The sequence below is a fragment of the Dryobates pubescens genome, chromosome 18 (assembly GCF_014839835.1).
Source record: "Dryobates pubescens isolate bDryPub1 chromosome 18, bDryPub1.pri, whole genome shotgun sequence".
NCBI lineage: Eukaryota > Metazoa > Chordata > Aves > Piciformes > Picidae > Dryobates > Dryobates pubescens.
The window spans coordinates 6,693,688-6,765,776 of record NC_071629.1 but is presented as its reverse complement, the minus strand read 5'-3'; positions in this window follow the sequence as shown (position 1 = coordinate 6,765,776).

Sequence of the window (72,089 nt, the reverse complement as noted above, 5' to 3'; positions counted from 1 at the left end):
CACATATGCTTAAATGCCTAGAATCTTCTGTGCCAAAGTGCATTGTTAAACATGAGAATGGACCACATTCTGTTCACCTGAGGCTTCTGAGTTATTTCATTTATAGCAACACACTATCATTCATCTACTCAAGTAAGGAGATCCTAGGCTGCTGACAGGAGAAGCCCTTGCTATTGATAGTAGTTGCTGTTCCATGCAGTGGAGCATGATCATGACCTAGCCTGCTGTTACTTTTCTTTTCAATGATCCTCTGACTTAGTTCAGGGTCTGACCTTTAATTGCTGGATAGACTTTTGCAAAAGTGTGGTAACCAGGCAAAGGTGAGTGCCTGGGTACAATTCAGCTTTTTAGTTCCTTCTTCAGCACAAAGCCCTATGAAGTTATAAAGGATAAGTTATTTCTCTGCACTAAGGGGGCTAATTTAAATATAGTTTTGAAACTATCAGTTGGATATTTAACTCCCCACAGAGCTAGATGTGTGGAAATTTATCAGCAGGTGTGTATGGACCCAATTCAAATTCAGTGAGTCAGAATTCTTTGGGTTTTGTTTAGCTTCAATGGACTTTGGAACTATACACAAAGGATCTGCCAGAAAAACTGTTTTAGCAGTCAGATCTATTGATTTCCTTCTCTTCCAGTATGTAAGACTTCTTATATGGGAGCATGTCTCCAAACAGGGCTAAGCAATACAGCAGAATTACAGTAACAGCAACTGGAGAAGGGCCTCTTTTAAGCACAGGGATGTGATATGGCAGGGATGTGAAAGCAGCCACTGAAGCTTGTTGGAGTCTGAAGGACGGGGTTGACCAGATGCAGCTAGCACACTGAGTGAGAGATGGTGAGAAAGCCCACAGCAAATAAGCCTTCACTGCTAGGAAAGCAAGTGGTTAATAGCATGTGTATCTCCCTTGGCTGAAGAAACGTGTGTGAAGAGACCTTTGAGTGAGATAGCCCTGTGACTAGACTTAACTTTCCCTGTTGCAGAGCTGGAAAGCAGGCATTTCTTCACTGTCTCATGTAAAGGCAAAATCTATCCAGGGACATGTGGTTATGTGAGCAGAATCAGGCCAAAATTATCCTTGACAAGAAGTGATACTTAGGAGAATTAACTTTTGTTTCATTTCTCTCTTTTTACGCACTGTTAAGTATCTAGATATTGAAGACACTGCAAATAAGATTTGATGAACATTATCTACTGCCTGCTTGGGCTGTCTAAATACCTATCACCACAGAAATAAATGAGTGGAAACACATTTTGCCATTCATTATTAAAAAATAAAATAAAAAGGAGTCTGAACAGATTTGTCTGGATTCTCAAGCTGTTTAACTAATGTTGATCCTTTCATAAAAACGTCTTTTGGTTTAATGTTGGCTTGTCTAGAAGATGAAGTATGCATCACAGGAAATGCCAATTTTATTCTTTGCTTACATGCTTTAACAAATAGCATGGAATAAAACATTATTTCAGGAAATAAGCACTCTGCCTGCTCAGAAATTGCTCACATGTTCTTTCTGATTGTGTAAGTACTAATGGAAAGGATCTTGAGACAGCAGGTTAGTTTGTAAACCTTGTTAGCATCTCACCACGTTGTACCTCCTGTTTTATAACAGCTGCTTGACACTGTGAACAACAATTCTTTTATGAAAGTGACCTTTATGGAATGATTTTAACATACCCTAGTGTGATTAGGAATCAAAATCAAATGGATCAGCTTGGCAAAAATTAGTTGAGCTTTATTTCATGTTACCCCTTGTAAGGGATACTTAAAGCTTCAAACTAGCTGATGGTTGAAAAAAGATTTTCTTTGTTTGTTTGTTTGTTTTTCAAATCAGTTTTTACTTACAATATTTTTTTCCCAAAGGAAATTTACCTTACCCCTAACACCAATATAATCTGATTAATACTCACAGAAATACACTAATAATCAGGTATGGTTATGCACTTCTCAGAAACAATTTATACACCTTCATAGCAAATTTATTTTGATATGCAAGGTCACTGTCTCCAGACATGATGCAGAAAAGAAACGTGGACCCCAAACAGCAAGTCAGAATTCTGAAATCACATAGATATTACCTTGTTTAATTCATTTCACTTTCTTTTGGGGGTTGGACTAGGTGACTTTTGAAGGTTCCTTTCAACCCCAAACATTCTATGATTTTCCTGCCCTTTCCCTGCTGTAGTTTTGAAAGATACATCTGAAGGGAAAATACCAACAAAAGGCCCGAGGACAGCTCTGTTTCAAATGGACAGCCCAGGTTTTCTAAGAGATATTCAACTCTCCCATAATAACAGGTAATATTACCTGGGCTGAACACACAGATTATGTTCTTTTAACCCTTGATGGGAGAGAAGTCATAATATGGTATAGCACAATATTATATTTTCAAAGAAATTGAATGGCTTAAAAAATTGAATCATCAATAAAACTGAGGGGAAAAAATATCATGGGACAAGTCTCCCAGTAGCATCATGGTAACACTTCTTACACTACTGCAGTTATGGACTAGGATTACTTTGCAAGGAAAATAGCTTTCATTTCCAGACCATTCAATCAAATATTAAGTTATATTGCCACTATAGGCAACCTGGGAATACAAATAATATGCAATGGTTTTTGTGCCTCTTCTGCTATCCTCACTTATTAAGCTATTATTTCAGCCCTAACAATAAGCAATATGTATATTCTGATTCTCAAGAAACTTGTTGGAAATTGGGTTTCACAGTAGTGTTTATGTATTAGCTGATCAAATGCTGCATTATCTTCTATGCTTCTTGGTGGTATTTATGTATTAAGCTTCTTTTTATTAAGTTTCTTGCTGAAATATGATGTATTAAGTAAAGGCTCCCCATAGTAAATTATGTAGGTTTCTTGGTAATATCACTGCATTATCCTGCACTGAATGATCTTATTTCCCTCATTAGCATAACATGAATTGCAAGAGGGAGTTTAATCTCCAGTCCTACACTATTTTATGTACATCTTTTTTTTCTCCACATAACTTTTCATTACCGCAAGCTAGGAGTTTAGGCTGATCATCAAACAGGGAGGGGGGAAAAAATCCTCTTCCAAGATGAATGAATGTAACAGCCTACAGGAATCATTCTCTCAATGATGATAGCAAATAGGGTAATGGAATGAAATTTCAGGACATACATACATCATTTTCACCTGCCCTGAATACCTAATTGCTCTCTACAACTACCTGAAGGGAGGTTGTAGCCAGGTGGGGGTTGGTCTCTTCTCCCAGACAACCAGCACCAGAACAAGAGGACACAGTCTCAAGCTGCTCCAGGGGAAGTTTAGGCTGGAGGTGAGGAGAAAGTTCTTCACAGGAAGAGTGATTGGCTTTTGGAATGTGCTACCCAGGGAGGTGGTGGAGTCGCCATCCATGATGGTATTCAAAAAGGAATTGGACAGGACACTTGAAGCCATGGTTTAGTTAGTCATGAGGTGTTGGGTGATAGGTTGGGCTTGATGAACTCTGAAGTCTTTTCCAATCTTATTGATTCTATGATTCTATGGACCCTGGCAGAGCCCAGAGCACACTGCCAGCCCTGTGACAATACTGTACCTCTTCAATGCACCGTATTTCAGGAATGTTTGGTATTGCCACATTGAATGACATGCTAAATAAGAAAATATGAATAATTTGTATCTGAGTCTCTGAAGGGTTAGACTAGGTAAAACTACTGAGTGTTTGGTTTAAGGTATAATTTCCTAGGAATTTGGGTATAATTTCCTAGGAATTTGCGTCATAATTTTTGAACAGAATTTTCTCCATGAAGAGAATACCTCCTGTGTTTTACTGGGAAGTCCAGCTTTTGGTAGTTTTTTTGTCTTTGTGATCTCTCAGCTCACAGCATGTGACTGTAGGTCTCCATAGGATAATACTGTTTCTGGTAAGATGAGGCTATAAATGTTTATATTTTTTCTAAATGCCTGGAAAGGAAGCTGAAACAGCACAGAATCTTCCCCTGCAGCCCCCTCTGGGCACTACCCTACTGCCTTCTGGTCATGAGGAAACTCTGTAAGAACTTCATGGATTTAGGTATTTAAACTCTCTACTTTTTTTCCTAGTGGTGTACTCCAGACATTTTGTGATTTAGCAGAGTATAATTCCAATGGGGAGCAGCCAGCTCTCACCGTTTCTAACAGCCACGCTATTGCCTGAGTTACACCGGGAAACTGAAACGTGTAACCTGCATCAAATGTAGGATTTAGTCATGTTTACTTATGGATGCTTGCAGTTATCTATGATTACATTTCCTAAAAATCCACATATCCCACTGTGGAATTTGCAATGCTTTTGTCCTTAAAAAGCAAACAAACAAACAAGAAAGTATTTCCAAGATTGCTTTTGAAATAGCCTCACGTCCCAGTTAAATTGAAATTTGCCCTTTTTAGTCTGGAAGGAGCTCTGTGTGGTAGTTTGAGGCTGTGCCTTTACATTTTTTTAACAGATTTTGAGTAGAAGAATGTAAATAAATCACTGTTGTGTGTAAAAAGAAAAATAGATATTCTAAACAATTTCATTGGAGAGATATCTACCATAAAACTGGTTGTACCAAAACAATTCTGGGGCTTCTTATCTTTCTCACTTTGTTGCTGTGGAGAGAATACTAACCTGCTTCTGCTTGACCTTGACTGCATTGCTTTGATTAGGTCTAACAACATTTCTCTGCTCCTTTCTCCCTTTTGGACAAGGGGTGAGGGGAGCAGAGAGACAGCTTCCCTGGTCTTCTTGACCCAAGGGGTTATCAGGTTGTTTGTTAACTGTAAATATCAGTAAAATATTGTAAATCCTGTATATTTTGTACATATTCATTGCATTCCATTGGAGATTGTAGTCTTCCCTGTAAATACAGCTTTCATTTGCTTCCAGATGAACTGGTCTGGCAAAGTTAATATTGGGGAGGTGGAATTTCAACCCACCACACTCTGTTACTTTTTCATATTACCTAATGTCTCACAAATCTTCCAACCACATGACCCAAAAAAGGCAGCATTGTGGATATAGGCCTGTCAGAGCCAGTGGGAGCTGTACCAGAACTGTTTCTGTCTTGTACTTGCACCATTAGTACCACAGCCATTCTTATGTGGATTAGGTATAAGGTCACATGCAGGCTTTTGGTGAAGAACACACACAAGCAAAATCCAACAGCTACTTAAATTAAATAGAATTACAACTGTTTTCAACACAGTTAAAATTAATCCAATATTTAGAATTAACCTCTAGATTTTGTATTTAATTATATGTAATCAAAACCATTTGATTTCATGGTGATGTTCACATGGTCAAGAGAAAATATGCATTACACACCCTGTAGATGTAATATAAATAACTTGCTTGTTATCTACACGCTATAGAAAGGCAGAAGCAAGAGGAGAGAGGAGAAGAGAGGAGAAGAGGAGAGAGGAGAAGAGAGACAGGAGAAGAGAGAAAGGCAAAGAAAAAGGAAAGGAGGAAAAGATTTGGATTTTTTTTCAGGGAAGTGGCAGAAACATTTGTCAAACCACTGTCATGCAAACACTTGTCAGAGGACTGAGCAGTAGCAGTTGAGCACAGTGCTAAACAGACACTGTGGGGACTTGCAAAGCGTGACTGAAAAAAAATCACTTAAGTGTCTGAATCTGTTTGGGAAAACCTAAGGAGTGCATCAGTTCAGTTCAAACCAGAAATACAAAACCATAGACCCATGGAAACATCACAGCAGATGCAAGGAAGGAGAAGTAGAAATGTGTGGGCAATTTCACTGGTTACTTCCTTTGGAAATAAAGAAGTGCAAATAATAGAGTATATCTGAGCAAAGCCAGATAAGCTATTTTGCAGGATAGTGGCAGGCAGTTACTGATGAAAACAAGAGACAGCAAACTCTCTTGTCACTTAGCACATTCAGTACTGCTTCAGCACCTGCAGAATCTAGCTGTTCATTGTTGGATGTTAATACTTCTGCCCCTTTGCTTTGGTTCCTTGGGATTATTACTTATGACTCAAAACGTCTCTGACATTTCATTAAAAGCTGGAAAGATAGCATCTCCATGCACAAAAAACTCTCTGCTGCAGGACCTGTCTTTGTTCTGGATAAAGTCTTTTTGCCTCTGTTAGCTTTCTTTCAACAGGATCTTTTGTTAACAATTAAATTAAAGGAAAATGTGTCTTTTCAACATTTGTATTTAGCATTAGACTCTATGTCATGCAGTATTATTAAATAGGCTTTTCTCTGGGGAATTAATTCACAAATGTATTATTAACCTTTAGTTGCTTTATTCCCAGTGACCTTTCCATTCTGTTTATTTAACTGGTGTAAGTAGCAGTGGGCTAAAGAGATGTGTAGAGTCAGAAAAAAAAACATCATAAAGAAAAACACTAATGGACTGCTAGAAAAAATGTGACGGTGCCACCAAAGGCAACAGTAGGTTTTCAGTGGAATCATTACCAAAAAATCACAGAAAACAAACTGAAACAACTGAGACTTCATGTCAGTCAGCCATAGCAGCTCAGGCTTAAATGAGCAACCACAGTTAAGGCATGAGAGTTTCTGTACACCATCCAAGAGAGCAATGTGTGGCTAGGAATGTGTTCATCTATCATTAAGTCCTCAACTCAAATACATAGTTACGTCAACACACTTGGATCAAGTACTGTTGGCTTTTGGTGTGCATCTAAAATGAGATGATAAACTCCTAACTTGGTATCAGCAATGTCTTCCTCTTGCTCTAATAAGCCATAACCAAAAGAAAAGTCAGCCTGATTGGAATGTGCTGCCCAGGGAGGTGGTGGAGTCAGCATCCCTGGAGGCGTTCAAAAAGGGATTGGACGTGGCACTTGAAGCCATGGTTTAGTAGTCATGAGGTCTTGGCTGACAGGTTGGACTTGATGATTTTTGAGGTCTTTTCCAACCTTATTGCTTCTATGACTCCATGGTTTCTATTTGGTTTTGTGACAGTGGGTTCAAAACAGGTGCAAATGTTTTAGTTTTCCACTTCCTGGTCTTAGAGTTACTCCACTGTCTGTGCAAATGCTAAAGTAGAATAATAAACCCACCATTAAAGGGGGGGAAAAGAAAGTTATAGGCTAATAAATTTAATTCTTTTTCATTTAAATAGAAAAATTGGCAGGTTGAAAAATGCTTCTGCCAATTCAGATCAACAAACCATTCGCTTTACAAATTATCCTTTTGATAGCAAACATAAAAGATATGTGAGAGACTATAAATTGAAAAGATCAAATGTCATTAAGCTGTGCACTCAATGAGAGCATCAGAAAAAGCAGCATGTCTGTGTGCCATCATGCCAACACATAAATCACTCAAATTATACAATGATGCACTAGCAGTTATTTCCCTCTTTTGACTAGTGCTGATTGTCTCCAAGCATGACCAGATCTGCATGATTATATATCTAATTTATGCATCAAAAATCCCCAAGCTGGGTAAAATCAAAACAATTACACTACAGAAAAAAACCCAACCTTAAAGATCAGAACAGTATTTGGGGCAGAGCTGTGCAGCACTTAATACACTACCAGGATGATTTTCTGCAGCTTTCATTAAATGTGCTGAATAGCCTTCAAAGCTTAATGGGCGTATTGTGATAAATGCTTAGATTCTTTGTTACGGCAGCAATTATTGGAAATGTCAGCTCCTCCTGCTATGATACTGCAAGCAGGCCTAAACTATAAAAGAGCTGGGTTTAAAAATGCAAATTCTTATGGGCAAGAACATTTATTCATTACCAGAGTGTTTTGACTACATATCACTATTACGTAGACAGGCAGAGGTTGGTCTCTTCTCCCAGGCAACCAGCACCAGAACAAGAGGACACAGTCTCAGGCTGCACCAGGGGTGGTTTAGGCTGTAGGTTAGGAGGAAGTTTTACACAGAGAGTGATTGCCCATTGGAATGGGCTGCCCAGGGAGGTGGTGGAGTCACCATCACTGGAGGTGTTCAGGAGGAGACTTGATAGGGTGCTTGGTTGCGTGGGTTAGTTGAATAGGTGGTGTTGGATGATAGGTTGGACACGATGATCTTGAAGGTCTCTTCCGACCTGGTTTATTCTATTCTATTCTATTCTATTCCATTCCATTCCATTCCATTCCATTCCATTCCATTCCATTCCATCTGAAGCCTCGTGTGCAATTGGTGACAGCATTTGACAATGCATATTTTAATCTTATTAAGATAGATATCAAGTTTACCATATATTAAAAACAGGAAAAAAGAAATCCTCTCTATTTATTAACTTCTACTTTTGGTCAAACTCAGTCAGTACCTCACATTTTACTTAAAAATAATAAAAACTGACATTTATGAAATGAAAAGATCCATTTCTTCTCATCAAAAATATGTCACAGGGGTTTTTGGTAAGACTGCAGGGCAAAAGTCACTACAGGAGGCTTTCTACTAGGATTTTTTTTCACTCACTGTACAGACCTGAGCAAACTGCTTAATCCCTCTAGCCCATCTCTGTATTCATCTTGCATACTGGCTATGTTAATACTTTACAACCTCTACAGAACTCTTAGAGGGCACAGATAGAAGTCATTACTCAAATGTAATATGCTGTTTTCTCATAAAATCTACAAAGTATATAATAATAATTTTAAGTGTTTCCTAGCTGAATTACTTCACCTAATCTATAGTCCCATACCCATCCTATTTCATAGTATCATAGTACCAGTCAGGGTTGGAAGGGACCACAAGGATCATCTAGTTCCAATGCCCCTGCCATGGGCAGGGACACCCCACACTAGCTCAGTCTGGCCAGAGTCTCATCCAGCCTGGTCTTAAACACCTCCAGGGACAGGGCCTCAACCACCTCCCTGGACAACCCATTCCAGGGCTTCACCACTCTCATGGTGAAGAACTTCCTCCTCGTGTCCAATCTGAAACTCCCCACCTCCAGCTTCATTCTATTCCCCCTAGTCCTGACATCCTGAGAAGTCCCTCCCCAACCTTCTTGTAGGCCCCCTTCAGATACTGGAAGGCCACAATTAGGGAAGTGCCCTGGTTTCAGCCTCAATGTGAGCCTATTTAAACCAAAGGATTTTAGAAAACTGAGTCAAATCTTCCCCACTGGAACATGTCACTGACTTCTAGCAAAGACTGGTGTACCCAGTGACACAGGAACATAAAGGTGAACTACAAAAGTTTAATTCTCTAGTCAGTTAATTCCCATTACAAATATTGTACAGGAACCGATTATAAGTTGCCATCAATAATTCAGCAAAGCTGATGTTCCATTCCCTGGAGGCCACTGCACAAATCTTTATCTTGTACTGATATTTACAGACATCGCCTCACTTCGGAAAGCGCAATCTCTGTCAGCTGTAACAACAGCAAGGCCTATGGTTTATGGCTCCCTGTGATGGAAGAAGGGATGCAAGAGTCATACAGTATGAATGTGAATGGAATGTGTGGGCTAAGTGAACCCAAAATAATGAGAATCAGCCTTTCTGAGCATTAAAAAAAATAAATATTTAGAAGCACTGCCTTTTAAACCTCCATTTTACTAACCTTTATCAGCTGCTGTGGAACCAGCACATGATGAGATTTTTGAACTTTGCTGTCAGTAGCTAAAGGGTAATGCTTGTAGTGATTGCTGTTTTGCAAAATTATAATTCTTATATCCAAAGGTCTTCTGTTGGATTTATTCTCAAACAATTACCAAGTGGCACTGGGAGAAAACGAGCATGCTCTGGCCATTACTTCACAGGACAATGCCAGGAGACCAGCTACAATTATTGACTTTCAGGCCTGCCTCCAGAAACTAAATCAGGGTCAACAAATTGCTTCAAGTGAGAAGGCTATTTCTATTCTTAGTTATGGTCAGTGCCCCAGCTTATAGATGTGGGACTATCTGCTCCCAGCAACCTACAGCAAAGTCCCTACAGGGCAGATGAGCCAAGAGCTAAGTTAAATCAAAGCCTTTGTTAAGTAATTAAATTTACAGGTGCATAAATGAGAGCTGACCAGCACTGGGTTGAGTGAGAACAGAAATGACCTGCAGCTTAACCCTTCCATGTTCTTTTCAAGCTCTATAAAAGCTATCCTTTGAGGAATAATACACCCCAATATTGCCAGAGGAACAATCCTTCATTACGGTGTCACTTTGGAGTAACGTCTTAGGAAACCTCAAACATTTCACCAACACTGTTATAGGCTCCAGGATGCTAAAGGGAACAGACAAAGCATCTACAACACAGTCAGAACTACTAAGGCAAAATGCCCTAACCTTCAATTTTACATTTTCTGCCTGTATTGAGACATCCCTCTGAAGACCTGAGACAAGAGGAACCCCTGGGAGCATCCAAACATGAAAGTTAAGCAAACTGACTCTTTCCAAAATTTCTCATAAAGGATTCAAGACTCACTGAAGACCTTGGTCTGATATTTGGCACATAGATAGAGCCATATAGAAAGGTCAGAAGTCAAGCTGATTAAAAGGGAGAAACCACCTAAGTAGTTGCTTATAACTGAGACTGGGCAGCTAGAAGGTATCAAGGCGAAAAGAGGCCCTAGATGCGAGGTCAGAGATCCTTAAGTAAACCTTGAACTTCACCAAGAAATGCCACCCGAGAGCAGATAATGAGGTCTTTTCCTGGCAAGCTGGCCACAGACAGTTCTTCCCTGCTGCATTTAGCTCTTTTAGAGAAATGGGTCAAACAACACTCATTTCACATAGCAGACTGCAAATTTTCTAGCAGGCAAAATGTCCAGAACATTATTTTTTCCCAGATAAAAGTTTTCATACACACTTCTTCCACAAATAAAACATGTCTGAGGTACTTAGATGCATGCTCAGGGAAGGTATGACCACTCCTCTGCATCTGCTGTAGTGATCTTTGAAAGAAACTGAAATGTGTTACCATTCTAAAGCAATAACTTAGCAAAATATCTCAGAGTAGAAGACAAGTAACTGAGTATGAAATGTAAAAGCAGGAAGCAGAATGTGGCAGAGCACAGACTTTTGACCAAAGATTAGCACTGACGTAAAGTGGTCCTGAATCACTTCAGTGTCCCCTCTGTCAAGCCTCAGCACCACAAAGCATGGAGAGGAGATATCACATGCCCTTAGTAGTGACACTTAGAAGCAATGGCACTAATAGAAAAGCAGCAGACAAACAGGCATACAGTGACAGCCTTGTTCACCTTCTAGCACAGCACATCCATAGACAGATGTCATTCCTTAATACAGGTTCTAGAAGTGATTTCATCAGTCTCTCAGCAGCAGCAGACCTTCATTAAAGCTTTCTTTTTCCTAGGTGTTTTTCTCAAAAGTGGAGACTGTTTCCTTATGCTATGTATGTAAGACTGGACATCCTTTCTAAGTGCTGAGAGTGAATGAGCTGCAATTCAGCTCACTACATCTATTTACAAATCCTAAATCTGTGGAGTCTTACATTCTTGCCTAAGGAACTCACTTATTGAATCACAGAATCATAGAATCACCAAGGTTGGAAAAGACCTCAAAGATCATCAAGTCCAACCTGTCACCCAACACCTCATGACTACTAGACCATGGCACCAAGTGCCACATTCAATCCCCTCTTGAACACCTCCAGGGAGGGTGATTGTAAAGCATTTATACTGTCTATAGTGTCCATAATAAAGGGACAATGCTGGAATGAAACTATGACTATGCATTGTCTGCTGCACACAAAAAAACCCAAAATATGGGTCCAGTAGAGGCACTCCACATTGGAACACATCTGAAGAGGAAAGTTGGATCTAAGAAACTTTGTCAATTTGTTGCTTGTTCATCATTAAAAAAACAAACAAACAAACAGCAAAAAAATCCTCAATTAAAGTGAATGGAGCTGATTTTATTATCATTGTAATGCAACTCTTATCTTCCTGCCAAAGGACAATAACAATATACCAGAAGTCCTCACCAGGGGGAAACAACAACACCAAAAAGCTTGAGAGCAGTTCAAAAGCCCCTAAGTTTACTGGTAGAGTGTAAGAGGAATGTATTAAAAGTATTTCAAAATAGGGCAGCTGGAGTTGACATCACGACTCTGGAGATCAGCATTGTCCTTTCAGTCAGTAGAAATGGATGCAGAGCTACAAAAATTTATATCACCCAAGCTCTTGAATCTTAGTCTTTCTTTTTCTTTTCTTCTTTTTCTGAATACCAGATCCATGTTGGCTTTTAGGCCATTCCCACAAGCTCTCCAATGCCTTATTTTCTTTACTGAAAAAAAATAGACATAGTTTTAAAATATCTTTGGGAAATTATTTCAAATCTATTCATTTGCAGAATATCAATATTTATTACTGTAACCCTTGTTCCCTTTAAAACCTTTGTACTTATGGTAGACCATGGTGCATAAAAGTAATACAGAAGTTGAATTCCCATAAAAGTAGCTGGATGAGATTTGTGCACCTGCCTCAGAATTTTGCAGCACACAAACTGAATTTGGAAAGGCACACTGCAGCAGCTCCTGGTCATTATAAGAAAATGAAACAGAGTTATAGATTAGTAGTGAAGATCTAAGCAGAATATATTAGGGTGTTTGTCTAGCTTTCAGTATTTCAGAGAAACGCTGTAGTCAAAGCCGAGCGTTTGACCATGCACTCTTATCTCAGAACAGAGTTACTTTGATGTTGCAGCATTATTGCACAATAAGCATCCTGCGCAACATATACATTCTGAGCATTTATTTTCCTGGATGATATCCTGGGGTTATTTTCTTGGGGTTTGGGTGTGTTTTTTTTTATTATTATTTAATGTATTGGTTATACACTTGCCACTTTACCATCCTAAAAGAAGTGGGGAGAAAATGTCTTCTAGAACACACAAAAGTAACAATGGAAAATGAGAAAGGAGAGGTAATTTTCTAATATTACAGTGAAGGTCACTGAACTGCATGAATTTCCCTCTACACACTGACACCTTGTCTGAAATACAGACACAAAGAAAGGATGAAATGCATTTGGTCATAGAATCAATCAATAGAATCAATCAGGTTGGAAAAGACCTCAAAGATCATCAAGCCCAACCTGACACCCAAGACCTCATGACTACTAAACCATGGCTTCAAATGCCACGTCCAATCCCTCTTTAAATACCTTCAGGGATGTCATGTAATCCTACAAAACCCCTGCTCCTAAGGTAAAACTTTGCCTATACTTAAAAAATGCAAACAGCCTCCCTGATTACTGGATAGGTAATCTGGGAGTTTCAATATGACCTTAACTCAAATTTTGGGTTTATGTCACTTGCAAAGTATCTTTATACAACAAGCTTATAATAACACAAGCTTATTAGTATTTGAAATTTAGTAAGTTGAAATACAAAATGCCGTTTCAAACCACAATCAGAATGTAATCCAGGTATGCACACTGTTTTGAACCCCATTTTGCATTTGGATTCAAGCATGATAGAACAGTAGAGACTGAAGTATTCCATTGGGTGTCATTTAACCCACACTACCTCTCATCTGGTGAAACTTGCTGTGAAAATGCAACATTCACTGCTGAAACAGCAGTTAGTAGATAACACTGAATTAACAACATTTATCTTTATTAAATTTATCCTAACTAATATAGTGTCTTCAGGTTTCCAAAAGTGTATATCAACATGTTACCAATGTGCCTGGAAGGTCTGATAGAAGTAAAACAAACCCAGCTTTGATTAGTTTAGGTGGCACAATAAGCTTATTTAACAACAGAATTTTCCTGTTGATATATTTTGATATTAAATATACATATATAACCTTTACATTATTCAAGAATGTCTTTATTTTGAGCAGCAGGTTCTATTAACAGCAACCATTTCCTCATAGCTCTTGGTAGCAACAAGGCTGAATAGCTTTTAAGGACAGCTCATCTAGACTGACTTCTCGTGCAAACCAGATTCCAATGCTCCCATACTGAGAATCAATCATTCACAACATGTTGAGTTTTAATCTGAAAGACAGATAAACCCACCACTTCAAATGACAGTTTAAGGTTAATAATTCTTTGTTATCCCTGATTCTTTCTAGTAAGTTTTCATTAAACATGCAGACATGGATTCTAATTAAACTTCAAGCCTTTTTTTCCTGCTATGCTTTTTCCTGCTGATGGTCACTTGAAACTTGTCATTTCTTTCCTTCTGAGATACCACAGATTTAAGCAAATTGGGGGGTTGGAGAGACAAAGCACATAGCTGGTTGATTTGAATAAATTTAACAATTAACCTCTTTGATTTTCTATCATACAACTTTTACAACTTTCTCTCTACTCAAGGTTCTATCATCCTTCCATACATACACATGCAGGGAGCAAATGCAGCATTCTAATATCAAGTTTAAATCTTCTGTGTACAGACTTAATCTCCCATCCTATTTCTGTCATTAGAGTTCACAGTTACTGTACAAAATAGGGCTCAACATGACTGTAAGAGTGCTATTCACCTTCCTCTGACCTAAATCATTACTGATAGACACTTGAATAGCTTGTCATCCTTACAATCCTTTCCAGTAACATAATGAAATATTGCATATCTTGAAAGTCTTGAGGATTATTATAAATGCTTCCCAAACCAAGCAATTCATCTCTCAGCTCCAAAACTGTATTTCTGTATAGAAATCTTTCACATTGATCTACATTTTGGAATTTAACACCTTGTACTTTTCAAGGCTACAACATCCTTTTCTTCAGTAAGACAATTATAGACCTATCTAAAATCATTGGGAAGTATAATAAGAAATAGGAAAAAAGGGGGGGAAAAATATATATTTTAAACCTTCTTTAATAACATGTTCATGTTCATTCTTCAGGAAGAGCTTCTGAGACTTAAGAGAAGTCAAGGGAGAAAGTGGAATTTGTTAAAATGGACTTTGAATCTAATCCAGAATACCCTTCTTGGTATGCCGTTGCATTATACGTGACATGACTGGTGGAGGTTTTGGTTTTGTTGCTGGGGCTTGGTCATGTAATAAAATCTTGTGGGAAATCTTTTGAAAGTGAGAGTATTCTTTCAAACTATTTCTGTCTAACCCACCAAAAGTACAACGTAGTATTTCCTTAATGTATATGAAATAACAGTTGATCTCTTTAGAGATGAAAACCAGAAAGCCTGTTTAATTAGCGCTCACTTTGTAACCACCTTCATTCAACTGCCAAGCTCTAACCAATATGAGATTTATTATCCAGGTTTAGCTCTGAAAAGCCATGTGTCATTCTTCTCACTGTACAATACCACCTTGGGATTTAGCAGATCAGCAGGCTTCTATTCTGTCAGTCTGAATCTGCTCTAACACCAGTTTTACCATAATGTGACGGCAGCTGCTGCAGTGGAATGACTTCTGCTTTAGACAAGTAAAGCAGAGAACAGAATCAGGCTCAGTGATGTTCTGTCAAAGTTGCTTGTGTCTGATTGCAATAGTAAGTTACTGAGCTGTAAAAAGAAAAGAGGCAAAAAGGAAAGCACCTACAACTCCTCTTCTACAGAGGGACAATTGAGTGAAAGTTATTATCAGTTGTAAGTCCAGCATCTGTACATGGATGCAAGTGGCATAAGTAGCAATCTCTTAAATGACATATATTTTGTTAACTTCCCTTACAGTTAAAAAAAAAGGGGGGTGGGGGCAGGGGGGAGGAAGAAAGATTGATACTCAAAAGAAGGACATGGACCTGATGAAGTGGGTCCAGAGGAGGGCCACAAAAATGATCAGGAGGCTAGAACACCTCTGCTATGGGGACAGGCTGAGGGAGCTATGGTTGTTCTGCCTGAAGAAGAAAAGGCTCCAGGGATAACTAATAGCAGCCTTCCAGTACCTGAAGGGGGCCTACAATAAGGCCAGAGAGGAGCTGTTTTCAAAAGCTTGTAGTGATAGGACAAGATGCAATGGCTTGAAATTAAGAGAAGAGCAGATTTAGATTGGATGTTAGGAGCAAATTCTACACCATGAGGGTGCTGGTTGCCCAGGGAGATAGTTGAGACCCCATCCCTGGTGATATTCAAGGTCAGGACCAGCAAAGCTCTGAGCAACCTGATCCAGTAGAGGATGTCCCTGTTCACTGCAGGGGGGTTGGACTAGATGACCTTTGGAGATCCCTTCCAATCAAATCATGCTATGATTCTAACTCAGGACTGAAATTGTGAAAGGTGAAAAAGTGCTCAAAGAATATACATGGCTAAAAATTAATTAAAATGCACCTGCTCCAAGTTCCCAAATCTCTTTAACAGCAGAGCCAAGTAACAAAAAGGCTGATAAACAACAGCATCATTTACTAACTGCAAAATACAGTGCACTCTCCTGCAAAATGTGTCAGGAGAACTTGTTGACTTTTGTGTCAGCTTCAGTGGCAAAAGTCTACACGAAATCTTGGCTCTTGTTTCATTTTAGAAATGTCAAATTGCATTGTTTCCAAAAGGTTAAAGTAATTTTTCAGTTCAGTTTTATTGGGGTGACTCATCTCATTTAGTCATTTGTACTATGCTCTAGTATGCTAGGAATACTGCATGAACACTAGCATTGTACTTAGCCTATGAGCTATTAATTATTTAGTATTTTTAACTACCTATTTTACTAGACTTGTGTGTCTTGACATGCCAGGGTTTTTTAACATAGAGAGCATTTAGCACTTGAGAAAAATTCGATTTGGATCAAAATACTGAGTAATCACACAGAAGATATGAGGAAGGAAATTTCTGAAACAGATCAGATTGCATTTTACACTTTCCACTTCGAAATAGCATTTTAATTGGATAAGCAGAAGAGAAAGCAAAACAACCTGAAGATGTGTGCTGTGCATATAGAACAAGAAGCATCAGAGTGAATTTAAATTCATCATCTTATTTTAACAAAAGAACAAAAAAAACAGAAGCAAGAACAAAATCAACTTGCAGAATACCCATCTGAATCTATTTTTACTTTAATTTTCACTGCTTTCTTGCTCCACATCAGTATGCTTCAGCTCTCATCAGAGTTCAGCAATCTCTGGCCAGATTTTTAACCTAGATTGTTTTCATTCCTACTACAGAGCATTTACAAGGAACGTCCACAGAGGATACAGGCAATGCATGAAGACTAGAACATATAATTCCTGTCTCCTGTTTCTTTACTTTTGCTAAGTACACCCACACACATTGCTCTATTTTAGTCAGCTAATTACTTGAAGACAATGCAGGGTAAATCAGTTTTGAAGGATATGTGGAAGTCTGGTTGAAATCTGAGGGGTCGTGAAGAAAATGAGAATACTGCTGTAAGAAAAATGAGGAATGAATAATTGTGTGTGGGAAAAGGGAACAGAAAGCATCAATCAAAACAGAAGGAAAAAGCACAAGAATCAATAGCTGCTTCTTAACAAATCTGTCCCAATTTATACGTGGCATGTGTGTCTAGTTGTGCCGTACATCTGCTTTTTTCCCTAGTCATGTTTCTTTTTCTATCTGGCAGTCTTTCAAGAATGATTCTGAGAGCAGGATTTCTTGGATTCCCAAGGTGTGTATTGCTGAGTTTGGTTTTGTGGGCTTTTCTTAATGGGCATTCCCCAAACCACTACACAGTCATATACAATGGTTGAATACCTGCTGTGAATCATCAGATATTTTCACAGCATCTTCTATCAGCCTGGAAAATCCTCAACACGCTGCAGAGAATCCACACAGTGGCTTGCAAACATATGAATGAGAAATATAAATTGATCAGACTTCAGACAGTATATACCTTATAGTAACTCTCCACCACCTTTAATCCTTCCAGACAGCTACAGACACTAATATCATTGCACCAGTTATAACAATTGTTCCTTATGTCTTGAAGAGAGGGGAGACTCATATAGACATATTACCTGGCCATAATATAGACTGCCAAAATTTCAAAGGCTAATTTCCTTATGGATTGTGCTATATAATTTGAGGCAGATGAAGACTCAAGCCACTGACATCAGACTCTGTTCAGGTGATGAAGGACTTCTCACAAGGTTTATAGGATCAAAACTAATACTCTGAGTTTTTCTTTCTGTTTCAGCTCAAACACTTGAAATGCAATATGATTAAACTTCTATTCAAAATAAATTTCTTTAGAAGTAAAGGCTTTATGTCACTATGTTTTTCTTGTAATTAGATTATTTTTATATGTGTTTTCATTTCAATATTCATTCAGGTAGAAAACTGTGATTCTTAAGCTTTGCTTTTATTTTAAGGCACAATGAAATAATGACCGAAAATGCCCTAAAAATCAGTTACAAAGAACTAAATTACACCAAAGACTGTCTCCAAGAGAGAGAGACATTAAGAGATTTTTACTAACAGAATTTAGACAAATACAGTTAAGAAAGATTTTGTTACGTGTTTACAAGAGTAAAGAAATTACTCCAAGTATCACAACACGTTAATTAAATGGAAATTGAACTCCTGTCTGTTAAACTGTGAGGAATTAAATAGTGATACGAAACAAGTCAATATGAGACATCTGCATCTCTCTTTCCAATTCAAACACTTCACAGGTGAACCAAGTAAACAATCTCCAGCTCTAGAACATATGTATTTGCATTTCAGCATTCACTCACATCAAGCATTTGTGCATATGAACTGTGAAACACTTGCAAGTTTGATATCTAACTCCAAAGTCTTCCAAGAGAAGCCCTCATCAATGCCCATACTATGATCATTTATATTTGTCTGTTTATCAAACTCAGATGCCACTAATGTTTGTAACTGCATTTTAACAGGATTTTAACAGAAATTTAGCATTTGTGGAAATTTTCAGGCTTCTGTTTCTATATAATTTTTCTATATAATTTTCTATATAATTTTTCCCTTTCCCTTTCCCTTTCCCTTCCCCTTCCCTTCCCTTCCACGTGGTAATTACAAATAAGGGCATTAAGATGCAAATAAAGTTTCATGTTACTATCAGGTAAATGAATCATGAAAATCAGTCTAACCAGCAGTCTTAAGAGGACATCCTAGAAAATCTAACAGTGGCAGTCACCTGCTGTTGAGGAAGAGGAGGGAAGAAAGGCCAACACCTACAACACAGAGCCTACTATAGCACTCTTTTAAAAATTCAGCTCCCAAATACTCAAACTCATTTACAGGCCATATATAAATTCAGTTTCTTAATCAAATTATTCATGAGCCTTTCATACACAGGGAGTGGAAGAAAGCAATACAGATGCCTCTGGTTTTGCTCCACACCACATCACAAAATGCAGGAACAATACAATTTTCAAACTCCTTATCTAAGTAACAGGAACAGGCATGAATATGCACATGCTAAGAGAGGCAGAAAAGAAAATATTTGAGGAAATGCTGGTCCATATCTTATTGGACCAGAATTCTATATGTAACCTTGCGTGGAGTATTGCAGAACAAGTCCTTAATGGGCAGAAGAAAACTAAGAAGGTAATCTGAGTATCAGTTTCAGTGTAACCCACTTTTATACTTTAACTTTCTTTTTTTGACCTATATTCCAAACCATGCTTGGACTCCTTAGTTTTGTACAAACTGTCCATTTTCTGATTATTCTGGAAAAAATCTTGTTACCTTTCCTAAAAAGGCTAAAAGGCCCTAGTGCAAAGGACTTTTTTCTTCCTCTTGAGAATCAAGCAAACACTACAAAGCAACTGAGTGGGGAAATATTTTTGGCTGCTTTTATCTTGTGTGCAGTGGGAACACATTAAAAGGTAAGAGAAAACTTCAAAGTCCTTCCATTTCTCATGAAGTTTTACATTTTCTATGCATTATATTAAAAATACCAACAATTCAAGGGATAGACAGAAGTGGACAGAATATAAGAATGCACCAAGAAGAGTCATGAGAAAAGGATAAGGGTAACTAACTCAGGAGAAAGGGGGGGAAAGAGGGGAGGGGGGGGAAAGATCAACTTTCCAGTAAGAAACAGAATTATTTCATTAAAGAAATTAAAATGTCTTTCTCTTTTGTCCTTTGATGTTGTGAGAGTGTGCGGGTAACAAAAAGTTGGGTTTCTAAATTTGAAACCCACTGAAGGCTGGACTCACTTTAAGGCTAAAGCATACTTGGAATACAGCCTGATCATAAGCCCTAGTTTTATAATAGGCTCTCACATAAAACAGGAATTACATTCTGACTTGAAATTCTGGTGAGATAACGGTGTTTCATTTCTATTTGCAGCATGTAGTCTGGATTGCACCAGTGTGTTTCTGCAGACAACTATGCTTATTCCTGTCTACAACTACCTGAAGGGAGGTTGTAGACAGGTGGGGGTTGGTCCTTTTTCCCAGGCAACCAGCACCAGAACAAGAGGACACAGTCTCAAGCTGCACCAGAGCAGGTTTAGGCTGGATGCTAGGAAGAAGTTCTTCATAGAAAGAGAGATTGGCCATTGGAATGGGCTGCCCAGGGAGGTGGTGGAGTCACCATCACTGGAGGTGTTTAGGAAGAGACTGGATGGAGTGCTTGGTGCCATGGTTTAGTTGATTAGATAGTGTTGGATGATGGGTTGGACTCCATGATCTCAAAGGTCTCTTCCAACCTGGTTTATTCTATTCTATCCTATCCTCTCCTATCCTATCCTATCCTATCCTATCCTATCCTATCCTATCCTATCCTATCCTATTCCATGCTAACCTGGCCACTAATAGTAGGGTAGACCCACTGATCCAGTTCTGTATTCCAGCACCTGCATACCAGTATATATTGCTGTGGGTAAGCATTTCAACAGCTCTACGAGTTCACAGATACTACTCCTGTTATTTGCTAGCATTGTAATATGGGAATTAATATTCTGCTTGTTCTGCAGCTATTTGCTTTCATAAATTGGTATTTGTATTTCTATAAAGTGCATCAGTTAGCATAAGATGTGTGGGCAACAACTGTTTTGTTAATGTTGCATAATGACAGGCTGGCTTTGGTTAACAAAGTTGTGCATAAACTTGGCTTTTTGCATTTGTGTTAAAATACTAATTAAAATATCTGTTTGAAATAAATTGTTTCAAAGAGAGAGATTTAGAGTGCTGCTATTTTTACCAACATAATTACATCCTTCTCAGTGAGGTAGAAGGCTTGCAGGTAGAAAAATGTAAAATGCAAAATTGGGATTAATAAGCTTCTCTTCAGAAATAGTTACAGAAGTTCAACTACATATTAATGCTGAGTATAATGATGTTCAGGGGTGCTGTGTAGGGAAAATGCCCTGAAATCACACCCCTCTTCACTAACTACTCTCACCCTGTTCATGTTCCCTCAGAAGATTCATCCTGCTTTCTGTTGTGCAGCCTATCACCTTTTCTAGTCTGCAGGAAAGGGACACCATCACTGTCATTCAGAACCATCTTCAGTTCTGTGTATTTTAACTTCCCCGGTGCTGCCCAGTCCTGTCTGCCTGTACTGTGCATCTGATACCATTTAGCTCTTGAGGTACTGCTAATTTCTGTTACCATTGCATCTCATTCATTGGCTCTTCACAAACTGCTTGCAGTGTCCAAGCAGGGAGTCCACCAAACCATTCTACAGATGGGGCAAGGTGTAATCAGAAAAATAACTCACAGCTTTGCCAGCTGTAATGTAGAGTTCAGGCAAACTATGCCAATGAACTGTGTCCTTTACAGCAGCTTTACAGGGCGGGGAATCAAACTGCCTTCAAAAATGTTCAATCTAGTAGTTATGCAATGATTTTAGTTAAGATCACTAAAATAGTCTTAGATTAGGTTTCCACCCTCTTATTATGCTCCAATACAAGTGTAATTCAAGCTATTTGAGTCTGCATTGAATACCTCAAGTGTTTTAGAATAGGGATTGCATAATTTCATTGCTTAACTTGATGGCTAAATTCTCATTCCGTATATGAATCATGTTGGCTCGTGAGTGCTCAAATTGTTTTGCACATCTGTTGAATGCAAGGCTTTTTTTTTTTTGAGTCCAGATTTCTTCCTGCCTATAACTGCATGCATTCCTCCTTTTTTAGTGCTCACAGTTGTGCAAGGTCTCAAGAGTGTTAGCTCCCAGGGAGCTAAACTTGATGGATTTTTAACTTTTACTCTGCTAAGCACTTCTGTCCTTTTTGCAATTCCATAGCTTTCTCCTCTTAATTTCTTATCTCCTTTCATTTGTTCTGCTACTGTCAGCTCAAAACAAGTAAACCAACAAACAAACAAACAAACAAGCAAAGGCAACAGCAGGATTACCTTATGACACAGTGCACATTGCTGTTTGGAGGCAATCTGAGATTCACAGACTGAGGTGTAGCGCTCATTAACCCCAAAGTTGAAATAAATTTATTCCAGCTTCCTGGAAAAAGTTACAGTTAGAAGACACTTGAAAACTACCAGGTAACATTACATTCAAACTTGCTCTTTTTTTGTTGTTGGTTTTGTTTTCCATTATTAAAAATCTTTTTGTTTTTAAGCATAAATAACTTTGTTGCATTTTAGACCTACACAGCCAGATCCTGATAGCCCCGCGCTAAATACCTAGCTGACCTTTGGAGGTCCCTTCCAACCCAAACCATTCTATGATTTTATGATTCTTAGATTCTATGATTCTATGATCTGCACCAATACTGAATCTAACTTCAGGAAAAAAAGCCCTGCATCTGCTGTTGTTAGCACATATACCCCAGCTATTATCCACAGCCTCATATGAGATTTCTGGCAGTCATTTGTCATTTCAGTTGGAAATCAACAAAATAACTTTAGATATTATTAATAAAAAGGCAGCTTAAAGCACAGTATGCTGCGTCATACTTTCCATCAACTAGCTACATATCAATTGCTACCCCTGTAAATAATTGCTTTGTTGTGTGGGTTTTGCTGCTTTAAATTAAAAAGGTCATGGTGCCAACTTACAAATTCAAACCGTATACCAGATTTCAGATTTGTGCATTTATAATGGAGGAAGTTCAAAGTGGAAAGTTAACAGAGGCAGGTCAAGATGTCTCTAGGAAGTAGATCTTTTTTAGAGCTGGTTCAGTTGTATCTCCTGTATTGACTTATGGATCTCATTTACGTTTCACTGGGGAGGTTTCTGAGACGCTTCCTAATAAGTGCAGTGACTATGGGCAAGCTCTTTTACGTTGTTCTCCCTGATGTAACTCTAAAAGCAGTTGAAAATATTTCAAGTACTTCTGATTTGCATTTAAGGATCTATCAGATCATATTAGCACTGTATAGAATACAGGTTTCTCTCCCCTGTTGTAGTAAAACCTGTTGTAAGTATGAAGAACCAAAAATAAGATACAGGATCAACTTACTTATGTACTTCCTATGCTACCTAAAAAGTAGATTTGAAGGACTCAACAAAATTAGGTCAAATGTAATTTGGGGAGTGGAGTGCTTGTTTTTAGGAATTTATGGTTCTACAGATAAAACAAAGTTAAAAGAAACATTTGAATATTCAGGTTTTTAATGAGTTGATGGTGATTCTGTATTTGCTTTGGGGCTTTTTGTTGTTACCTTCTAACAACCCCCAATTAATGTTCAACAATTACTGTTGCACAATATTATTAGTCTAAATACACTGTCTTTAAAATCTTGTGTTTCACACTAGACATTTGACTCAGCTACCAACCAACCACTTAACTCTTTTGCTTCTGAGCAAACATAATTTTTATCTACCGTATGATTCATGTTAACAATCTCTTTACCCATGCTTAACTAGGTTTCTTTTCTTAGCTTACCTTCTTGGTGTCTTGTTGGGGGAAATATACCTAAAGAGAAAAGGTAATAGCAAAGGTGCTATAATCAGATATTAAGCTAGCACTGGGGTAAATGCTTCTGGCACAAAAGAGGAAAAATTTCTATAAGGTCCATATTACAATTACACAGCATCATCTCCAAGAAAACAAAAGCCATTCTGTAACTCACCTATTTAGTACACTGTATTCTGTAACTTAGCTTTGTAGTACATTGAAACCTGAAAGCACTCCTTCAGAGACTTTCAGTGCATTTTTACTTTCTGTACCTCTCCATCAGGGAAAGACTGGGTTACATTTGTGGTCTCACTGCCATATGGATAAATTTAATGTCAAACAATATTAACCCTGTTTAAACAAATACCCTAAATCACAGGCATCTCTGTCTACCATACTGCAGTGAAAGTTTTGCCTATAATTAATTTCATGTCAGTGTAAATGGAAGTAAAATACCAGTGAATATGGTCCAGAAGCTTCAAAGCATGCTTATTTCCAAGGCAGTATTGTTTGATGTACTGGTATCACAGCATTGAGATGTAACACAGTTTTAGTTAGCAGAATAAGCCAACCAATACCAGATATAATTTTATTATGCTAGCATTAGTTTGAAATAGTTCTTACTTTAGCCACTTCTAATGCTTTCATAGCTCACCCTGAGGCTTGCCTGCATACAAGTCTCTTTAAAGAGAAAAATGTATCTAAGGGTTGGGTTGTATCAGCTCCCATATGGCCATTGTTTAATAGCTATGCAGAACCTGTCCAGTGCCCTAATATAATGCAGGCAAGTGATCCATGGAAAAATACAGGCAGTGTGCATCCAAAAGCATACTAATTTGCTCCACATGCTTATTTAAGTATCAAAACTTATTTTGCAGCAGATACTACAAAAGGTTTGCAGAGAAGAACACAGTTGTTAGTCACTGATGAAGTCTTTCCAGACCTGCTAGATTTATGTTCAGTGCCCAAGGCAGACAGGCTGTGCTGAAAGTTTTCAGCCTTCTCTTTTCTTCCTTTAAAGTTTCAACTCCATAGCACTTTACCTAAGGCTACCATCACTCCCTTTGCTGATTCTTCATCTTAGATCAATCTGGGGAGAAGAGGCAGTGGGGGGAAATAAGGAAGAAATCTTCAACTGTTATTAATTTATTTCTATATTTCTTATACACTGCTCATTAATAATTTCACATAAGACAGTGTGAAGACTGCTTAGATTCAGATCTGTTTGGGCCTTACAGAGGGTCTGGATACCCTAATGTTTCTCCTCTTATTTGCAAGTCAGCAGGAGACATTTGACATGCTGAGATGGCAGAAATTCAAGGCACTGTGATAAGAGAGTGTTAGCTGTGGCAAGAGTGGCAAGGGACCAGAAAAACAGTGTGCACCTAGACTTGTGATGTTTGAAGTCAGTCAGGAACAGCCCAGCTTCTTTTTTCCCAAGCAGAGCCTCTTTGCCTACACAGCAGAGGAAAGATATTCAGGCACAGTTCTGTTCTGACTGCATCTTTGCTCCAGCAGGTCTGCTGGTTCATGCAACAGATCACTATTCAAGTCAGTAAAGTACATTTTCAAGTAAAGTACATTTTCTTTGGATCAGAACTTTTGTTATTACTTGGCTAACTGTTTTAAAAACTAGCATCAAAATAGGAGTGTGGTTCCTCCTCCATCTTGCCAAAGGATCATATGGGCAAAACTAACAGATTCCTGTGACAAGAACTGAATTTCCTCTGAGGATTGAGGACAAACAAGAAGGTAAGTATGGCAAAAGCTGGATTATTGACTCTTCCTCATTTGCTTTGTCTCAAACCTTGAGCCTTTTGTTACAATTTCCTCCTCCCCAACTCACTGGATGGGGATAGGAATAAACAAGCAGCTGCATAGTTGCTCTCTTGCTGGCTTGGTGGACTCAATCCATAACACTGGAACACAGGAGAGATTGTTTATAACCCCCATACCCGACAGAGAAACTGCTAGGCTATCTTAGTGACCCTGAGCATTATTTTGCAGGAGGTGGTACCTCCACAGTGGAGTTTTGCACTGAAAGAAACTCCAGAAGGTTTCTGAGGCACATTTCTGATCTGCAACTTTCTTTTGGCAAAAAGTTGTGTTTTGAGTTTATAGACATTCTCTGTACATGTAATGAGTAATCCAGGATGCTACTCAGTCCCAGAAGTATTCTCTGTCCTACAGGCAGAAGACTGTAGCAGCTCAAGAAAAAATGAGATTTTAAACATGCTTATTGCAAATGTGTTGCTTCTGTGTCTAATTCCCAAGGACTACTCTTAACAAACAGACTGATCAGGATATACCCTAAGATGGCTGAAAAAAGGGAGGCAAAACAGAGGAAATGCTCGTAATTTAGTATGAATTACTCAGTACTGATTTCCTTGCTATATAAGTGAGAATATCTTCCTCTTCAAACAAGTCAGTCAGCTCTTGGAAGGAAAAAGGATCAGCAGAATAAAAAAAGAGAAATTTATTTTTTTTTAATCTACAATTCAGATTTCAAATTTATAGTCAAAGTTCTCTTTTATCTCTGCACCTTCTTTGTGAGAGGTGAAATAAGTCAGGGGAACAGCATTTCAGGAAAAGCTCCTTTAGTTGTTGATGTTTCATTTTGCCAAGTCCTGTGAATCTTAATCAAATCCTCAATGAAACTACTGTGGAGATTTAGCTAGCTTTTTTGGCTCTCTCACTCCAAGAGAAGAGTTTGATCCACAGAGAAAGCACAGAGAAGAAAGGAGGCAGGCAAGCTCAGAGATGGAAAATTTGGCTAATTGAGTTATGCTGTGCTCAGAGCTGAGCTAATGTTACCAGTGGTAATCCTGGCATAAGAAGCCTGCTGATCAAGTAGAAGTGATAAACATACAGCTACATTTTTCAGAGTGCTAAACTCCCCAGTTGTTTCATGGTTCTACAAGGAGCTATCAGTGCTCAGTAGCTTTGGAGGGCAGCTCACAGCACAGTCTGTGAAGCTATTTGAGGGAAGAAAATACAAACCAAAAAACCCCTGGACAATGCTCATAAAGTTAATTGGCATAATCTGCTTGAATAGGATGGGCCTGGGAAAAAAAGCCTGGAAGCCAGGAGGAGAAAGAACATGATGTGAAGAGGTTAGAAAAGAGGGTCAGTAAATGCAATTCTTGCTGAATGTATGTATTGCAGAAGTGCAATACTTTCTCTCATAATAAACATGGACCAGCTCTAGATTACTTTTTTATTTGTGAACTTGGGTTTTCTTAGCTTTGGTTAAAATGCTGAAACTCTCCTGGAACCTGTGGCTGTAGCTGGAAGCTCAAGAGGAATTATGTCAGAACCTGTTATCCTGTGTGCATTACGCTTGTCTCTGTCCTCCTAAACCTTTCAAACTTCTCCTCCTAAGCCCTACACAGATACTTTAGGACAGTTTCAAGAATGCAGAAATGGTTTCAAACCATCAGAATCCAGACTGTTTGTTGTGGAATGAATCAGAGATCTCAAAGGACTGTCCGAAATTCAGAATATTTTTTTTTTCAGACACCTTGAAACATTTATAAAAAGAAATCAGCAGAACTGAGCTAATAAACCATTTTTATATCAAGCAGAGGGAAGAAAAAAAAATCCAAGCATGTAATACAAAATGTATAAACACATCAACAAGACTGAAATACGAATTCTGGTCTCTTCACAAGTTTAATTTCAGTGAAAAGGAACAAGATGATATACGGAAATTAAGAAGTTTCAAGAAGAAAATTAATCACCATGTGCCTTACTGGAATGCTGATACATTATTCTGTCATTTAACTACTGAAGAAAACTTATCTGAAGGTGCCTAGGCTTAGCATAACTGGATTATTTTTGTAAAAGCAGAGCAAGCAGAGCATTGAGGTATCGCATTTGAGGCACATCCACGCATTTGCGATGCCAGCTGCTACCTGATGCAAGTGACAAGCTAATAAGAAAAAAAGCTTTTGAAGCTTACAGGGGGAATGTTCATGGAAATGCATGGACCACTATGAAACCAAGGCAAAGAAACTTTATTTGCAGTGAAGGGGAGACCACTGGAGACCATCATATTTTCCTTTGTAAAATCTGTGCATGTGGTGGGTTGGAAGGCAGGTTCTCCCTTGCCTCCCACTTGGGCAGAAAAACAAGACTCAGACAAACAGATTGCAAAAGTGATGGAAAGTTTAAATGGAAAAGCAGTGAGTGTTTTACAGAGAAACTACAAGCATAGTGACAAAAGAGATGCCTAAGCATACCCAGAAGCCTCACATTCCCTTTCTCCCCACCTGAGGGTACACCCAAAATCCCCAGGGCTCTTTCTTCCTCCCTGTCCACCGTGAGGCTAATCTCAGCTGGTCAGATCTGAGACTGCCCTTCCCCCTTCTCCTCCTGGCATTTAGCCTAGCCAGGCCTAAGAGGCCATGAGATAACTCCCCCTCCATTACCAGATAGGGAACATCTCCCATAGGGGCAGTGAGGGAAGAAAGGGGAAGTGTGAGACTTTGCTGATGGATTTATAGGGAGCAGGACATTATGGATATGAAATACACAGCCTCCTGTGTCCACTCACTGGGCTGGACACCCAGGGCACCAGAGGTGCACCCCGTACGGCAGCAGCAGGAGGCACCCAGCCCAAACTGCCACAGCACAACAGCGCTGAAAGAAGTTAGCATCATCTCCATATGACACTGCCTAGAACTAAACCAACTGGCATGGAAAGAAATGCATTAGCAGTAAATGTGTGAATGGTCAACTTTCCAATAAAACAAACTCTGAAAAATATAAATTTAAAAGCATGCTTTTAGAAAAATTGTAACAATATGAAGGCATTTCTTGCCCCCTCCCCCCCAGTCATAAATATTGCAGTCTCTCTTCTCTCACCTCTTCCATTTAAGCAACTGTGAGCCGTAACATGAATTCTACTTCAATTCCATAGAGTGTTACAGGATTACTAATAATATTTCCCCCTAGTATTAGAAACCAAATATAAATAGATGTTTGTAGTAGGATGGAGTTCACCCTCAAATCCTTTTCTGTGTATCTGCTATATGCAGACAGACTTGAAACCAGAAAGTCAAAGCAGAGAACATAGGAGAGAAAAATTCTTTCCAAAAGTTGGGGAAATACTAATGTATTAATCCTGTCTTTACTTTTGTGAACATGAAATAAGCCTTGGCCAAAATGAGTTCATTTTTCTTTGTAGCTCCAAACTAATAATTTATTTCTGTCTTTCTACAGAGCTGGAAGTGCTAAAAGTGACTGAGACTGAGCATTAGCATGCTGCTGTCAGAGATTGCCCACACTTCTAAGAGACTCAATACCAAATTGTCAGTTCAGCTTGTCTGGATAGATTTTTAGGTGCAGTCCAAGTAGATGCATTGTCAGAAAACTTTAGATAGGATTGAACCTAGGTTGGATCTTGCTATTAGCTACTGTCTTACTCGGAAGTGGCAAATCACTTGAGGATGATACATTTCTCAGATGAGTGGGCTTGCTGTACAAGCATTTATCCAGCACCACTCAAACTGGCCTGGGGGGTGCTATCCTGGGAACTTTTATTCTTATCTGAACATGGAAAACATGACGGTCTACAATGTGAGGTAGTCCTGGTTTCGCTTTGTCCAAACAGGGTAGGCAATTATACCAAATCAAATAACACAGAGAGCCATTCTCATCTGCCTTGTGACATTGCACCCTTTCATAGTCTCAAGCTGTACCATGGGAGGTTTAGGCTGGGTATTAGGAGGAAGTTCTTCATAGAAAGAGAGATTGGCCATTAGAATGGGCTGCCCAGGGAGGTGGTGGAGCCACCATCACTGGAGGTGTTTAGGAAGAGACTGGATGGGGTGCTTGGTGCCGTGGTTTAGGTGATTAGATGGTGCTGGGTGATAGGTTGGACTCAATGAGCTCAAAGGTCTTTTCCAACCTGGTTAATTCTATTCTATTCTATTTGCATGCTGGTACCAAGTGGCCAAAATGGGATTAAGAGTCATTAGCTGTCCCTGGGGCAAAGAATGGCTACAGGCTTTGAGTCCTTCTTTGCACCCAGTGAGTTTAGTTAGGCACCAAATGGTTCTAGAGAATCTGACATGGCAAGGCCATGAACCAATATGCTTTTGGTGAATTAAATCTATAGGTGTAACAATTGTCCAAAGTGTCTTTGTAAAACAAATCAACACCAAGTGTGCTGGTACTGAAGGAGCAAGATCTATGTAGCTTGTTGAGCCTGACTGAAGGAGCATGTCACCATTTACAACTCCATGGCCTCTATTGAAGAGATTTGTGTCCAGATGAAGAAGACAACTGCTTGTGGCCATGCAACCAGCAGATTGGTTCAACAGATGGGAGATGAGCTCTAGGATGCAATTAGTTTTAAAGACCTTAGGACTCTCAGTGGGGAGCATGGTTATTTGCTAGTACAATTATGTTATTAATAGGATTTGTTTTTCTGATGCTTATTTTAGCCATATGCTTTGCATGATTACTCGTGACATCTTCTCTGCTCCTCCTCTCCTCTCACCTACATTTCTAAAATCACCACCATAAAGGAAGACCTCACTGGAACATTGCCAACTGCTGTGACAGTCTGATTAAACCACAGGGAGGTATGAGAGCTATGTCCCCATAGGAGTTTGTTTCACACAGACTATTTCTCTGCTATCACAGAAGTTTGCCTCAAACAGACTGCTTCTCCGCTCCCATGACAGTCTGCTCCTGGAACAATACGCTGCAGTTCAGGCACTGCCTGGGTGTCTAAATCTCACCTGTGCCAACTCAAGGCCATAGCGTCACAGCCCAGCTTGCACAAACAAAGGTGAAGCAGCAGTCACCAGAATATTAGGGGCACTCACTGCTTTGCAGCCACCACAGTGCTCAGTGCGCCTGTACCATTATGCAAGTGGCACATGATCCACCCTTCCTAGGGAACACCTCTACCAACCACTCATGGGGAAAAATTAAGGAGAATTCAGGAACAAAATGCACCACAAACTGTCAGTGTGGACCTACCACCAAGAAGGTGTCTTCTGTCACTTTTTTCTTCATTCTCTCTCACCCTCTCATGTTCTCTCTCTCTGGTATGCACTAGGTAATTCCCTCACCTGCCTTAAGAACCACTGAATGATCAAAGTGATCTGCACTAACTTGTAATCAATAAATGGCCAACCATTCTAGCCCTGTCAGTGTCAGTTCAACTCACTCACTCCTTAGGTGTCACTAAAGAACCTCCTGTGAACCCTTCCTCTGAGATCAGGTCACGACACAGTCCAGCTATCAATGGTGCAGATCATCAGGTTGCACAAAGTGCTCGAATGCAAACATCTCTCATGGAAGCATGTCACTGAAGGTCTTTCACACCAAAAAATACTGCATTCCAGGAAGTTAAATAATTAATTATTATGACTTCAGCATTTATTTACATTGAAATACTTCCTTTGTTTCTAAGTTCTTTAATGGGGTTTTTTTAACATCCTTAAAAGGTCAAGTTGAATCTATTCATCAGGATTGGAATGGAATGTTGGTTGCACAAAATCCCCTTTTATCATGGAATACAAAACCAGTTTGCCAAACACATCTTTATTCTAAGGCCTCAGTGGAGTCCTTTCAGATTATCTGTCCAGCAGGATTCCTTGTCATCTGCTGAGACACAAACAAGCATAAATTCAAATTATTATGTCTGAGACCAGTTAGATCTGAGCCCCTTGGTTTTAGGTGTTGCATAAAGATATTGTGAAATGCAGGCAGCATTGCTCTCCTCTTCATAATGACTTTTGATTGATTTGTCCCTGCACTTCAAAAGTTGCTCTTCTAAATTCTTTCTACTGTAAAGCACTTCTACTGAACAGCTAAAAGTTAAAAGATGACAATTGCAGAATGTCTGGAAAATGAGCCCTCCCTAGGAGTTTTCTTTCAAGTTTGTGAATAGCTGAGTTGGTTGAGAAGGAAAGCAACTCTGTCGTGTTGGCAATATCTCAGTCCCTGTTAACCCAGCATGGGTAACCTCAAGTTCATCCACACAGCATTTTTTTACTCTGTCTGTATTGGATTTGGCTTTTCAAGGAATGGAAAAATTGCACTTCAGTGTGGTCCTCCTTTTTTTCTTCCATTTTTAGAGTCACATGCTTTGTATTCTAAAATTTAGTAGCTTGCTTCAGGGAACACTGAACTAATGAAGCCCTGTGTCCAACAGATTCAAGCCTCTTGACTCATTGTATTTTTAAACTGAATTATACCACATTTTTTTCTGCCACTTTCATAACTCTATAGTATTTCCATAGAAACTTACAAGCTGCCTATCTCAACTACAGAAATAAGGTGTCAGTATCAAAAATTACTAGGAGAAAAACTTGAAAACATCTCATACCTCTCTTTAGATAGAAATAGATCATGAAGTCAAGCAGTCCAGGTATCTGCTTCTATTTGTGCCACACTCCTGAATTTTGCCTTTTATGACAGATGTATAAAGAATACCATTTTTCTCTTTTTTTTTTCCCCCCACCAACATACAGTACTTAGCTCCAGAGCAAAATCACCTCAGAATAGCAAGTCATTGAAAATGCAATTGTAAACATCACAGACCTCAAGGGACTACTACCTTTTTGTTTTAATCAGTTAGAAAGGTTCTTCCCCGCAGGCCTGACACCCTGGGGACACTCCCAGACAGCCTGCAAACCTAAAGGGACTCTTGAAAGTTTTGCAAACTTCTCTAAGCTTCACTAGTTGCCAGAACAATCTCTCAGCTGATTTCCATTGTGAGCCTTGCTCAGCCACTTCACGCTTCCCTTCAAGTTTTCTGACTCGTACACATTTTACAAGCTCTTCTGATACTCATTGTTCCAACCACAAACTCAGCAGTACACAGGCTGGTTCTGACATTAAGTGTTCCTAATACGTTAGAAAACATTCTCCTCAGAATCTATGCCACTCTTGACTACATGTTTTATAAGCTTCCTGTGTAGTCCTCCCCTCTCTTGCCCCTTGTGCACAACTATTTTTATTGGCCTTCCTCAGATTGTTAGTTAAATTACAGTGTCTTAACATAGATCTAAATCAAGACACAGAACTAAAGCCTTTTCTTCTCTCATGTTTCACCAGGCATATTATATCCCATATGATCAGCTTTTAACAATGCCAAGTCTTCTCCCAGTGCTGACCTCTGGGCTTTTTTTTCCTATTTCTCTTATTCATCAATTTTACTCTAAGTTCTTTATTCCTTTAAATTTGAAGATATGTTTCTCTACTAAAATAAATATCCCAGTGGTAAACTGTGAGGTATTTTGCTAGAGCAGGCGCAAGCCAGAGTTCTTTCTCATTGAAACTTGACATCATTATATTATTAAACTGGCTCCTTTCCCTGCTGTCATACAGGCATAATAGCAGAGGTGCAACATACTTGGTGACCAGATTCACATGTACACCTTACTCACTTATTATATTAGAATAAAATTGTTCAGTCATCACCACAAATGCCAAAATTTAAGGAAACTGCTTACCTGGCTTTGCTCTCCCAAAACATCTATCTCACAGTTTATACTGAGATTGGACCCAAAACAAAGGTACTAAGCTTCTTTCACATTCCAGATCTGCACTAAAGGGGGTTCTACTACTACATTCTTCTCCCATCTCCTTTGAGTGGCTTTCCACATGCTCCCTAAGGCTTAACCAGCTTAATCTAGCTGATCTCTACCTCCTCTCCACCAATTTTGGCTGCACTGCTGAGAGAAACAAAGCCTTCCTGGATTAGCATCTTGGTTACAGGTGAGGAAGAGTCCTTCACTAGTCATACTTAGTAAAGCACTTCATGCCACATCAAAGCCCTATCCAAATCAGAGTTGAGCACATACAAATGTGCTTAAGGTAATTTATAAATAAATAAATAAATAAATACATAAATGCTAAATGGTCAGACCATATTTTAAATTCTTTTTGAAACCACATGGATAAAAGGAGACAAGTAACTAACAGTCCCCCAGGAATTCCTTATACCTTTGGGAAACTTCTGTTTCTGCCATCCTACCACATTTAGATAATTTATTTTCTTCTTGGTAGCCACTTTAATACCACAGTTTGTCTCTTGTGGTTACCAAATGAGCTGTCTCTCCTGCTAAAGTACTGTGCCTTTATAGTGTAAATGCACACTGTGTGATTTACTCCTACGCTGTGTTTCAGAAGAATCCAAGAATCTGTGAACCGTTATGCTGACAGTGGGACACTGTTGTCTCCTTCCAGAATCAACGGATTTCACTGCTGCAAAGGTGATAATTTCAGGCTTGCCTTCACAGCAGACTTCAATCTAAGGATTCATTGGTTACTATTCAGTCTAAAATCCAGAGGGTTTATGCACAATCTTTGGTTACAAAGCAACACGTAGCAAAGCACAGAGGACCTGAACCCACAAAGTGAGGGTGAGTTGAGGAGATTTGGAGGCCCATGAGGTGTCAAGCATGGATCATCAGAGCCACAACAGCCTCTTAGTGCTATCAGGGCTCTGAAAAGTGCATCTGCAAAGTAGTGAGATTGGTCCATTAATAAAAGTTTAAGCCTATAAGAAACATACAGGAAATCTGCTTTGCTGTTACATGGGAGACAAATTAGCCACTTTTAAGGAGATTATATATGTGACAATAATTTCATTTTGTGCTAACTCTGGCCATTCATATTTTCTGGTATACATTATAAGAACTGTATTCAGAGAAAACTGCACTGTTCAATGTTTACATTTACTGATACAGCATTTCAATGGCATTCATGGTATTCAAGCAGAATTTCTTAGGATTTCCTGAAGGAACTTTCAATTATGTCCTTCATTGACATGAAACAAGCTCTTGGTTTCGTGACATTTGGCAACCTCCAAGGAAACCTGAGCTCGTTACTGATATCTGCTGTTTATAGCCACTGCTTGCAAAGTAGTCTAATGAACAAAAATAGCTACAGCACATGCAATGATCCTCACTGAATGTGCTTGCCAAAAATTCCTGTTCTATCAGTCAGACATACCCCCTTTCATGGAGTGCTTCTTAATCACTTTCAGCAAGTTTTCAAGTCCTTTTGGGACAACTTCCCTTTATCAGCACTGTGTATTCATAAATTAGTTTCATTTTAAAATAGTGGAAGAAAGTGAAGTTTCATCTACTCTAAATCTTCACACTTGAAGTGTTCCACAAGAAAGAAAAGGCAAATGTGTAAGGTCTTTAATGTGACTACTGCCTAGAACCTTCCCTTTATTTTCAAGTGTTGACATGACTCCTAAACAATGCTAGGGAAGGATTAATGAAAAACTCTAAGTGTTTTATTTTAAATTCTTACCAAAATGTATCCAAATTCCTAATTTCAGCTTTTCCTTATGTTGCAGAAGCTCAGTTGTGAAGCAAAAAAAATGTATTACAGAAAAAGGGAACTATATTTTCCCACTTTGAAATAATTGTGTGCATTTTTCATCCAACTCTAGAGCTGACAACATCTGACATTTGTCTGTTCTTACTGTCTTAGAGCTGTCTGTTCTGCTTGAGCAACACGACAGTCAAACCAGCTAAATAAAACTGGAATCTTTAGTGCAACCCAAGAAACTGCAAAATTTAATAGGCTGCTAAAGGACTGTTACCCAATGTGTTTCATACTGGAAAATCTGATGCTATCACAGTACATGAAAACAGATGTGCACATTACCTCTCTGAGCAGAACATGTGAATTTGTGTAACTGACATTCTCCTGCCAGCAGAGGAGTGTGCTGTGATGTGCAGAGATCTTTTCACAGGATCACAGAATCTCCAAGGTTGGAAGAGAACTCAAAGATTATCCAGTCCAACCTGTCACCACAGACCTCATGACTAAATCATGGCACCAAGTGCCACGTCCAATCCCCTCTTAAACACTTCCAGAGATGGTGACTCCACCACCTCCCTGGGCAGCACATTCCAATGGCTAACAGCTCTCTCAGTGAAGAACTTTCTCCTCACTTTGAGCCTAAACTTCCCCTGGTGCAGCTTGAGACTCTGTCCTCTTCTTCTGGTGCTGCTTGCCTGGAAGAAGAGTCCAACCCCCTCCTGGCTACAACCTCCCTTCAGGTAGTTGTAGACAGCAACTTTTGTTGAAGACTTCGATGCTACAGAATTTAGTTAGACTTTTGTCATGGCCTTTTACTCTGCATAGTTTGTAGCATTTTAGATAACTTCAGTATGAAATTTAATCATGTATTTCTCTACCTTTGGTTTAACGCATTGAGTACTTAATAAGCTCATTGCCATCAAGCCTTTGTTACTCATGATGTACCCTAGGTGTCTGAACATACAAATTTCATCTCAGTTACTAGAGAAATTTCAGACCTTGATGAAATTATATTCTTTGCAGTTAGACTAACTTTAATAGCTAAAGACAACTGGTGATACAGCTGAATGCATCATAAACCAAATAGCTCCCTTTTACAGTTAACCAAACAGCTTCTTCCTCCCCCTACAGTAACTGAACAAATTATCAATAATAGGCAGAAGGCCATTAGCATAATCCATAAAGCCAGAAGACATTACAGTACTTTGTATCTATCAACACTGATTAGTAGCATAATGTTTAATTAGCCCCTATGAAAAGAACAGTGAGTAACAGGGTAGGGATATGACAAAGGAAATGGTTTAATAATACACTGGATGTTTTTCAAAGTGAAATAATTTCCAGCTCACAGGCTCTTCAGCAAAGAGTGCTTTAGCAAGGATTGGTTCAGAATGAGCACATTGATCAAGCAAGGAAAATTACAAGTTTTTATAGGCGTAAATTTAGCTAAAATGTTAGAATTTGGGCAGAAATAATCTTGTGTGAGCTGCACCAATTTTAGCTTGCTAATATAAAAACAAATGGATTAAAAGATAGAGGCATTTTGTGACTGCAGGGAGAAAAGGCTGCTTATTAAAGCCCTGTCAGCGTTGAAAAACTTTCCTTGGATAATGTCCAATGGGCCTGTGATAAATCCTATTTTGCTGATATTCATTAAGCCCAACATACACCTGTACCTAAGCATATAAAATATAGACTCAAAGTCTAAAGACAATAAATCAGAACAAGTCAAATTTCAAATATTTATTACATAATATAGGGGGGGGGGGGAATCCCAAAACCAACAGTGACTGCCTTAGCAATCTCCTGTTTCCCAGTCTTTTTAAGTGGCACCAGACAATGTAATACAGGTGACCTGCTTTTCAATACAGGTGACCTGCTTTTCAGGTGAAAAACTTGAATTCAGTGATTATGTAAACATTGAGGGATGCATGTTAGCGTGGACAATGTTTTCAAAGTATCTCGTATGTTCAATGGAGAGATCTGAACCCTTTATCACAAACTTTAATATAGCTTCATGTAAGAAACAGTCATAAATTATAAAAGGAGCACAATGACCATTACTAATATGTATTGAGATATATGCACAATAAGGTGGGAACTTGCATCTCCAAATTCAGCAGAGGGATTCTTTGAATCAGAGAATTCAGAAGCATGTCATTTTCTTATGTCACCTGTATTATTTATTTTAATGTATCACCATTCTTCCCATTATAATCTCTTCCACTCTCAGGTTATGTCAATGAGGAAACATGAAGCAGCATGGTTGCTGATGGAAGAGGTGAAATTGGAAAGTTTGGATACATGTAGTGGAAACAGAGATATGGTATTGAAATAAGACCAAGCTCCTGAAGTACAATGCAGTTACATTAGTCTGTTGCTATTAGTTATATTGAAGTCATAGCTACAGAATTACCAATGGCTGTAGATCTAAAGTATTTTCTTTCCTCCTCTGTCTGAATGAGACAGTTATTAGCTTAGCAGAGAATGGGAATATCTGGGAGGACTGTGGCAGAACCATCACTCAGAAACATGGACAGAATAAGAGACAGAAGTTCCTAGAGCTGCCAGTAATATGGACAAGTGTCTGAAAAAGAGTGATATATTTCACTCTTTTCATCTGAAACACAGACAGCACCTGGTGTAGACACTATATCATGGGAGAAAAAGAAAGTTTCCATGTGAGAAAAACCACTTCAAGAATCCATTTTCTCATTGAACATGCAATTGAATAAGATAAATATCTGTGCAGAAAAGCAAAAATGCAGTCACAAGGCACAGGCACAGCGGGGGGAGTAGCCTAAGTCAGATGGAAAGGAAAGTGAGATACATAGTTTGTCAGGAGCGGGCTCTGTATCTGCAGCCTCACTGAACAGCATCATTTTTATCTGGTAAAGCATGCACTACCTGTTACTGGAGAAAACAACACAGAGGCACAAGGTACAGCAGATGGTACAACCTACTCCACCAAAGACTTTGGGAAGGGAAATACCACTGAATGAGTTTGAAGATTAAACAGGATTTCATACTCCTACCTCTTCTGAGCAACTAAATAATTCCAGTGTTTCAGGTGGGAAATCTGCTGATCATAATATCATTCAGCTTTCATTAAGTGTGCCCATCTCAACTGGGGCTCAGATAAGCCTCAATTAGAGCATCATAAGATTACAAAATATGCTTCTCAATTCCGTTTTCTGTCATTCTACTTCTACTGGCCTCATAGCAGAAAAGGAAAGGAAACATTGCCTAGACATTACAAGAGGGTCTCTTCCAAGTCTCAGGCTGTTTCTGTTAAAAGGTCCTGTGGACAGAATCTCCTGTTTCCTGCATATTCTGGACAGAATATTTCTGAATGGACACAATGCAAATTCCCCTTTTGGTATAAAGATAATGGCCTTCACCAGGTAGCTGGATCTATAGGGATACTTCTTTCTAATTAATTTGTTTAGCATTGGGCTGCTTGAGTATACAATTAGATGCATTTTATGGACTTATTTATGTTTGGCAATCTGTTTCCCTTTCTGAGTTCCTCTTTTCACTTTGTATGCTGATAATTTCAGGCCTCTCTATCCCAGTTCAGCAGCTTCCTTCTTTTTTATAGACCCAGTACACAAAATGTTATAGAGTAGTGCTGTCTTAAACATCAATCTTTTACATGGTTCTGTTGTTTGACATAACCACCGCTTGCAATTTTAGTTTGCATATTAATATGCTGCATATTTTCCAATTAGTCACAGCAAATTAACTGCCCTTGTCTTATCATAGGCAAGGACAATTCAGTTGGCCTTGCTGCAGCATTTAATCTTGTGAATTCTTAGTTAAGAACAAAGGCATTAAAACTAATTTTGGAGTTAAGGTCTTTTTAAGAGGATTTCTTTGTGCACCACAGTCTATTTGAATGGAAAGATCCTTACCTATGTGGTGCTTAAAAGATTCCACTTCCTTTGAAAGATTAAGAAGTCTAGTGAATTTTATTTCAGAGAAAACACAAGTAAATAGGAATATAATCTACAAAACCTACTTATTCCTAAAATCCCTGAACATTTTGTTGGCTTTTTTTGAGGTTGCATTGATTTTACAGAACAGTCAGTCATGGCTCAGTGCTACATAGGTGTGGTTTAAATTCTCATTTCCTAGAAGCATCACCTTACTTGTTCATAGTGACGCTGACTGTTCTCTTTTCTTGCCCATTTGGTTTTGTAAGTTCCATCTGGAAAACTCCAAACCATTAGGATGGTATGATGAAAAGGGCTTAATGTTACCTTCAGGCCTCACTGTTTATTATCTTCTCCAGTTCATCCATGAAAATCAGTTATTGCTGGTCCTAGACTAGCCCTCCACTGATCCGTGCTCAACACTTTTCTGTAATGAAAAGTGAACCTTTGTTTCCTACCCTTTTTTCCTATCCTTTAATCATATTTTACTTTAATAGTTAGGTTGCTATTGTTCACATTGTTAGCACTGTTGCAGAAGGACCTGCCCAGCTAGTGCCAGTCAGTGGATGTTTCAACTTGTCTGCCTTTCCTGTTTGTTTTGATTGTACAATTAATTTCTCTCTTAGCTCTCTCAAAAGTGCAGGGAGTGCTAAATATGTTCCCCTCTTTGGTTCTGTTGGTCCAAACCATAGGTGATCTTCCACAGCTGTTAGCTTTCTCCCTGCTTTTACTTAAATATTCCCTCTGTAGTTTTAATTTTCAGTGCCGGCAGCACAGTTCTGTTTTGATTAAGGTACTACTCAAACTTCTAAAAGTAAAGCCATGCTTGCTCACAGCTGTCTTATGCAATAGGTATCCATAGTCTTGCAAAACATGCATTTATTCTCTTCTTTTTTAGAAAAAATGAAAGAAAAGTCTTTAAGCATGGTGTAAAGCTCCTCTTTTAGAATGGCCATGCATAATCCTTTGATATTTGAAATTTGTATGTAAGGAAAAGACTTCTAGGGAATATATGGTTGCCTTGAGGCAGTATCTCAGCAGGAACTGCTACAACGTGTGTTTTGATACCCACTGTCCTGCAATATAGAAAGGAACTCAAATGAAAGCAACATCAAAAGAGAGGGCAATTAATTGGATAAAGGCAAACTCGGTGTAGTTTATACTTTACCACTTGATACATTCTGTAAAGCTTTGGTTTGGTTTTTTGTTACTGTGAGACTAGAAACTTGTCTACCATGCTGGCTACAGGAAAACACTTAACTCTCTTCAAACATTTATTAAAAATATTTATGAAAAGATGGCTTGCTTTTTAAAGAACTTCAAACAGTTTTATTTTATTGCCTCTTTAATCTACAGTTTATCAACCGGCAGGCTTGGCTGATACACCTGAAGGCTGTGTGGCCATTCAGTGGGACTTGGACAGGCTGAAGAGCTGGGCAAAGAGAAACCTAATGAGGTTCAACAAGGCTAAGTGCAGAGTCCTGCACCTGCAAAGGAAGAATAAACTGCACCAGTACAGGTTAGGAGGTGATCTGCTAGAGAGCAGCCCTGTGGAGAATGACCTGGGAATCCTGGTAGACAAATTCTCCATGGGACAGCAATATGCCCTTGTGACCAAGAAGGCCAATGGGATCCTGGGTTATATTAGGAAGAGTGTGTCCAGCAGATCGAGGGAGGTTCTTCTCCCCCTTTACTTTGCCCTGGTGAGGCCCCACCTGGAATACTGCATCCAGTTCTGGGCTCCCCAGTTCAAGAGGGACAGGGATTGATGTGAGAAAGTCCAACAGAGACCTACAAGGATGATGAAGGGACTGGAGGCAGCCTTATGAGGAGAGGCTGAGACCTGTGGCTGGGGAAGAGAAGACTGAGACGGGATCTAATAAATGTATAAAAATATCTGAGGGCTGGGTGTCAGGAAGGAAGGGACAGCCCCTGCTCACTTGCACCCTGTGATAAGACAAGGGGCAATGGATGTAAACTGCAGCACAAGAAGTTCCACCTCAATATGAACACAATGTCTCTATGCTTTCTCTTAGTGACCAAAATGCAAAATGAGCTTTAATCGGGAAGACAACTGGTTTGTCAGTGAAAATAAATGGACTTCTTCAAATGGGTCACATTTGCAGCAAGTGGGGCTGACACAGTTTTGTTCCTTTTAGCTACCAAAGAGCGAGGAATGGCAATGACTTTCAGCCCTTTAGAAGGTCACCAAGACCTACAGATGATCGAGAAGTGATAAGAACTATTCTGAACTCTCTGTCCTCTTAACTATCTATTATCTAACCTGATAATTTTTTACTAAAGGGTTATTTCTTAGTCAAATTATGGATTAATATGAAACTCAGTGTGTCATATGAATCAGAGCTGAATGAAATTAATTCAAATATTTCTTTTACTTTAAATGTGCAATTAGCAGAGACATTTTTCAGTTGCTCCAGTGAGAATTTCAATCTTCACACTTGACACAGAAGTTGACATGTTTTTAGACAATAGAATTGACTAGAACATTTTAAGTATTACAGTGGGGTAATTGCAGATCTGCTGCCTTAAATCAAATACAGGAATGGCAAGTGTTGCACTTAAATAATTTGAGGCAAATAACGTCTCATATGTCTTCGGCATATGTCAGCATCATATTAGCACATCAGCAAAACACCTTCTTAAATATTACACTTGCATACATAGCTATGCTCAGCTTTAAGTTTTCTACATGTGATAAGGAGAGTTTCAGCATCCTAGAATATCCTTTGCTGTTGACATCTCAGGAAGGTAGTTTTCTCTGGTGGAATAGCTTTGTTTTAACAGTGACAAAATACTTGAAATGTCTCTAAAGAACTGAAAAGCAACCTTAGCATATTTGTATCCTCTCTGCCACACAAAGTTTAGAATAGAACTAACCAGGTTGGAAGAAACCTTTGAGATCAAGTCCAGCCTATCATCCAACACCATCTAATCAACTAAACCATGGCAACAAGCACTCCATCCAGTCTCTTCCTAAACACCTCCAGTGATGGTGACTCCACCACCTGCCCGGGCAGCACATTACAACTCAAGCAACTCAACATCCTTCCTAAACTGAGGGGCACAGAACTGGACACAGGACTCAAAATGTGGCCTAACCAGTGCTGAGTACGGTGCAGAATGACCTCCCTGCTCCTGCTGGCCACACTGTTCCTGACACAGGCCAGGATGCCATTGGCCTTCTTGGCCACCTGGGCAACTCATAGTAAATGTGGCAGCCTGGAGATGGTAAGACTTTGAAATCACAACAAAAGCTACTTGATCTAGCCTCTTCATCATAGTTATCTTTTGAAGTCACAGCTACACTTTCAGGGGACCAGGTGGAATGTCTTGACACAAATCATAATGCAAAGCTCTGAATTCTTCTACCATACATTCAAAATTATGATTGAACTGCAGAAGAAAGGCAAGTAGCAGTCCCTTGCAGCACTTTTACACACCTATTAAGCCATTCTCAATTTAGTGTTATTTGCAGTCTTTCCAAAAATCACAGTGCTGTAGCAGCTAAAAATCTCCTTTTGGGGAATGTGCTGATATTCCTGCACATCTCCATACCAAGAAATATGTTTTATATCAGCTATTTTTAAATAATAAAACTGTCAATATTATTGCACTGGAAGTGTCTAGGGTTATATTAGTAGTAAGTTCCTGGAACTGATGAGAGGTCTCAGCTTTGATAAAGCACATGAACAAATGCATTTCCATCTTTCTTAACCCAGCAACACATTTCTTTTGTAGGGTGTGGAAAAAAAAAATGAAAGAAGGAAATTAAACCATTTCCTTTGAGAAAAGATAAAAGATGATATTTTTAACAAGATGAGATGACAAAGAGATGGTTCACTCTTGATCCGGAAAGAAATCAGATACTGAAACAATAAATTTGGCACAGGGTTCAATTAAGTTGAAAGGCCTCTCAATGTACCTTCATATACCTTATCTGTCAAGGAACAACTTTCTAGTGCATGTTCAGTTATTTATTTATTTTTAATGATGTTGTTTCCTTTTTCACATTTCAATATTAACTGGCCAGCAAAGGAAAAAAATCCCTACATGGAATAGGAAGCTTTGGGAGAGGAAGCTATAAAGTTGTTTACTGAAAAGTAGCCTGTTCTGAAATAAATTCATGCTATACAGAGGGACCTTGACAGGCTGGAGAGGTGGGCACAAGCCAACCTCATGAGGTTCAACAAGACCAAGTGCAGGGTCCTGCATCTGGGTTGAGGCAACCCCAGGCACAAATACAGGCTGGGTAGTGACTGGCTGGAAAGCAGCCCAGAGGAGAGAGACTTGGGGGTTCTGGAGGACAAGAAGCTCAACATGAGCTCTCAGTGTGCACTTTCAGCCTGGAAAGCCAATCAGATCCTGGGCTGCATCAAGAGAAGTGTGGCCAGCAGGTCAAGGCAGGTGATTCTCCCCCTCTACTCAGCTCTGGTGATACTCCACCTGGAGTACTGCATCCAGTTCTGGAGCCCCTATTACAAGAGGGATATAGACATGCTGGAATGTGTCCCAAGAAGGGCCATGAGGATGATCAGAGGGCTGGAGCACCTCTCCTATGAGGACAGACTGAAAGAGTTGGGGCTGTTCAGTCTGGAGAAAAGAAGGCTCTGAGGTGACCTTATTGTGGCTTTGAGGTATCTTAAGGGGGGCTACAAGAAGGCTGGGGAGGGACTTCTCAGGATATCAGGTAGTGATAGGACTAGGGAGAATGGAATGAAGCTGGAGGTGGGGAGATTCAGGCTGGAAGTGAGGAGGAAGTTCTTCACCATGAGAGTGGTGAAGCCCTGGAATGGGTTGTCCAGGGAGGTGGTTGGGGCCCCATCCCTGGAGATTTAAGACCAGGCTGGATGAGGCTCTGGCCAGCCTGATCTAGTGTGAGGTGTCCCTGCCCTTGGCAGGGGGGTTGGAAGTAGATGATCCTTGTGGTCCCTTCCAACCCTGACTGATTCTATGATTCTATGTATCCTTTTGTGATAGCTGGCCATAAGGGAGGATTTTGCAAAAGCATGATGGGGGAAAGAAATCATAAATGGTATAAAATTGAATAGCATTTTGTCTGAGTTTTACTTAAATAAGGGCTTCCTCGTGTAGTTTGGTTTAGCATATTGACAAGCAAAATTTCCACTTCAGAATAAACAAAGTCTTCACATTTAACATAGAATTCCATTGTTCACTAAAACTTACCCTTGCAGTCAAAAACAAATTTTAATGAGAATTTATTTTATAAAACCACTCTTTAATAGTCCCAGTTCTGAATGCTTAGTAAAGCTTTTCAGCTCAGAAGTTGCAAGAAATTAACCACCACTTCAAATAACTGTCTAATATCAAGCAAATAATTATTTCCAAAGCAGGCTGTCACTAATATGTAGTCAACAAACCCAGCCAGTTATTCAGGTAAGAAGTGTAACTAGCAAGGACATTGCAAACCTTTCCACCTGGCTTCCAAAATAGAGTTGATTAGACACCAAGCAGGTAGAATTTCCATCAGTCAGATGTGAATGTTTGTCCTGTACTAATGATGAGAACCTGCAGGTATTATTACTCTCACAGGACACATTTAATGACATGAGACAGAGAAATGGCACAGAGAAAGCATTGCGCTCTCCATAGAGCCTGGGCTCATTTACAGATATTTGCCAGTGAGGCAGTTCTGTTACTTTGACATCTTTATTAATGTTTGCTATAGCAATGATCAGGCTTGAGATTCCACAGATTCCCTGAGCGCAAATAACAGCTATAACCTACATAACTGCATTATAGATGGTCATCTCTCTGCACATTTAAGCAATCAGAACAGCAGTAGAGTGACATCCCAAATAGGTGCATTCTGTTGCAAGAATCCAGACAGCTGATATCTCTTCTATAAACCTTAGCAAGTTACAAGGAAGAAAAAAACACTCCCAATTGCATTTCAGCAGCTTTTATGCTACTTTCACTGGCCCTTAGCCAAAGCTCATTGGAGTTACTGGGAATCTTTCCACTTGCTTTGGTAGCCCTTGGATTAGGTCCACATTAGCTTTCAGATTCATTCATATGTTTCAGCTATAAGCTGGCATTTATTTTCAAGGGCACAGCAATAGCCTGTTTGCTGAATGCAATTTGACATAATGTACTTTACCATGATCGTCATTACAGAATTCTTTCTCGTCTTAGGATATTGCTTACATTTGTGCTAATCAAACAGCCAACTCATTTGTATTACCCAGGTGACGAATGAGTTGCCTAAGAAAGTAACAGCTGAATTCTCCATGCATTCTTTTACTGGAACACTTAAATGAAGAAAATTTTTTTTTAGACACATAGGTGTGAGCTGGAAAAGAAAACAGGGCTTTTATAGAACTGTAACATCAATTTACACATTCAGAGATTATATTTAATGGTTGTAAAGGCCACTTATAATATTTGATTTCCTCTGTGATGCTTAGGGAATGACCTGTCTTCACGGTATAGACTGCAATCTAAATTATTTTCTGCTTCCAGTTCCTAAAATATGCTGTTGTAATTGTATCATTTTAGCCAGCAAATTCACCCATTATTTTGCTTAGTGCTATCACCATGTGTAAACAACTCTTCCCATATCTGACTTGGTGACAACTGATAATATTGGATGGAAGAACATAAGAAGCTGAGAGATTAGAGCCCTCTGGACTTTCTTCTCTCATTTAATCTAGTCCAGCACAACACTCTTCTAGTGCCGCTCGGTGCTGGTGCAATAGTGATGTGCACTAACTGAGGAGAAGGCTGTGCCACTAGAGGGAGTTACATGAGGAAGATAGGGACTGTGTCATCTGTCATATATTCCAATGATCAAGAAATTAATATAATAAAATAAGTGACAGATTAATAAGTAAAATCCAAGTCACATTAATGAAAAGACAGGAGGAGACCAAAGACAAGAGGAACTAATTAGCACTATGCTTCAGGCCCTATGTAGGCAGGGCAGTCAGGCAGCAAAGTGGGTAGGCTGATCCAGGGTGCCTTACACATATGTGCCAGAAGTACTGGAGTCACTAGGGAAGGTGCAGATGGCTATGTGAGCTCACTTGGACTACACCACAGCCCTCCAGCTGAGCAGGCTCATTCTGGTTCATTTGGAAAAAGGAGGACTCCTCAAAACAAGCTGTGAGGAGCTGGAAACCTTTAGCTGGGGAAGGTTGATGAGCCGGAGAGGACACTAAGGACAGCTACCATGAATCAAAAGACAAGCAATGATAAAATGAATAAAAGATCTCCAAACCCAGAATGGTCAAGGCCTTATTCAAAAGCATTTCCCATTTTAAACACCTGCTGCAGCACGTACACCTGTCATGGGTGGAACGAGATGGAGAGATTTTAACCCAAATCAGTTCATTAGCCCTTTTTTTTAGAGAGAATATCCCCTACTATATTATGCATGTCAAAATACATTCCCAATTTAAGAATATAGTAAAATACAGGTCTTGTGTCAAGAGAGACAAAGGTTGGAGAAAATAAATTAAGAGGTAGGATTACTTGTCCATAGTAATTTAGCAGCAGAGCTGACACAAAAAGTCCTGATTTCTGACTCAAACTCTAGTGCCCCTTCATTAGACTAAATATAGTAGCAACACCCATTATTTCAGGTAGTTCAGGTAGCTTGGCTTATTAGCCAAAAATGGTAAAAATGCATTACATGATAAAACACATTAGAAATTATAGATATGTTTATTTATCAATTCTTCAATTATTACACAAAGCATAAAAAAAAATCAGGCCAGGAAAAGCCTGGTAGCTGCCAAATTGCAGTGCATCGCTTTGCGTGTGGGAGCAATGTTGGCAAGCTTCCATGTCAAGCACCTGAACTTCAGAAGAAGCTGTATGATACAAAATGTGCGTGCCAGCAGGTAGAACAAAACCTGTTAGACACCACTGCCTCTCTGTAAACTGTACATAACCTAATTGCAACTTCTCAGAATACCATTGTTAAGCCATGAGCAAGTCAGTAATCCTTTGCACATGTTTCTTAATTCATTGCATTTTGACATATGTATGTCGCAGTCTATAAGCTAATATATCAAATCATGCTCAGGTATTGATTTTTGTGACTCCAGTGTAATTTACTACATCTGAAGGTAGTGATAGGACTAGGAGAAACAGAGCAAAACTAGAAGTGCATAAATTCAGATTGGATGTTAGGAAGAAGTTCTTCTCCACGAGGGTGGTGAGACACTGGAACAGGTTGCCCAAGGAGGTGGTGGAAGCCCCATCCCTGGAGGTTTTTAAGGCCAGACTCGATGGGGCTCTGAGCAACCTGATCTAGTGTGAGGTGTTCCTGCCTGTGGCACAGGGGATTGGAACTGGATGATCCTTGAAGTCCCTTCCAACCCTGACAAAAGATATAATCTGTGCTCTTCCCAGCTCTTTCTGATAAAAATCCAGCAACACAAAACTCAGAGTTGGAGGCTGTTTAATCGTCATCCCTTAAGGTCTTAAAGAATGTAATCCATTATACTACTGAAAGAGATCCCTGAGCATTTTCATCAAGTTCACACTTTTGATTATGATATATTTATGGTAAAACAGAGCCTGGGAAAACCCTTCAATTTCTTCAGTTAGTAATGATTTCAAAGATTTATTTTAAAAAATCAAAAAAATCCTATTTCCTCATCCATGTTACACACCCATCAAATGCCTCTTCCTGCTATATGACATATAGCCATATGACATTGTGTAACAGCAAAGTTAAGTACTGTGACGGATCTTCATCAAGTAGTGCCTGGAAGTGGCAGCAGTTCAGTACTCAGACAACTGTTCAATTTACAGTTTTGGCAACTATTTCCAGGACATTCTCCAAATTCTTGCTGCTGTCTTTGAGACAAAGTGCCTCTCAGCAAAGAGTCAGTCAACCCGGACACCGGACTCTTCACTCCCTGAACAAAAACAAATCACAAAGCACTTTCAGTGCACCACTAATGGTCACTGAAAAACAGCTTCTTCAAAGTGATGTTTTTACAAACTTCATTGACTGCACTAAAGATGTCACTCCCTTGCATGATCCCTATTGACAAACAGCAAAGCGAGCCACTGCTGTCAGTTAGCAGCCACTTTAGTGCTCAATATGGAATATATCAACCTTTTGGAAACTTGTAGTCAGATACTTGCTGACACCTTCAGAAATATGCGGGGTACTGTCCTTGACATTAAATCATCTAAGGCTTTTTTTGCTATGGTTTACAATTTTCTTGCTCTCAGGGATGTCTTCAAACAAGTTGCTAAATGTATTCAGCGATAACCTTGTTGAACTCACCATCCAAAAGAGAGTTACTGAGTTTTACAGATCAGTATAGGAACTGGAATTCTTTTCTCTCTCTTGGCTTCGGTCTATGGACAACTCGTAGCCCAACAAAACAGAACAAACTGCACAAGTGCCTTTAGAAGGCTTCCTTTTGAGTATCAAACATCAATCTGATCAAGTATCAGTCTGATTTTTCAAATGGAAGAATTCAAACAAGAAATTACGATTCTCCAGATGACAAATCTATGGCCACACATGCTGCTCTGAAGTACCAAATTACAAGCCCAGCCCATTCTTTAGCCTAGTATAAACATATCCCATTTTTCTCCCCAGTCTGCATGGTTGGCATGGTGACAAGTGTTCCACTTATCAATGCTGTTGATAGTTATGTATCCAAGACAGTATCTCTGACACCAGTTTCAAGAAACAAGGAAGTAAACTTTAGTTGCAAGTGCAACTGTTTGCTGAAATGCACTATCAGATATGCAGATTATTGTAAACAACATTCTGAGAGGAGCAAACATCAAACCTTTTTGTACAGTGTTAAGTGAAATTTTTGTAAGGAATAATCATAGAATCAACAAGGTTGAAAAAGACCTCAAAGATCAAGTCCAACCTGTCACCCAAGACCTCATGACTACTAGACCACGGCACCAAGTGCCACATCCAGTCCCCTCTTGAGCACCTCCAGGGACGGCGACTCCACCACATCCCTGGGCAGCACATTCCAAGCAAAGAGACTGAATATCTTTCTCTGAGATTTAAAGACATGGAACAAAAAACCACAACAAAAACTCCACAAGTTCTACCCTTTTTTAATTTGGGGGAACATTTCCTTTAATCTTTGTGTAATGATTAGCATCTTCACCAAACACATTTCTGCTCCACTGCATCAAAAGAATGGCACCTTGATAAGGCAGTTTCAGTTCAAAGCAATCTAACGAGAGTCTCTTCTTGAAGGGATAAATGAACTCATTGGACTAGTAGTTCAGACCTGCTACTTCTGATTCAAAGCCAGATATTGACTTCTCTTCTAGCCTGCCAATGCAATTTCAGAGCCTTGCCTTCTTGACACACTTTGGTTGTCACTTCTCTAACCATAACTCTAGCTGTAACTCAAAGGAAATCATGCCAGAGACATCTGATATTTGGACCTTTTTTTCCCTGTGTAAGCCAGGGTGAAATCCCATTCTGTAAAAAAGGGCCATAGGATTGTCAGTACAATAATCACATAGGATGAAGCCATAACAAGCACTGGGCATTTGCTTGTTGTCCCATTGGAAACCTGGGATGAGAACACAAAGGCAAACTGGCTGTTTGCAGAGAAGTTGTGTATTTTGTGATTATTTTTTGTTTGTTTGTTTTTATAACTAGCTGGAGAAAGTGACAATGATCCATTTACTCTTTAGTTTTAATGCCTCTTGCACTTTGCTGCAATCTACCACATGCAGGCTATCCATTCCCTTATATAAGCATAGCTCACCTCCATTAGTATCCAAAACCAAAGAGCTATTGCCTTGGCTTTAGCTTAGACTCTCTGCATGCCTACCCCTGGAAGAAAATATAAAGAAACTACCTACAAGGCCTTAAATTTCCTTTGTAGCTCTGAGCCTAGGCACTGCACAGTGGTGTCAAATGGTTGAATGGATTCCATTATCTTCTGCATTCAGAAAATTTTTATGCAGGCAATCAGCTCTAGAGATTATTCCTCTAGTTTGTAATTACTGATCATATATCTATACATATAGCACTGGGAAACTGTTCCTGCCTGGATTCCTGAATAATAATTTGAAACATCATTCTCCTAAATAATCTCATAAATAAATCCCATAAATTAATGCCTTCCATAAGATTTAAGACCAAGAAGAGGTGAGCTAAAGACCCTTTTTCCAAATTTGAACTGAATTCTCTTGAAAGTATTGATTTAGTTTAAAACTTTTCTTTTTCTAGACGCATCTCTTGAGAAACCAGAAGAGGATGGATGAAAGTATGAGGAAGGACAGAGATACATGTGATGAGACAAGAAAATCTATGCCTAAATGAGTAGGAAAATAAACCTTGGTAAGGGGCATCTTAAAGTCATAAAATTCTGGTGATTAGAACTGGAGGATAGGTGTGATGCAGTATTTAAGAAATACCATAGAATGCCTGGCAGTTCTAAGGGGGAAAAATTATTGCAATCAAACACATCTAAGCCCTGAAATATTTTGCTGAAGGATGCTGAAGAAGCTAAATATTCACTGGAAGTCAAGAACCAATTGAGAAAAATCATAGAGGAAAAAATTCATAGTTTCTAAACACCATTTTCAGGTCAGTAAGAGCTAAAGCACCCATAGGGGTTACAAAAGTAGTGGGGAAAGCATCAATATATGCTCACACTTGGGGTCTTGCCTGTGCATCCCAGTACTCACAGTGTTCAAGATAAACCTGGGTTATGTGAACATTCTGTATGATTGATTATATTAATCCTTATTTATTTATAGAAGGATTTTCTTTAAATAAAGGCCAGTTTGGCACTGGAAAACCTACAGCAGTTAAGGTTTTTAAACAAAACATTTTTTTTCCACAAATCCCTAATGAGGCCACTAAGGCACTTCACACATGCACAGAGAAGATGTAAATGGATTCACAGAGCTTTAAATAAATGTAAATTCATGCTGTGTGTCACAGCCAAAGTACTTAACAGTGTGAGTCCTGTTACATAAGATGAAGTAGATCTGTGACATATTAAGATCATTCTGTCTTCACCTTCTTTCCAGCCCTCTTCCTGGACCTGGATAAAGGGGTTAGATGCTTAATCCATCAGATACTCCAACCCAGCATCTCAGCTCATGCTTGTACTCATTGGTGATTTAACCTGTGACCACAGGCTAACACAGCCAAGCATCCCAGCCCTGTAGCACCTTTCTGGGGCAGAGAAATAATAATGGAAGCATTTTAAATGTCACTGTAGGGGTTCACCAGAAGCTGTCTGGCAGTGGATTGGAAATCAATATTGTGTGATTTTACTGTTGTTACAGGTTGGCTACTTTGATATATTGCTCTACATTTCAATTTTCCTTAGATGGAAGTTTCCAACAGCAAATACATTCTCCTGTTGAATCACTTTTGTCCTTTAATAAAACAAATCAATAACATGCATTTAAATAAGAGAGCACCTTCTCTTTTTGCCTTTTATTTTTTACCCATGGGAATTAAAAAGGTAACATGCTACACAGGATTGTAACAATCAGAGCCACTTATTGCCTCCAGCTACTTTGTTCCATTAGTTTTTTGATTATATTTTTTTTTCATATTTGTCATAAATACACATTACAGGAAAAGAACTGCACTCTGCCTCACTTCAGCTGGGGGAGAAGGAGAGCAGGTTAAACTTAAAACTTCAGATACAGAGTGTCTGCTAATTTCAATAAAGGTGTGTAAAATCCCTTGGCTATGTAGCAAGTTTTGGTATCTCTACAATGTTGATGCAATAAAGATTATAGGAAATGTACTACACTGCACATGTAAATAAGTAGGGGATTTCTGTATGTGCATACACCTACATGTTACTCTTTATCATTGCAGTTGGCAATTTTCATAGAATCATAGAATCAACAAGGATGGAAAAGACCTCAAAAATTATCAAGTCCATGCTGTCACCCAAGACCTCATGACTACTAAACCATGGCACCAAGTGTCACGTCCAATCCCCTCTTGAACACCTCCAGAGATGGTGACTCCACCACCTCCCTGGGCAGCACATTCCAACAGCAAACTACTCTCTCAGTGAAGAACTTTCTCCTCACCTTCAGCCTAAACCTCCCCTGGTGCAGCTTGAGACTGTGTCCTCTTGTTCTGGTGCTGGTTGCCTGGGAGAAGAGACCAACCCCCTCCTGGCTACAACCTCCCTTCAGGTCATTGTAGAGAGCAATAAGGTCTCTCCTGAGCCTCCTCTTCTCCAGGCTAAACAATCCCAACTTAACTACAAATTGTTGAAGATTTCTACAATAAGAACAAAAATGTGGAGCCTCAAGTTAGCCCTTGTGATCTCATATATTGTGCAGAACAGTTAGCAAACAGTATCTGTAGTTTTCTTAGAATGGTTTGGGTTGGAATGGACCTTAGAGATCATCTAATTCAACCCTCCTGCCATGGGCAGGGACCTCTTCCACTAGATCAGGTTGCTCAAAGCCCCATTCAACCTGGCTTTGAACACTTCCAGGGAATGGAGCGTCCACAACCCTTCTGTGTAACCTCTATCAGTGCCTCACCACCCTCACAGTAAAGAATTTCTTCCCAGTGGTGCAAACAACTTCACTTTGTTCCTCTAGACTACACAAACAAAATAAAGCAAACAATAGGAACAAGAAGACAATGAGAGGTCAAGCAGACAATGAGAGGTCTTAATCCAAGCCAGTTCTGAAGACCAGAGCAATTTAACTTGGTAATGTTTGCAGCTGAGCCACCACTATAATTACCTCCTTTTTTTCTCCCCAGCTGGTCATTTATATCCATTTCCTGAGTCACTGAAACTGATTTAGAAAGGAACCAGTAATAGTGTAGTGATATTAGAGTCTTTTACAGCTCTTTCTACAAGTTCCTGACTGCTGCCACAGATCCTGCATTGCCATTTAAAAACCTTCAGATAACCTGAGGAAGAGCAAACAATTTTTGAACAGTTCCACTGTCTGGCCTAAGACAAAACCACTCTGGTTTTGACTATGCCCTTGTTAGAGCTATTTTAAAAGAAAGGAGAGCAAGGATGGAGGGTTTTGTATTGGTGCAACATCATCTTTACATTTCATTCTTTTTAACTTGTTCTTTGTTAATTTGCAGGAATAGCTGACAGGAGGGGGAAAAAAAAAGAAAATCTCAAAGCTCCCCAGTAAATATGACACAAAACTGCCATTGCATTGTTACAATAACCTCTGTCTCCTCTAAATGAAATTACCTTCATATTCTTGTGACTAATCCATACACATCCCCAGGGAAATTCCCTAGTAGCATAGGCATAGGTGAAATTAATCCATTGTTAAAGGGAAGTTAAACTTGAGCTAATCAGAAACAGATTCTTGAAGAGCAGTTGAGTCTTTGTTGTTATTCATAACCTCTGGGAAAATACTAGTCATAGCCTAGAGACGAAGAAAATGAGTAAAGTAAACAACTTAAGGAGGAAGAGACATATGTACAGATGAAAAACTCTAGTGAGGACTCCTTCAATTAAATCCATAAATCTCTCCACTGCATGGGAGATAACAAAAGTGCTTTAGTGGTCAGAAGTTAATCTAGAAAATCTACCATCTAATCAATGTGAGGCTGCAGATTGAGAAGCAAATGCTGGTTTCAGCTACTGAAAGAATGCCTGTGTGTATTTTGTCATTTCCTGAGCCTTCAAAAAGATCACATTTTCAGGGGAAGGTGTTGGGAAATGGGCAAGGACTAGTCATCATTTTCACACCAAAGCTTCTAGGAAATCAAGGCATCATACAGATAGAACTGATACTACAGAGGGAAAAAAATCAACTCGTGTTTTTGATGAGGGTAACTGAGTAAGATGTATTTCCAAATTTTGGAGGACTGTGGAGATTTGATGGTAACTGTGAGAAGAGGAATGGCACGCAGGTCAAAGAAATTTGAGCAGCAGAAAGCACGCATTTGTCATGTGCAAATAGCAAAAGGAGCTTACTTACACAGATAGATGTAAAACAGATGCCAAGCTAGGCTGGCACTGACCAGTTGCATCACTACATTAACATTAGCAGCTGAGAAGCTGTGCTGAAACCTTCAGAGGATATGAATCAAAAGAGCTAATGAGGGGAAAGCATTTCCTGAAAAACAGAGAAAGAGAAAATAATGATTTGGACATAAAAAGCATTGCAATAAGGTCAACAGCTATGCTGTTACGCTCTTGACTTTTTCTAGGGTACTCTGTGTATTTGCCTTTACTCATTTTTGCTCTGTTATGTAAACATTGTAAGTTATCTTCTAGATCTGATTCTGGAAAAATCAGGCAATTGGACAGGTGTAGATCAAACACTAATGCTATTTTCTGGCTGATACCTTCCTTTTCCTTAGACAAGAATCTGGGATTGGCAATGTGTCCAGCTGGGTTAATAGATGTATGACATACTACAAACTGTCTGTTGTGGAGATTATTTTTCTTTCTATCACCAACTTTACATTCCCACAGGCTCTTTTCCACAATATAAATTCCCTGGCTGGTGCTTTTAGACGTAGCCCGAAATGTCAAATCAAACTTACCGTGTGTGGATTTTCACTTACAGCTGCAGAATACACACTGATCGGATAGTGTTACCTCTCCAGAGACTACAAATATATCTGTGTTGCTCAGAACCTTCTATGACCAATATGAGAAGCAGGAGCTACAACTTAGATTAGTTGTCCACTACATCATATTTTCATAGTCCAAAAGAGCAAAGTGGCAAATTAGAATGTGGGTTCCATTCAAGCTATGGTAGCATTCTCAACTATTTCAGTGGGGGGAGAACCAGGTGTATTCTTTTACCAGGTGCATTCTTTTCACCACATCAATATTCAAATTAGTGAAATGTCTTCAAATTGTTCTTGCCTTGATAGCAAACTATTGCCATTGACATTGCTGATTGACTTTATGGGAGCAAAGTAGGACAACAGAGACCATTTTAATTTGTTCTTATTTCAGATTAATCACAGAATCACCAAGGTTGGAAGAGACCTCAAAGATCATCGAGTCCAATCTGTCACCAGAGACCTCATGACTAAACCATGGCACCAAGTGCCACGTCCAATCCCTTCTTGAACACCTCCAGGGATGGTGACTCCACAAATAAAACATATTTTGGGGAAAAGCAGAGGCAAACTGGATTTATTTTTTTTTCCCTTTTCTTACTAATTTGTATTGTGTGTCTATGTTAAAATTACAGCAGTCAAAGCCACCCTGTATTTCTCTTAGCCACCATCTGGTACTGTCATGGTTTTTAGGGAAGGCTTCATTCATCTTAATGAAAGGATTAGATTTATCCATTACGATATGGGAAACACAGAGGTTATACTTGAGAAGAGAACTTTTAATTGAAGGCAATGGTGGGCAGCCTTCATAAATATCAAACACAACTTGAGAACATACACAAAATGTGTTTTGTAACATATTTGCATTTCAAAAAGGATTATGAAATATACATTTTTGCGCTCTTTAATTTTTATCTGCTACTCTTTGTTCTTTTTTAATGTAGAGAAATCCAGGATCAAACATAAGTCAATTATAGTCATGCATTGTTATCAAGTGAAAACAAATCTTAATGAGGTATAAACCTATAAAGGCTGTTTCATCAGTCTGTCATAACAGTAGGGAACATATCTACTGCTATGAAAAATTTACCTCACTTCAATTATAAGAGTAGATATGGCATTACTTCTGTAAGCCAGTTATGCCACATAAGACTAAGAATAAAGAATTCAGGCAGTTTCAGATCAAACAAAGCCATCAGGGGCTTGTTTCTGAATATTTTGACCCTATGTATTTTATATTTTGCAAAATCTATCTATGGAGTAATTTTCTCTTCAGATTGAAGTAAATGGACGTGAGGAGGAAGTTCTTCACCATGAGAGCGGTGAAGCCCTGGAATGGGTTGTCCAGGGAGGTGGTTGAGGCCCCATCCCTGGAGGTATTTAAGCCCAGGCTGGATGAGGCTCTGGCCAGCCTGATCTAGTGTGAGGTGTCCCTGCCCCTGGCAGGGGGGTTGGAACTAGATGATCCTTGTGGTCCCTTCCAACCCTGACTGATTCTATGATTCTATAATTCTAAATAAGTTTGAACAGCTGAATCCTATTTTAATCCCTACTAGCCTGAGCATAATCTCACCCTACAGTTTAACTTAAGCACTAGCAGACTTGGTATGTGGGCAACAGGCATCCTGCAGAAATCTTGTGATTTCAAGAAATGCTAACACGCAGAGTGGAAAACACGAAGCCATAAGTTGCAAGGGATAGCTTTAAAGGAACTGAACTCTGAACAATTTCTTCTTTTGACCCAAAAGTTCACCAGATCTCAATAACTCATTACCCAATACCAGTTCAAGGGTACGATTCTGCCCTGTAAGCGCAGTGGATTTCTCTCACCATCACAATTCAAGCAAAAGCCAATAACCCTGCTCCAGGAATGGCAACTACTTCATTTCTAAAGGAAGGAACAAATACAGTCTAGAAATCATTAAAATATATATATATAAAAATCTGTAATAACAAAGGTAAATTCTGATCAGAATTATTCCAATTCCATTTCCTTTAATCTATAGCTTTTAAAGACTGACAGCATTCACTCCAGGATAATAATCCTGCACTAGGATTATTATTCATTAGGATTTAATTTCAACATTGTTTGCTCATATGAGCTATGATATGAACTGGTATTGTATTTTCCAGCATGATTATGACAGTTAATATGCTGTCTCAGAGGAACAGCATCTGGATACTTGTTTAGTTGATCATTATTGAAAGGCCTTTCTTGGGAATTTTTCAGATTCAGGGGCAGACTTCCTCCTTTTTCCTTTTCCAGCCTACAAAGTCTTCTACAGCAGGAGCTAGGAGAAGCTGTCACTTTGCAAATAAAATAGCAATTCCCTGCCCTTTTTTCACCCCCCTCCTCAGTGCTCTGAGATGAACATGATTCAGAGATCCTCACAGGCATTTGGCTTTTCCATAGTGCCATTTGGGATTTTGCAACTCTGCATGCTATGTGTGATGGCAGTCCTTAGGGATGTCCTTAGCATGGGACTTGTGCAGGTGCTGCATTTTATTTCGGTACAATAGCTAAAATCCTACAAAGAAAATTCACATCTCACCCCCTCAGACTATTCAAGTTTCATTCTTGCTTACATATTGTAAGTTAATACATAGTATTTTGTGCAGAGTCAGGATATGCAAGTGAATAAAAACAGAAGTTGCAAACTCTGAATCTTTCTAAATGCAAATAAAAATAGCTATCTGCTGATCTAATGAGCTAGCAGACTCTTATGATAATGATCTAGTTGAAATTATATTTCTGAATATTGCACATAAAAGTCTAATAACCATGATTCAGTTAGCAAAAGAAAAAAGAAAGAAAGAGAAATGTGAAAGCTGACCGTAGGCAACTGAACACTAGTTCATAATAAAATACAGCTCTAAAATTGCTCTCTTGTTTTAGAGAAGTACTGCAAGCAAGCTTGTTTGACCAAAATAAGCAATGATAGCTACAGCTGCTTGATGGACTTTCACTGGCATGACTGAATTAACCATTGGCTCTTCCTATCAGGGAAAATACATGACAAGCCCTATTCATACAGATCAGTGTCCCGGAACTCTGTTCTTATGATACTTTATAGAGAAGAGCTTCTTATGATACTTTATAGGGAAGAGCATGTGAGTGAATTCATTTTGTTCCTCACAAACTATTAGCTGAGCACTGTAAAGAAATTCAAGATGAATGAATTTGGTAATTTGGTATAAAGAAACTGAAGTACCCAGAGAAAGAGATAATAGGAAGTACAGTAGCTTTGGGAGGTTGATTATTATAGTTGGAGTGGAAAAAAAAAAAACCACCCCAGTTTATTTTCATTATTGCATGTATTAATAAGATTTTCAGGTTCTGAGCTAAAAAGCCTTTATTTGCACTTTTCACTGCAGAAATAGTAAAAATATTTTAAATGAGAAGCAGCCATTTGTGGCAAAGACAAGAGACACACACAAAGGACATGACAGGACAGTAAGAATAATGATTTCTCATATTCAGTGCCTCATACAGGAGGCAAAAGATTGAAATTAAGCCCAAGCAAAGTGTGACTACTTTGTTAACAGCTCAGAAGTATATTCTTTGTATGACTAATCTAACTTCCTCTATCTGCCAAAAGCCAGGCTTAATCTTTAGGGATTACTTTTCTGTTGATTCAGTGCAAAACAAGGTAAATGAATTAATAAAATATGAAAGCTTCATTTCTGAAGTGCCTAATATTTTTACTGGGCCTGCACAATGACTTCTTCATTTGGTTTTGTTATTGCTTTTAAGTTCACAAAGATAATTTGGAAGAAATAATACAGAAAACTGTACAAATATGTGGCTCTACTTGAGCACACTATGTGGACTCCCTCTAAAAATACATCAAGACATCAAAGCATCCCTTACAACATAAGCAATGAACTTCTTGTCATAGAACACTTCTTCCAGGATTGCTTAGAGAAAGCTAAGGTCATGTTCCTCATACAGATAATAAACAGAGTCTATGCAACTGAAGTATATGGATTAATAACACCTTTTGCTACAGTAATAATTTGTCTATATTACCTGATTTTTAGAAGAGCAATTTTCTTCACACTTATAAATCTAAGTGGAGAAATATGGTTTATGTCACACACAAAAAAGTATTGCTGCAGTGTAGCCTTTATCACTGAGGTGAAGAAGATGTTTTATGTTTATTGCTATAATGTTTCAAAAATGCATTTTAAAAGCATAAGCAGAGCCATTAGAGATATTCAGTCAAGCCAAGTGTATAATTCACTATCTATTTGATAAGCCACTTGTCCTGTAATGCTTTATCCATGACTCTTCAGTATTGACTTTCAAACAAGAAAAGAGAACAAAAGATTGAAGAAGCATTAACATTTACTGCAAAGCATGCTCCCAGTTTCCTGCAAGTGGGATGCCAAGCAGCCTTACAGCAGCATCTTCTCTGCAAGCCCCCTCCCTGTGGCTGTAGTCTTTCCTGTAAGGGTTAATGGCTCCTCTGCCTGTGAAAGGGGTCTTGAGTACCAAAAAAGATGTTGTAATACATAGACACCACATGCTGCATTCTCCAGCTCCTAAGCTATGCCATGATAGAGTAGAGTAGAGTAGAGTAGAGTAGAGTAGAGTAGAGTAGAGTAGAGTAGAGTAGAGTAGAGTAGACCAGACCAGGTTGGAAGACACCCTCAAGATCATCGTGTCCAACCTATCATCCAACACCACCTAATCAACTAAACCATGCAACCAAGCACCCTATCAAGTCTCCTCCTGAATACCTCCAGTGATGGTGACTCCACCACCTCCCTGGGCAGCCCATTCCAATGGGCAATCGCTCTCTCTGTGTAAAACTTCCCCCTAACCTCCAGCCTAAACCTCCCCACATGCAGCCTGAGACTGTGTCCTCTTGTTCTGGTACTGGTTACCTGGGAGAAGAGACCAACCTCTGCCTGTCTGCAACCTCCCTTAAGGTAGTTGTAGAGAGCAATAAGGTCACCCCTGATGTTTGTTATTCATAATGACACAAATCAGTCACTTCTATGAGTTCCTTTAAGGCTTGTAGGGAAGGCAAAAAGCAAAGATGTTTTGTCTTTCAGGATTTTTTTACTGGAAGGTTTCCATCAACTTTTCCCACTCAGAGGTTGATCTTGTCAGGCACAATACTCAGTTTTTTCCCAGTCCAGCAATGGATATGAATGGGGTGAAAACAAAAACATGACTAAGATCATTTGATCTCATAAGAATTAAATTATTACATAGGTACCATGGTACCTATCAGACATCCCACTGCAGATACCTTCTTGCTGTTTACAACTACCTGAAAGGAGGTTGTAGCCAGGTGGGGGTTGGTCTCTTCTCCCATGTAACCAGCACCAGAACAAGAGGACACAGTCTCAAGCTGTGCCAGGGGAAGTTTAGGCTTGAGGTGAGGAGAAAGTTCTTCACAGAGAGAGTTAGCCATTGGAATGTGCTGCCCAGGGAGGTGGTAGAGTCACCATCCCTGGAGGTGTTCAAAAGGGTACTGGACGTGGCACTTTGTGCCATGGTCTAGTAGTCATGAGGTGTTGGGTGACAGGTTGGACTTGATGATCTTTGAGGTCTCTTCCAACCTTATTGATTCTGTGATTCTGTGATTCTATACCTACATTCATTGTGAATGATTTTCAAGAGTGCTGGTGAGCAGCACTTAATTCCTACTGACTTTTAAAGTGATGTATTCATTTGAGAGGGTTTAGACTCCATTCATGGCTACAAATAGAAATTGTATTGATCCCTTTAAAACAGCAGGAGAGTTCCAAAGCTACTTTTTTTTTGCAATGGAGAAGAGTCATCATAACAATTCTGGGCTTGGTTCTGGTCAAACTTCTATTAAGTCTGATTCAGAAGAATTCCACCAGATCAGTGGCAACACGCTGGCATAAAAGCAGAAATGCCTCAGCCCCATTTTGCGTGTGTGTTGCTCTGCCTTGAGTCTAGCAGTGCACTGAATGTCGATATGGCAATTCAGGAACTGCCTGAATTGTAATAGGCAGTTCTATTTCACAGTTCAGAAATCACCACTGAAAGCCCTCAAAACATTTCAGTTTACTTCTTATTCTTCCCTACAGTGGTCCCAATTTCTTCTTATTTTTCCTTGATGATATTTCTGTGAATGTTTGTAGTGGAAGGGTAGGATGGCACACTGGAAAGCAACAGTGGAAATTATTATCCTAACAAAATTGGAATACTTCATAAAATAGTAACAAATTAATTTAATGCAACAAACTATTTTGAAGAGATTGCTGTTGCAGAGCTTGATTACTGTCTGGAATAAGACAATAAAGAAGCTTTATAATAATTTTAAATTGTTACTGTCATAGAATAGAATCATAGAATCTATAAGGTTGGAAGAGATCCCTAAGATCATCAAGTCTAACCTGTCACCACAGACCTCATGACTAAACCATGGCACCAAGTGCCGCGTCCAAACACTTCCAGGGATGGTGACTCCACCACTTCCCTGGGCAGCACATTCCAATGGCTAACAACTCTCTCTGTGAAGAACTGTCTCCTCACTTTGAGCCTAAACTTCCCCTGGTGCAGCTTGAGACTGTGTCCTCTTGTCCTGCTGCTGGTTGCCTGGGAGAAGAGACCAACCCCCACCTGGCTACAGCCAGCCTCCCTTCAGGTATTTGTAGAGAGCAATAAGGTCTCCCCTGAGCCTCCTCTTCTCCAAACATGAAACAGCAAAAGTTAACAACTATAGGACACACAAACACCATGCAAAAACAAATAGGCAACACTTACAGCAGCAAATTCAGGTTCAAAGGACCTGAAAAATCACAGTCTTTGAAGCTACACTAATGCCAACATCAACTGACATTGTATTTAAACATCAGCGCACATGTGTACCAATTATGAAATTAGACAAACAAAAAGAACCTAGAAAAGACTTCTGGCAGGACAGGATGTTTCTCTGGTCTCTTACTCCATGTTGCCCAAACAACTGGCAAGATAATCCATTATCTATTTGAATTGTTCCTGAAATTGCCTCAGTTTAAGAAGGACATTGAGATGCTTGAATGTGTCCAGAGAAGGGCAATGAGGCTGGGGAGAGGCCTTGAGCACAAACCCTGTCAGGAGAGGCTGAGGGAGCTGGGATTGTTTAGCCTGGAGAAGAGGAGGCTCAGGGCAGACCTTATTGCTCCCTACAGCTACCTGAAGGGAGGTTGTACCAGGAAGGGGTTGGTCTCTTCTCCCAGGCAACCAGCACCAGAACAAGAGGACACAGTCTCAAGCTGTGCGAGGGGAAGTTTAGGCTGGAGGTGAGGAGAAAGTTCTTCACTGAGAGAGTCATTAGCCATTGGAATGTGCTGCCCAGGGAGCACATTGGTGGAGTCACCCCCCCGGGAGGTATTCAAGAGGGGATTGGACATGGCACTTGGTGCCATGCTTTAGTCATAAGGTCTGTGGTGACAGGTTGGACTTGATGATCTTTGAGGTCTCTTCCAACCTTGGTGATTCTATGATTCTGTGATTCTGTTTAGGGGTTGGGTTTTGCTGTCATTTTATTGGGGTTTGTTGGTTTGGCTTTTTAAACATTTCAATGACAAAAGAGTATCAGTGAAGTTTCTTTGATTTTCCCAACAACCAATTTTAAGCAGTGTTTTAGCACTAGAAAAGATGTTGCCTGCACACATTTTAGTTTTAGCAGCTTTTAGCTCAGATAATCTGGAAAGCACATTGCCCTCACTTACTTCACCATCATGCAAAATTCAGCCAAAGTGTAAACTCCACAGCAAAGTGCAGATGCTATCAAATAAGTAGAAGTAAGAAAACAAAAAGGAAAAACAAAATGTAAAAGCAAAACAAAAGTGCTGAAAGGTACAAGTATAAAAGACGTATAGAGCACTATCCATACTCACAATTTAGTCAACCTGTCACTTAACCAATTTCTCCAGATTGTGAAGATAATACTATATTAGTATCACAATTTCAAGATCCTTCCTTCCTACATACGACCCTGCTTTTATGTTCAAGAACTCTACCTCAGCAGCAAGGACAACATTACTGGACCAGATGGTTTTGGGGAGACTCAAATGCCACGATTTTTGGCAAGAACAAGCTCCATCTAGAAATGGAGTAATCAAAAAAGGCTCTCAGAGGGTAACTTCACAGAAATTTCTTCTTGCTATTGCTGGTAAAGACCAACCCTTTTCCCCGTGGTTTTTCTGACTAGTACCTTCTTTAGAGCATATGTAAAAGTGAGAACTTGCACTTTAATTTTCCTACAGTAAGACAGAAAATGAGCAGAGCAACTTCATCATTTACTGGTCGTATAAAACCTGGATGGATGAGCAGTAGGGTAGAAATGTTGCTGCTCATTTTTCTACCTAGTGACATAGGGACTGTGCTGCCATCACTGTGCTGTCATATCTGAAAGTACTGGTCCCCAAAGATGCACTTTCTTGCAGGATTGCACACTAGTCATCCAGAGGAAAGAATTTCTTACTCTAGAAGTGACATTACAGATAAACTGTTCCTAAACTCATGGGGAAGTAGCTATTCCAAGAGTAATGTGTATTTACCAGCTGGCTTATATGCATGCAAGACTTGGACTGTATTGGGTTTGCTTCCCCTGTTTATTATCAAATGAAAAGTAATTATGTATAAGGATATTTGCCTGTGAATAACTCCATAAATTACCAAGAAAGATTCTTAAAGTAATAGAGGTTGGAACCTATAATTCAATTGAAAATGTTTATTCCAATCTGTGATTCTTTACAAGACAGGCAATATTATCTTTTCAACACGCTTACTGCATTCAGCTCTGTGCCTCTATAGTGCATTACTGCATTTGGAAAAACAGCTGGTGATGAACATGCAGCACTTCTCCAGTCTAATAAAAAGTGTATAGAACCTAATGATTTTGGCAAGCTTTTAAGATTTTATTACTGGCAATGTGTTTCGCAATACTCATGTAACATTGCAATAATAAACACTGTCTGTTGCTCAAAATGTTCAGAGTGAAGATGCACAGGCTCTTTGCATATCTGATAGAGTCAGGGCATAAATCAGCCTCTCCCACCAGGTTTATCTTCAAAGGAAGTAACAGAACTGAATGTACCGTGAGAAAGGTCTTTTTCACCAGGCAAAAAAGATGTTTCCCTCCCACAGCAGACTCTCTTTCAAAGACCTACGAATTCTCCATCCTAATGACATGGACTTAGGAGATTCTGGGAAAGGGATACCAACTGTCCTTCCATATTTTACAGGGTTCTCTTGAGACCTTTGAAGTCACACTGCAGTTGGAAGATTGATGTCTGTGCTCATTGCTGCACTGGAAATGTACTATGAGAGTCAGATGACAATGCCTCAACATCTTTCTAAAGCAAGACTGTACCTTTTCTTACATTTATGGTGATTTCTTTCTCTCTTGAGTTCAAGTGCTGAAGAATGCAGAATAATAGTAGAGATAGGTGTTTAAAATACCTGACTTGTAATTGTTTCTGGAGGTTTGGTGTTCCTCTGCTAATGCTTTGTAATTCCTTCCCAGATATATAAAGCCACTGCTGGACATGAAAAGTTTCCCTATACAAACACAAAAAATAGCATACATTATTTCAATAACTAGAAGCTTTCTAATGTGAGTTTAAATTGTTGGGGGCATGATGGGTCCTTGCATTTCTGAATGTTAACTTTTATTAAAGAACATTTCTACATGTCCAAAAGTGATATTAAAAAAAACTTCAATATGAGGGGCTCAAATTAAAGAGGACATCACTATGGGCTCACCATTGCCCTCCAGCAGACAGCACCCAGTGAGCCACTAAACCTAGGCACCGGAGGAGCCAAATTGCTCCTCTAATTAGATGTGCGACAGCTATATCTATGCCTTGATGTTCACAGGACATCTTTTTGATCAGCTAAGGCATTCTTCTCTTTTTTTTTGTACCTGCCCTTTCCACAATTTTCTTTAATCTTTGATCAGGGAGAACCACAGACTCTGCAAAACCTGCCTTAAATTCAGACACAATGTTTTTCTGTAAAATATCCCAATAATGACTCTGTATTCAAAACAAGTTCACAAGGCTGGTAACAGTGGAAGGAATAGTAATGGTTTAAAGTCATTCTAAGACATGAAATTAAAGAACCCTTCAAAGATCAAATACTCTGTTCTTGGGGAAAGACCAGGGAAACAAGCCAGTGATTTAATTTCTACAGAAGTTTTCTCACACTTAAATGTATTCCATTCTGATAAAGAAGAATAAAGAAAATCAATCATTTTATTGATATCTTTTTTTTCCTGAGCAGAATCACTTGAATGGTGCAGAATTACTTTGCTTTTGTGATTTTCACACTTTTGTTGTACCCTTTGAAAACAGAAACGTAGCAGAGATGAAGCTTACACAGTTCACCATAATGTAGAAAGCTTAATAAAGATTTATGGTTACAGAAAACTTTCAGAACCATGGAAAAAATTAAGACCAGTAGAGAGTTTCTCTCAATTAAATGAATTGTTTTCTGTTATAATACCATGTTTCAGTTACACCTAGTAGTGACTTTTTTCCTTTGTTTAGGTCTCTCTGCTTTTACTACCCTGGAGACACACTGAAAAACAACTCCCTGTTCAAAGTGACTCAGATGACCTCAGAACTTTCAAATCATTTAGTTTCTAACATCTGTCCTTTATGTTCTCTTATGAGGTTGTTTACCAAAGGGTGTGGTGTGGGGTTTCTTTCAAATTAGACATCAAGTTTCCTAAGCAGGTAACTGTTAAGTGCTTAGATACACATGGGTCTAAGTAGATTCCTGCAGGAATTTCTCATGGAAAACAAATGTTCAGTTTCCCATAACGACTAAACTCACTAGCTGTAAATGTTTATTCCTGTATTTACTCCAGCAAAAGCCCAGCTAGTGCAAGAGATCTCATGAAACAACACAGAGACACCTGAAATAGGTTCACTTAACATTCACATGAATATTTATGGCAGTGTTTTGCACTGTTTGCCGTGCTCTTGTTACTGAGCTTAATCAAGTTATGTTAATAAATAATACTTCGGGGCTGTGGTAGGCCAAAATATTGGTTTGCTGTTCTTATTATTGCCACTTAATAATTTTCTATGGCTCCTAAGAGTCAGCTGATTTTATTCTTACTTTACATATAAACTGTGGCAAAATGCATGTTGAAAATTTGCCCATTCTTAAGACAAATTTAGTAAGATTATAATAAAATAAACTGTTGAGAAGCAGTCTATCTACTTATGCATCTATTTGTTGTATGCTTATTCTCTCAAGGAACATCTAGAGATAAGGGGGGGAAAATGCAGGAAACAAAAGTATCATTTTTGACCTAAAGGCTTTCCAGTATTAAATAAGGCACAAGGGGGTTTTTTTATTATTTTTTTTTCTCCTCAGCATTTTACTTTGTAACTTCAGTGCATTTTATTGTTACAGTTATATACTGTTTAAAAGAAAACAAAGAAAAGTCAGAGGGAACACTGAGTGAGTTTGCCCTTAGCCAATCCATTCCTGCTGAACCCTGGGATAGGCCATTTCAAAATGAAACATTTTGATGTTTCATTTTAAATATGCACCAAGAAAAACAGAAAAAAAAAATCACATAGTTTAAACTGTATTTTGAAGAGAAAACTGTTTTAGCTTCAGTTCCAATTTCTTTTCCTAACCTAGTATCAGAAAAATCCTTCAAGTTCTCCTCTCCCACAAAAATATAAACATGGTTTGCCTACTGACTACCTTTACATGTTTTCAGACCTTCTTCAAGAAGGATTTACTAAAATATGCAAGACTCCCGTGGTTAAATTTTCTCCAGGACAACTCAGAGCGTAAGTAAATATAGAGTGAAAGCTCGGGATTCAAACTAGTCCATCACTTATCTTATAGAATGTTTAATAAAATGCTATTGCAAATGCTCAGAACAAAATTGCAGAGGTTCGTAAGAGAGCCTAGCCAACCCGTATGTCAATAATGGACAACAAAGGATTCTTCCTAGTGTTTGCCAATCAATCCCCAGCAACTTGGTCCATCAGCCATTCAAACATAAAAGCTTTTGTTAAAGCCCATGAAAAAGCAGTTTGCTTTGTTGCATTTTCATCAGGCCCAAAAACCACTTGGTTTTACTCATTCTTTCTCTTTCAAGTAGAAGGAGAGAAAGCCTGAAAAACCAAATAACATTTGAATGAGTAGTTAGATGGCAAGAGAGTTGTAAACTTAACTACAGAATCTTGTCATTTACTCTTGCTGCTGTAAAGAAATTAATTCTAAAGAACTTCTAACAGACAAATCTTTTTTTTTAGGTTAAGTGCCAATGGCTGTGCCCTCTCACTGGCTGTAGCTTTCAGCTGCTGTTGATCTTGTCGCTGAAGAAGTTTGCTGTTAATCCCTGTTTTGGTTATCTAACCTCTGACTTCAGCAATTTTAAGCCAGTACTTTTGACACCAATGACACTGACAGGGCCTGAGCTATCCCTGTTCATATACCTTAAAAGAGTCAATAGTATAAACATACTGCTCACTAGAAACCCAGGCATAACCACTGTGTTAAGGGCAAGTGTAAAGGATGGGGCAGGATTGTTTTCAGTGGTGCCCAGTGATGGGACAAGGGGCAATGGGCACAAGCTAGAACACAGAAAGTTCCACCTAAACATAAGGAAAAATTTTCCTCTGAGGATGATGGAGCACTGGAACAGGCTGTTTAGTCTCCTTCTCTGGAGACTTTCAAAACCCAGCTGGACATGTTCCTGTGCAATGTGATCTAGGTGGACCTGCTTTAGCAGGGGAATTCAACTAGATGATCTCCAGAGGTCCTTTTTGACCCCTACCATTCTGTGATTCTGTAAGGCTATTACAAAGCACCATCCAAATACATCGATCTAATATCTGAGCAGTCCACTATCCCATTTCTAAAGCAGTGTATCAACTTATGAAGAGAAATATTAATAGGACCATAGAACAATTTGATATTAATGGGTCAAAACCAAGCCATTAGGATTTTGCATACTCATGAGCTTTCCTTCTTTGTGAATGTGGAATGTTTCCCTTTGATGATTTTGCCTACACAGATACAACTGCAAGCTCACAGCCTAAAATAACTTCTGGCTATTGTGCAGCTTTCCCTGCACCAAGTTCCACTGCAGGAAGAGAAACTGAATGGATACCTAGATACTGAACATGAAGAGCTGTTTATGCAAAGGTGCAGCTGACACTATATAAACATGTTTTGTTGTCAGCCTCTCTGTAAACACAAATATCTTCTCACCCCTGCAAGCTTTAAGAGTCCACAGATTATGGGTAATACAACTTTCTTTGGACAGGTGATAATGTGCCTCACAAACACAGAGGAAGAATGGGAAAACTTTTAAATAAGCAGATGCTGTTAATTTTTTATTTTTCTCCTGCCAAAAACTGATTTACTGTAAATTCCCTCCATCTGGCAGGAAGCTAATCTGAATATGAATCAATCTATTCAAAAATAACTTCCAAAATTTTAGGCATTCATAGCAGGTTTTTTGGGTTGTGTTGTGGGGTTGTTTTTTTTTCAGTACAATACCATTTTTCAGTCATTCTACTCAGACAAGCAAGCTTTGCAAAGCAAATCAAGCAGAAATATTTTGAGAGGATTCTGCAACTTATATTTTTTGTGAATTCTCTCACAATAGCACTGACTTGTTTCGATTTTTCTGCAGCTCGCAGACAAATATTTTTTAGGGAAGTGCAGCAGAATATTAAAAAAAGGGGGGGAGGGCAGCAATAATTGTCTGTATACAGTGTAGATAATAAATCACAGAATCACCAAGGTTGGTAGAGACCTCAAAGATCATCAAGTCCAACCCATCACCACAGACCTCATGACTAAACCATGGCACCAAGTGCCACATCCAATCCCCTCTTGAACACCTCCAGGGATGGTGACTCCACCACCTCCCTGAGCAGCACATTCCAATGATTAACAACTCTCAGTGAAGAGCTTTCTCCTCACCTCGAGCCTAAACTTCCCCTGGTGCAGCTTGATACTTTAAAATCACATTTGAAGTTATTAGTTTTATAGGTTTGGTCCCTCTTTTTCAAACACTCTCTTCACTGAAGGAAGTAGATGTATGCACACACTTCAACAAAAGCAGGTCAGGAATAGCATCTAACAATAATGCTCTAACTAAAGCTCAGTTCACAGTTCTCTGTAAGTATAGGTTACAGTTGTATACAATCAGCAGGAAAATCTTTCCTGCAAAACCTGAAAATGATGAATAGATGCCTAGCTAATGAGGAAATAGAGAAGTGAACTACTGCTGCACTATCTCCTAATTGTCTATAAAAGCACTTTATCTTTTACTGGTCAGGTACTGCAGGTACATAGAAGAACAAAAGTATGTCACTTGTTGGAATAACTTAAAATCAGGGTAAAACATCTCAACTCAGGAAAACATTTAAACACATACATGTTATAGATACATGCTAAATATTCACTAAAGATTTAAGGAAATTTATAGACCTGCATATTCAGGCTTTTATCCGCCCATTCAAGAAAGTGCTAAAGGTACCATCCATCCTCAACTGTGGTTAAAATGTAATAGTTTAACTACTTACACTTAAATTTGAACACCATGTTAAGTGCCAAGACTAAAGCTCTCAGCATTAGATTGAGAGCTTGGAAGGAATACTTGAAAAGCAGAAGAAAAATGTGCTCCTGAGAATCAGGAAGTGCATACCATTCCAGACAGACAAAAATGACAGGAAAGGGGGAAAGGGGGAAAGGGGGAAAGGGGGAAAGGGGGAAAGGGGGAAAGGGGGAAAGGGGGAAAGGGGGAAAGGAGAGGAAAATACAGATGAAATTAACAGCACTCCTAAAGAGAGTACTGCATGGGAGGAATATGACCATGCCAGGAGCAGAGACATAAATGAGAGTGGATCTACTGAAGGATGGGAGCATGGGAAGGGATTACCCTCCCATTATCTTGAGCCAGTGATATGAGCTCATATTATATGGCTGAGCAAGAAGCAGCACTGCAGATCTGTCCAACATCACAAGTGTTGGTAACAGAGAGACCAGTGACAAGGTGATCACAGAACTGAAAATAATAATAAAATAAGAAAAGTCACAAAAATACTTTTGCTGTTAAGATTGGAAATTCAATTCTTCATATGACCTAGAAAGGACAAGGCTTTAAAGAACTATACATAAAATAACCCCCCTGATATGCACAAGGGAGGCTGCAGCAGCTGAGATAGGAATGCTTAGGTACCTGTTTCTGTCACCCAGCAGAAGGAGTCACATAAAATGCTGAAACATTCTCAAGGCAATTAGGATGCTCCTGCTTTGAAAGGCACTTACATTGTGTCTGGTATAAGCACAATAGTTGAGCAAATGATTTTGCCCTGCTGTTTTTTGGCTTCCACTCAAAAAAAAGTCCTTTTTCTTTTTTTTTGCAGAATTGGTTGAATGTGTACTTACTGCAGTGAAAAGGCAAAACTAAAATGACCAGAGTGCTCCACCAGTCTAAAAAAAGCAGAAAACTATGTACTGAAACCAGTTACTGTAACACTGCCTAGTTAAACTAAGTGTTCAGAAGAAAAATACAAATCAGATTTTTAATATAAACTTTATAGCAAAAGGATATTATGAAAATGTTGCAGTCATATTAGTATCTTTAATGAAATAATCACAGTACTTGCATAGATTAGGCTTTATCTGAAGAAAAAAAAAATAAGCTACAAAATAATCTTCCTTGTAAAATAGAACTGGTGCATTCAATCTGCTTACATGTTTAGCCAGCTTAAAGATTTCTCTATCCAGTTAGAAATAATATCAGCACTTTAAATATCTAGATGCAGCTGTGGCCACATCAAGCTACAAACACCATGGAACAGACGTGGGTTGTACCTTCTGGAATGTAATTCACCACAGAATTGTACTTAATCCACTATCTCTGCATGGCTTTTTCCTATACATTTTCCCTACACTATCAAGGAGACTGCTAGCTGAGTTATCCTTGCTTTTTTTCTTAGTCCTTGAACACCTTCAATTTTCCCAGTTACACTATCAGACCTCTGAATTGCCGCCAACAGTTTGTGAAACAGTGGAATGCTAAACACTTGCTGATTTGGATTAAATTCCTCACTAACAAGAGGAGCACAAACATGGTAATCACCTTCAAATATGCCATCTTTGAAAAAACACCAATCACTTCAATACAACTAAACAACTCCTCAAAACAACTAAAAGAAGGGTTTAGTTGCAATAATCAACACCTTGAAATAGAAAGGGCACCAAGACACTGGGAGATGGAGCTTTGCTCATAGGCTCTATTCCGGTAGCTTCTGTGTACGCTGAGGAAGTAAATTCATTCCAGCCTATGTCAAGACCAATTGTTACCCTCAGAGAATCACACAATCACAGAATGTCACCTTCAAGTAGCAGAGCTGCTTGTATGAGCACCACCTAACACACACCAGTCTTCATCAGCTATGTTAACATGATAAATGCCTCCAATTGCCCGTAACTGCAAACAGACTTGTCTTAAAGGTTCAATGTTTTCTTCAGCTTCGGTATAGATTTCTCTTCCACTGGGACTGGAATTGTAAGGAAGCAAGCAGAAGATGTATTTAAAGTAGGAAAGCCTAAGATTAGGTTCATTATATCTTTTCTTTATTTTAATTAATTCTCATTTACTGTGCAGATCTCACCTTTTATGAAAGTATAAAATAAACTGTTGCAGCACCAGAAGCTGTAACAGACCTCTAATCTGGAGCTCTTGGTTGGACCAACAGACAAGCTTCACACATAGGGAAACAGACTTAAGAGTTGCCTGGGGAGGTGGTGGAGTCGCCATCATTGGAGGTTTTCAGGAGAAGACTTGATGGGGTGCTTGGTGCCATGGGTTAGTTGTTTGGGTGGTGTTGGATTGGTTGATGGGTTGGATGCGATGATCTTGAAGGTCTCTTCCAACCTGGTTTATTCTATTCTATTCTATTCTATCTCCTTGCAGAACTTTACATTGGCTAACAGTAATTGTCCTAAAGGAACATCTTAGCATGTTTTGGGTTTTTTTAACCCCAGAGTGAAAAGTATATATGTAGTGAAAAATGAAAGCACAAAAGTAAGAAAAACACTTCTTGATATCAAGGCAAACAAACTTAAACTTTCTGTTTCCATAATCTTCTGTGCTAGGTAAATGTGTCAGGTATGAGGCTAATGTTCCAACTAGCACAGTCCTAAGTAAGAAGTGTAAGAAAAAGCACTTTTATAGCACCCAGGGACTACTACTGACATGAAGAGTCACTAGCTGGTTAGTAACTGTTGCATGTAGTATTACTGAGAAAAATTCATTGTGTATAATGGAACATTTCCACCATCAGAGCACCTTGGCTACACTTTTTCATGGCCTGATAGCCAGTCTTCAGACACAGTCTCAAGCTGCTCCAGGGGAGGTTTAGGCTGGATGTTAGGAAGAAGTTCTTCACAGAAAGAGAGATTGGCCATTGGGATGTGCTGCCCAGGGAGGCGGTGGAGTCACCATCACTGGAGGTGTTTAGGAAGAGACTGGATGGGGTGCTTGGTGCCATGGTTTAGTTGGATGATAGGTTGGACTCAGTGATCTCAGAGGTCTTTTCCAACCTGGTCTGGTCTATTCTATTCTATTCATCTTACAATTCTACTGTTTTCTTTGCAATTATGCCAAGCATGCTTTGCAATGCATTTAAATATACTGCATTGCAGTTGCTCTTGAAAATAC